The sequence below is a fragment of the Zingiber officinale genome, chromosome 7A (assembly GCF_018446385.1).
Source record: "Zingiber officinale cultivar Zhangliang chromosome 7A, Zo_v1.1, whole genome shotgun sequence".
NCBI classification, from domain to species: domain Eukaryota; kingdom Viridiplantae; phylum Streptophyta; class Magnoliopsida; order Zingiberales; family Zingiberaceae; genus Zingiber; species Zingiber officinale.
This window is the reverse complement of record NC_055998.1, coordinates 125310555-125382643: the sequence shown is the minus strand read 5'-3', so window position 1 is coordinate 125382643 and position 72089 is coordinate 125310555. Positions and strand designations below refer to the sequence as shown.

Genomic DNA, 72089 nt, shown 5'->3' with positions numbered 1-72089 from the left:
ACCCCTCACCTGCAGTATAAGTAGCTTCCGTGTGAATTCCATGTTTTAGTTAGTAGTATATAGCTTTTCGGCACAAAGGATGCGAATTAGCGCATACCAAGTGTTCGATTAAATTACTAGCACAGTTAAAATGCAACTTAGGCATTTTAATAGCTTAGTTAAATGCAATAGAAGCATTTCACAGCTCATATAGTCTTGTTACAGCTTTTACAGGACTAGATGTCCAATGGGTGGGCTCCCACAGTCGCCTCTAGGTTTAGATAACCTAGTTCTGGGTTTAGACAACCTAGTAAAAGCAAGACAAGAATTTATTAGCTTATGTTCAGTATTTTACTTTCTCAGTGGCACTGTACTGGATTAGATATCCATTGGGTTGGGCTCCCACAGTCGTCCCTAGGTTCAGATAACCTAGTAACCCTACTAAATTCGGGACTTGCAAACCCGGGTCTAGTTAGGGATGCGCGCATAGCACGTACAGTTGCCGGGCCCAAACAGCAGCATGATTAGTATTTTCATCTATTATATATGTAGTTTTAAACTCTCACAAAATAGTTAGGTGAAATCAGTATAGCTTTAGCATTTGCTAGAATTAGCTCAGTTTATGCTTCAGTTCAGCTCACTCTTATGATTATGTATGATAGCTCTATGTTCAGCTTTTGTTACACATGCTTTAGATGATAGTATGCCATGACTAGTTTTTGGTTTCCATGTATTGTATGATAGCATGCCATGTTTTAGTTTAATCAGTACATATTCAAATAGCATGTTTGAAAAGCATATTGCATCGATTGCATGTTTTGTGAGGTAGATGATTTCTTACTAAGCGAAAGCTTACAGATACTTTTTCCTTATACTGCAGATAAAGGTAAAGGAAAGATGGACTAGCGGAGGCTGGAGGGCAATGTGATGAAGATGTGGGTGGATGGAACTTGGAATAAAGATCTTAGGGAATTTCAACAAGCTTGTTTTAAGCACAAAAACCTTTTAACATTTTATTATTTTGCACCTTAGTATGTTAATTGCTATGAATTAGTTAATCATGCACCCTATCATGCTTAGAACACTATTTGTGTGATGTTAGAATGTTTTGCATGTAGTTTAGAATTGATATAAATAATTTTGGCACGAACAAGTGTTGAAATCAGAGCTTAGCTGCAAAATCAGAAACCCCAATCGATCGGTGGATCGATTGGGGGCCCTCAATTGATCAATGGATCGATTGCCAGCTTGTTCCGCGAACAGACTGCGTCTGGATCAATCTGTCGATCGATCCAGCCTAGTTTCATTGCGAACAGAGAGCTCGCCCAAGCACAGTAGCGTGCTGAATCGATCACTGGATCGATCCAACCCAAGTTCCGCATACAGTAGCATGCTGGATCGATCACCGGATCGATTCGACCATTCCAATCGATCGATGGATCGATTGGGAGGTCTGATAACGGTTGGAAAATGTTTAATTCAGTTCCTTGACCATAGGGGATGTAGTATATGCTAGGTATACTTTATATTACACCCCTTAGCACATATGGAATAAAGAAATGACAATAGTTTAGCAAAATTTTATTTAGTACAGCTTCCGCACCTAGATTTAATGATGGTCAGGGAATAGTTTAGCACATCATAATGTGATGGTCCGGCCTTACTGCTTAGTTAGTAGAAGGCGGGTCGTTACAGAGTGGTATCAGAGCAAAGTTCCATACTTCCTTCACACACATCAGCATTGAACCTGCAGCTTCCAAGTAAGAATACCTCTCACTTTGTTATGTTTATTGCTTTCCTGTTTGTAGATAACTAAAGTATGCTTATCTGTGGTAGTAACTAACATGATAGTATTAGCTATGTAAACACGATGCTTTAGTTATGTATGTCCTCTCTTCCTTTAGAAATGGCAAGAGGACGCCCAGCTAGAAGGGCACCAGCTACTGAGCCCCAGCACGAGGCAGGCAGTTCAGTGCCTCCCCCAGACCTTACAGCATTAGTGGCTCAGTTACAGCAGCAGCTAGCTGAACAGCAACAGGAGATAGCCACCTTAAAGGCTAATCAGCAGAATACTCCCACAGTCACCCCGGAACCAAACCTAGCAACGCCAGTAGTCTTAGAGGTTCCACCAGTCCAGCCTACAGCACCAGTAGCCCCAGCAACAGAGGCAAGAAGAGAAGCCTATCTGATCCAGTGGCAGAGAGTCAAGCCCGAGAACTTCTCTGGCACCAGTGAACCATGGGATGCTCAAGCCTGGTTCAAAACACTGGAGAGCACGATGGAGCTTCTAGACTGGCCAGAGCATGAAAAGGTGAAGTGCGCGTATGTGGTGGGAGAGAATTAGAGTGAGCGCCCAGTGAACCAGATGGCGTGGGCCGACTTCGAGAAAGAATTCTTCGAGGAGTTCTTTCACATGCGGGTCACAAACCGCCACTACGACGAGTTCACGGAGTTTCGTCAGGGCAACCTATCGCTTGAGGAAGCCGTGAAGAAATTCAATGGATTGGCTCGTCTATGCCCTGACCAGTCACAGAAAAAGAACGAGTCCGGTTGATGCTCAAGATGCCGAGGCCGGAAATAGCAATGAACGTGGCTGGGCCGCAAACCACCGAAGAACTAGTCGGTGCTCGACCACCGAGCACTACGTAACAATATCAAGCAGTGACAAGTCCTCTCGAGTCCAAAGGAAAGGAGGCTCGGTACTGTAAACAACAGGGCCACGGCTCTAACTAGAAGGGGAACTCCAGCAACAAGCGCAAAGGAGTTACCAAAAGGAGGACCAGCTAGTAAATAGCCTAGTTATCCCAAGTGTGCTACTTGTGGAAATTTTCACCCGGAGTTTGTCGTGAGGGCACACGAGGATGCTTTGAATGTGGACAGAAGGGCATATGGCTAAGCAATGCCCGAACAAGACAAGTCTTCCTCAACCACACCGACATAAAGATGGAGGCCACCAAGACTACATCGATGCAGCCGCTTTAGATGGTCTACACATTAGCCAGATTAGAAGATCCTCCGGCTATGACCAATGCGAGGATCTACGCACTCACCGTAGAGGACGTAGCAAATGCCTCGGCTTGTTACAGTCGATCAAGATTTTACAAAGAAAGTACAACCTTATTCGACATCGGGCAACCCATTCTTATATATCCGGGACATTTGCCGAGAAGTTAGCAATACCTCCAGGTGTACTCAGTGGTCACGACGTTACCTTCAGGAGAAATTATGACATCCACGCACTGGCTCAGAGCGGCATTATAGCAGACAGAGAACTCTTTTGTGATCTGATAGTGCTAGACATGACTGATTACGATGTCATTTTTGGGATGGACTTCCTGATTAGATACGGTGCCTCTATAGAGTGCCATAAATAGAAATTCGTATTCCAACCTGAAGCAGAAGTGCAGTTTGAATACGTCGGAGAACCAAAGAGAAAAGTCTAGAAGTTTCTCTCAGCTATGAAAGCACAGAGATTAATGGATTCAGGATGTACGGGATTCCTAGCACAAGTAGTCAATACCAGTCAGGACAAGGACCAATAGCTAGCAGAGGTCTGAGTCGTATGTGACTACCCAGCAGTCTTCCCTGAAGAGTTACCAGGCCTAGCACCAGACAGGGAGATTGAATTCGAGATAGAACTCATTCCCGGTACAAATCCTATTTCCAAAGCACCCTACCGCATGGCTCCAGCAGAACTGAAGGAACTTCATGAGCAACTACAAGAGCTGCTTGACAAAGGCTTCATACGCCCTAGTCACTCACCATGGGGGGCGCCTGTATTGTTCGTGAAGAAGAAGGATGGGAGCATGCGCCTGTGTATAGATTACCGGGCACTGAATCAAGTCACAATCAAGAACAGGTATCCTCTTCCCAGAATTGATGACCTGTTTGATCAGCTAAAGGGAGCAACAGTGTTTTCAAAAATAGATTAGGTTATCATCAGGTGAAAGTTAAAGAAGGGGATATACCCAAGACAACATTCAGGACTAGATACGGACACTACGAGTTCGTAGTCATGCCCTTTGGCATGACAAATGCTCCAGCTACTTTCATGGACCTCATGAACAGGGTATTCAGAGAATACTTAGATAAGTTTGTTATCGTATTCATCGATGACATCCTTATCTATTCAGGAACTCAGGAAGAACACGCCGAGCACCTGGGAATAGTATTGCAGACCCTTCAGCAGAACCAGCTGTACGCCAAGTTCTCGAAATGTGAATTTTGGTTAGATCAGGTGTCCTTCCTGGGTCACATCATCTCAAGGGATGGTATCATGGTAGACCCCAGTAAGATAGAAGCTGTGAGTAGTTGGAAAAGACCCAAGAACGCTAGTGAGATCAGAAGCTTTTTGGGATTAGCAGGTTACGTTTATAGAGGACTTCTCCATGATAGCCTCCCCAGCCATCTTACCGTAAAGAACAAAAATTCCAATGGATAGAGGACTCAGGAGAATCAAGAGGAGATTGACCAGGCACCTATTCGACAAAGAAAAATACGATAACTTTGATATATATAGTGATGCCTCTAAGTTGGGACTAGGAGCGATCCGATGCAAAATGGCAAGGTGATCGCTTATGCCTCCACAACTCAAGGATTATGAGAGGAATTACCCTACTCATGACCTTGAGCTTGCAATGGTGTTCGCTCTCAAGATTTGGAGACATTACTTGTATGGAGCTCGAAGCAGTGTATACAGATCATCGAGTCCAAGTACTTCTTCACTCGAAGGATTTGAATATGACACAGATGGCTAGTGGTCAAAGACTACGACATAAACATCCTCTACCACCGGAAAAGCAAATAGGGTAGCACTTAGCGAAAGTCCGGTCTTGCCTTATTATCTCTAGCGATATGTCACCACCCCTACGAAAGAGATCACCGATTTTGGTCTCGAACTCATAGTTGGACAGCTCTCTACTATGACATTAGAGTCTACCTTGCTTGGTGACATCCAGACAGCTCAGGAGCAGGATCCTGAAATTCAGAAAATCAAGCAAGGATTAGCAGAATCAGAAAGTGGAGAATTCAGAGTGTCCGCTAGCGGGGTGTTGTGTTTTGGTGACAGGCTATGTGTTCCAGATCAGGAGGAACTACGAAGAAAGATTTTAGATGAGGCTCACAAGACTCCCTATGCGATGCATCCTGGCTCCACCAAAATGTATCAGGACTTGAAGAAACGTTTTTGGTGGCACAGGATGAAGAGAGACATCACCTATCAGAGGGTTAAGGCAGAACATCAGAGACCAGGAGGAGTTTTACAGCCCATTCAGATTCCAGAATGGAAGTGGGAAGATATTTCTATGGATTTTATAGTGGGACTACCCAGAACCACGAATGGTTTTGATACTATTTGGGTAATAGTCGACAGGTTGACTAAATCAGCCCACTTCTTAGCTATCAGGATATCCTACTCCATGGAACAGCTAGCTCAGTTGTATCTCAAGGAGATCGTTAGACTACATGGAGTCCCACGAACCATTATATCAGATAGGGACGGTAGGTTCACATCACACTTCGGGAGTATGATCGGGGGCACTTAAAGTTCAAGACCTTCCATCCTCATGACGGATGCAGTAAATCAAGATATGCTCCAAGCATGTGCCCTAGACTTCAAGGAAGTTGGTGCAAATATCGGAGTTTAGCAGATACAACAACAGCTATCAGGCCACCATCGGCATGACACCTACGAGGCTCTCTATGGGCGAAGGTGTAGATCTCAATCTGCTGGTATGAGAGTGGAGCAGAAAGAACTAGAACTCAGACAGATCTTGTGGCAGAGCTATACTGGAGATCCGCCAGAGGATAGAGACTAAGAGCAAAATCATAAGAGTTTAGGTCCAAAATAAATAGTTTCGAGAATACGATATTCCTCGAGTGGCTCCCATGAAGGGAGTAATGCATTTTGGGAAGAAGGGCAAACTAAGTCCCAGATATGTGAGACCATACCTTATCAGCAGAAGAGTTGGCAAGGTAGCATATGAGCTAGAGCTACCACAGGAGATGTCAACCATCCATAATGTATTTCATGTCTCTATGCTGAAGAAGCATATCCCAGATGCCACCCAGGTGATTGAGCCCCAGTCGGTACTAGTCCGCGAAGACCTCAGCTATGATAGTCGGCCTATTCAGATAATAGACCGAGTAGTTAAGAAATTACGGAACAAGGAGGTACCATTAGTAAAAGTCATTTGGCAAAATCACTCAGCAGAAGAGGCAACTTGGGAGACAGAAGCTAATATGAGGCAGAAGTACCCAGAGTTATTCTAAGTTCGAGGACAAACTTTTTATAAGGTATGGGGGATTGTAACGCCCGAAAATTCTCAAAATAATTATTAGAAATATCTTAGTATTTTTCTGGAATTTTAGGATATTTTTATGTAATTTTTAGAATAGCGGAAGTAGCAAAAAATAAATAGGAAACGAAAATAGCTTACACGGGAATTGAACCCGAGACCTATGGGTCCTATGACTTATGGTGAACCTTAATAACCAAGTGAACCCAGCAGGGCCGTGCTGAAAGAAAAGGGAATCAATTAGATTTATATTTGAGTTGGGTGAATCTACCACTTAATATAAATAGGGAGGAATTAAGTGAAGAGTTATTTCTTTTAACGTAGCTTTTCTCCTCCTCACCCTAGTTTCCGCCGACCCCTCTCCCTTCTCCTCTCCTTCTCTCGGTGCACCAAGCCAAGGGTTCTAGGAGTACCTCCCGGCAACACAAAGGATACGAGGACGCTCCTCTTCACGAGAAGAACGCATAGACGTGAGAAGATCGTCAAGTAGATCGTCTCCTCCGGAAATCTAGCGATTAGAATCGTAAGAAAATCCGAACAGGAGGTAAGAAACCCCTCACCTGCTGTATAAGTAGATTCCGTGTGAATTCCATGTTTTAGTTAGTAGTATATAGCTTGTCGGCACAAAGGATGCGAATTAGCGCATACCAAGTGTTCGATTAAATTACTAGCACAGTTAAAATGCAACTTAGGCATTTTAATAGCTTAGTTAAATGCAATAGAAGCATTTCACAGCTCATATAGTCTTGCTACAGCTTTTATAGGACTAGATGTCCAATGGGTGGGCTCCCACAGTCGCCTCCAGGTTTAGATAACCTAGTTCTGGGTTTAGACAACCAGTAAAAGCAAGACAAGAATTTATTAGCTTATGTTCAGTATTTTACTTTCTCAGCTCTACTAAATTCGGGACTTGCAAACCCGGGTCTAGTTAGAGATGCGCGCATAGCACGTATAGTTGTCGAGCCTAAATAGCAGCATGATTAGTATTTTCATCTATTATATATGTAGTTTTAAACTCTCACAAAATAGTTAGGTGAAATCAGTATAGCTTTAGCATTTGCTAGAATTAGCTCAGTTTATGCTTCAGTTCAGCTCACTCTTATGATTATGTATGATAGCTCTATGTTCAGTTTTTGTTACACATGCTTTAGATGATAGTATGCCATGACTAGTTTTTGGTTTCCATGTATTGTATGATAGCATGCCATGTTTTAGTTTAATCAGTACATATTCAAATAGCATGTTTGAAAAGCATATTGCATCGATTGCATGTTTTGTGAGGTAGATGGTTTCTTACTAAGCGAAAGCTTACAGATACTTTTTCCTTATACTGCAGATAAAGGTAAAGGAAAGATGGACTAGCGGAGGCTGGAGGGCAATGTGATGAAGATGTGTGTGGATGGAACTTGGAATAAAGATCTTAGGGAATTTCAGCAAGCTTGTTTTAAGCACAAAAACCTTTTAGCATTTTATTATTTTGCACCTTACACTACAACAAAAACCCTCATAGATATCGATTTTCCACCGGTGTCTATTTCATTTTCGACCGATGTCTATGAAGCCGATGTTAAAAGTCTGCCATTTTAGACATCGGGTTAAAACCGGTGTAGTATCATTTAACGACACCGGTCTTTGAATCGATTATTAACCGGTGTAGTATCCCTTAACAACACCGTTTCATCAACGGTGTAAAACCGATGTAATATTGTATGTTAATAACACCAGTTTTGGCAGCGGTAAATGACCGATGTAATATTAGTTAAAAACACCGATTTTACAGCGGTGGAAAACCGATGTAATATGTATATTTTTTAACAGCACAAATTTGATTTCCGAAATAATGAAAAACCGACAATAATAAAAAAAAATTCACAAATATTCACAAATTATACAAATAATCTTCATTCAACAATATCCATAAAATATACAAATATTCACAAATTATATAAATAATCTTCTTACAACAGTATCCATAAAATACCCAAACATTCTTTTTACATCAAAAGCTAGCTAATAGATATCAAAATCAAGGTAGAACATTCTTTTAACACATCAAGGTAGAACCACACTTCAAATGTAATCTAGCATGCATTCAGCCCACTCGAACCGCACTTCATCAATTTCAACTCTGAAGTACTTGAGATTTGTAAACTGTAAAAACACATAAATCCACCATATGTCAAATAACTAAAACAAATGTGTACATATATCAAATAAAATAGAATACTGAGTTTTTAAAGGCTGTTGTGGAAGATAACGAATATAACATAGAATCAAAAACTTTCATATATGACACTTAGTATATGCTGCTTAGAATATAACATAGATAATTTGCTCCTTCTAATTCAAGTGTACAGATTGATGAGAACCGACAACATCATACAACAACTTACTAGGCATGATAATGGTTGAACAAAGAAATATGACTACACAACAAATCCAGTGAAGGAAGCATAGAAGAACAAAGCTACCTCTGATGAAGAGATATACTATTTATTGTACTACCTTTGATGCCATCTTGGAATCCTGAATATCCTGCACTAAGCCCCCTATTTTCTGTGATTTCTGCTACCAACCACAGCAACAAGGAATGCGGCAAGAAGGCAGCTGCCTTCTTAAATAATAAAATTGATATGAGTAATAAAGAATAAAATTTATACTTGGTATATAAGGCGGTTAAGTACCAAGTTATTTGATTCTAGGTCCTACTGTCAATCCGCAATGGAAAACCAGCACGCTATCCTTTTCACTTTCAACTCCTTAATCCAATTCCCTCTTTCAGATTTAGCTGTCCGTGGAATTCAGATGATCAGGAAATCAAACAAATAAAGTACAGAAAATCTAATTCCATTTTGGTGACCAGAATTTCAAATTTTCAACTGATGAAACTTCATGATCACATCTATAATACATATAAATAAGCCAGCAACCCCTTCATTGCCCAGTTTGACAGGGCTTCCTAATGTGAAAGAAAGTTTATTGTGGTCTTAATAGAAAGCTTTTCAAAATGAGGTCTAATTTAAGGGTTTTATGTAAAAGAGTATATTGGTTGGCTTTTAGAAACAATGAATAAAATTGTATGTAAATAAATAAAATATAACATACATATCAAAAGAATGTTCAACAAGGAAAAATGGAAAAGAAACTATCTGAAATATAGTAGCATACACAAACTACAAATCTAATAAAAAAATTTAAAAGAGGGCCCAGGTAAGTCAGCTACTTGCTTACTTGCAAAGTCAAGTGTTTGTAATTCACCTATCAGCAAGAGTGATTATGCTCCTGGCTGCAATCTGAGGCTAGGGCCCTTGAGCTTAACAATAAAACCAGTCCAACCATGCCTCAATTTGAGATTTCTTCTTTATTACTCATATCAATTTTCTTCTTTAGGTTTGATTACCCATTTATCTTAATAGGTTAGGTTAAATTCGAGTATCAATGTGTTAGATATTTAGAGGAAGTTGAGCAGGTTCAAAAAATGTAATCAATACTTTAATCCTAAGGTTACCATTTACGATAGCTTATCCAGCCACTCTACTCATGCAGCTCCTAATCTCTAATTCCTTTCTTCTTAGCCAATCATTTAGTCTCCAACTAGTATCTGGTTTGTAACAAAAGCATAGCATCTGGTTTGTATCAAAAAAATCATTGTAACAAAAGCATAACATCCGGTTTGTATCAAAAAAATCATAGCAAGCACCAGGGGAAAAGCATAGAAATTATCAAAATCACCAGGGGAAAAGCATCCGGTTGTTCACAAAAAAATCATTGTAACATAGAAACACATCAAGCACCAGGGGAAAAGCATAGCAGCAGCAAGATCTCAAAAGCTAAGAGACGTTCATAATCAATCAAAATCAATGAGTTTGTATCAATTATGATACTGAAACAGTGTTGGAAAATGCAACAAATTATCTTTAGGGCTTATATGCAAAATGAAAAATATTGTATTATTACCATTGCTGGAAGTGAATCCTTGTAGTCAACTCCAAAATTTTCAATTATATCTTTCATATATCGCATGATATAAAAATCGTATTGCTCCGCATCCGGTTGTTGAGGAGCCTATGTTAGAAAAGAAATATTGGAATAACTCCTTCAAGGATAGTGAAACAGTTGCTAATCAAAAGGACATACCTTGACAACTAACAATGTTGGTTATTTTTTTCCCTTTCCTTCCAGCCTCCGCATTATACATTTTCAAGACCCTTCATGCATATAACCCGTGGGAATTGTATCGCCACATCAAAATACTTACATGTTTCAACAAAGGTAAGAAAAGAAGCCAAAAAACTTACATGTTGACAACATATTTCCAATCTTGATCACGAATGCGGTGACTAAGAGGATCCAACAAAAAAATAATCTCCTTCTCAACATTGATGATAGTCAAAATCCAGTGAAAACTACACAAAGAAATATAATTAGTGTATATATGCATCTTGCAAGTTCTCAAAATATGCAAGTGAGAGTGATATATAATGTTATTCTTACTCACCCAACGTTGCATGGCACAACAACCAATTGACCAGATGAGGTACCAATTAGCCTACTGCTTAAGTAACAAGCCCTTTTATTCAACTGTTCTTGGATGAAATCTCTATTATGATTTCTTGATGGTACATATTCCACAGGCACTGGATCCACCAATCTGAAATCCTGCAACAACATCTTTTCCTGCATCTTTCTATATAGATGCCTACAATTGGAAAATATCCCAAAAAATGATGAAATCTAAATTAATGAAACACATAAATAAAGTTCAATTCAATTGAAAGCTTACCACATATACACAACTATGCAAGTGTCTGTGATTGACTTCAATTCACAAAAGGGAAATATGTCATCACAATTAACATGAACTATGCGCTCCATGCCAAATACATCAGGAACTAATTCCAAAATCACATTCTTTGTTTCATCAAGAGGCTGAAAATAACTATATAAGATGTGTAAGGGTCTTGGCACATTGGACGATTGTAACTTAGACTTCTCTTGTCTGTTGTCAACTTGTTTCTTCCTGGTCTTCTACATATGTAGATGCAACCATATATATATTAGATATGTGACATACTTTAAATGTACACAAAATTTAGACAACACTTTATCACATTTACCTCATCCCGCATTCTGATTAAGTGCACAACAACGCATATTATCCCAATCAAATTAAGCCTATCATCATTGCCAATTGCAAGGATAGCCTCCACAACCATGTTTGCAAAAAACTCCTTCTCACCACCAATTAACTTTGAAGAAAGTGTAGTAGCTGCACATTTAGCCAGCAAGGATTTCTTCTCTTCAAGACTTTTTCCCTCTATGCTTACGACAAGATCTTTAATTTTGTTGATGGCCTAGAAAATATGACATGTGATCTTTTTCCCTCTTTTTATGACATGTGATTTTCAGCGGTTTCTAAAATACATTTTTAGTATGATAGGAAAGATGATCTTTAATTTTGTTGATGGCCTAGAAATATCTCAAACATTTCTTGTATGAACAATTAGTTTTCTACACACTGCAGACTATTACAAAGAGCACTGTGATATATAATGCAAGTAAATATTCAGCATCTTCATGTTAATCCCTAAAATTTTTACCTACTTTTTCAAAATGCCTTGCAGAAATTTAAGATGATCAAAAGGCCCTTAGAGTTTGAAAACAAAAGTATCATTTGGTCTACTTAACTACAGAAGAAATATACATGCTGTAGAAGTCCTAGAATATCACCATCAGAAAGAAAAAATCACACTTGGTGGACATAAACCTCAAACATATCTAGCAAACTACCTCTTGTAGTTCCCTCTTGACATTTTCCAGCCCACCAATATCATCCTAGCTGACATTTGGTACTTCAACAACCTGATCAAAACCCAACAAACTATCATAATATCTCAAGGTAGAAATAGAAGTGGTTTTTAGGCCATTCATCAACATATGACAGTAAACACAAGTTACCAACCAGACACATGAGGCTATAGAATTTCTTGAGTTGAAAAAGGTAAGTTTAATTTAGAAAGAACACCAATGTCAAATTTCCCATTTTCAATTCTTGCAGCAACAATTTATTTTAAAAATTCATGAAGATAATCATATTTAGAAGGGAAAAAACTAACTGAAAATGATTATGGAGAATCTCCCAACTTAAACAAACTTGTGAAACATAAGCAGCTTCAAGATTCTCACAAGGGCTATCTTCCTGCTGACTTCTAAGAATTTCATTGCCATCACAATGTCCATTTTGTGCCTTGATAGGGAGGTTAAGCAGGTTCATATACAACTTCTTTGACAAAGAGCTTTGTGAATGTTTTGAAGCACCCAACAATCCTATAATGTTGTGTGTTCCATAAGCTAAAACAGCATATAATATAGGTTTCATCAAGAAAAAATCTTAGTGACCTATCTGCATCCCATTGCATATTTCACTAGAGAAAAATCAGCTTATAACAATGAAAGGACTACACAGAAATATGCTGATACAAAATTACTACTAATAAAATATATCTAAGCGTCAGGCTTTTTGCATTGACAACCGAGCAGATTTGAGGAAAGTAATTACAGAATAGATCAGGCAATGCGCGAGAAAAAAAAAATCATAAAATGAGTTGATCTTCTAAGAAATGGATCAAGAATTATAATTTTGGCTAACAGCAGAGCATACCAGCTTCTTTGAGACTCTTGACCATCAGCTTGTCAAAGAACGTCATCCGCTCCGTGTACTTAGCATAAATTGCATTAAACGTGCACCATGGAGCATCGCCACCCTCTTCCGACTCCCTCCACCCGCTCGAGCTGCTCCCTCCCCCCTCTTCCTCTTCTGGATATCCTTCTTCAGGTATGAGCACCATGAAGCTGTTCTTCCTCAGCTCCTTCAGACGCCGCTTCACCTCATTGGTGACGAAATCGTCGTCATCTTCATCCTCTACCGCCTTCACAACATGATCAGAAGCATCCGCTTTCGGCATTGTGCCCAATACCTCGTCATTTGTCTTTTCCAGGTCTAGATTCATCAGATCCCCATCCTGATTCGAGTCTTTCTTCACTTTAAACTTACCGATGCCTTGAAAGCTTCTTATCTTGAGGAACTCCATTGAAACGAACGCGAAAGAGAAACAGATGGTAGTGAACTCGCTTTTGAAGACAAAAGCCAAAAACCCAAGAATATCGATCCTACCTTTTTTTCCTCCCGTACGAAACCAATGCGTCAAATTTACACTGACCTGACATGTATGTTCGGGATTCAAAGCTATAAACGACAAGATCCGCTCGAGGAGGAAAGGGAAGAAGAAACAGAGTGGGAGGTCGGAGATCCGCTTCCAGGGAACCTCCTTGAGGAGCCTACGGTGCTAGGAACCGCTTCCAGGGGACCTCCTTGAGGAGCCTGCTCCCTCTCCTTCACAACACACGCAAACTCCAGAAGCACATTCTGCGCATCGAAAAACATTGGTCTGGAGAAAAAGCCCCAATTTTGGGAGAGAAAAAAAAAACAGTAATTAGGAGGAGCGCGAGACCTGTTTCTTGTTGTGCTCGTCGACGGCGAAGCGAGCGAGCTCCTGGATCTCGGTGCTGTTCTCTCTTCCTTCGGATTCCCTCACATTGCCGACCAACCGTGCTAGGGTGAATTAGGAGAAGTGAGGGACAAGCTCCGACTGGCGGCAGTGAATCAGGAGAAGTGGCCGCCGGTCGTCGGTGCCCTAGCTCTGTCGCGAGGAAGAAACGCGCACAATGATCAGGTTGTTGCCAAATGGAACGAGAGAAATCTTTGGAGATTTTATTTCTCCAGATTTGATCTGACGGTCCTGATCAATTCAGATTTGATGGAACGGTTGAGATCAAATCTGAATAAATGGTCGAGATCAACTAGAACCCATTAAATGGTCAGGATGGCTAGAACAAGATGAGCGGCTCAGATCATTCCAGATCTACACAGATTGGCCGGAATCAATCAGATCTTGATGAACGGCTAGAATTAATCAAATCTGAATCTTTCATTTAATTTGCTTCCGATTTGATCCAATAGCTCAGATTTCTTCAGATTGGACTTCTCATTAACTCAAGTCTTTATGTTCATTTTGGTTCAACTTGAGCTCAATCCATACAAAAATAAAAGTGCACAATTATAGGTAGAAATCCATAAAAATAGAAAGCATTATAACAAAACTCAAAATGTGAATCTAACTCAATAAACATGATAAGAATCAACAATTAATCATATGAAGGATTAAAATATGAAAATTATGGGCAGAAATAATGCATTAAAATGCTAATTATCATGGCGTTGCGACGGTATATGGTGGACGACACGATAAAAGTTTATGTTTAGGTTTGGAGGGAAGAGTGAAGTGTTGCAAATTTCGGCTAAGTATTGGTGGGAAAATTAAATTATTTTATTTTATCATAGACATCGGATTTTAAAAACTGCTGTTAAAATCGGTGTCTATTAACGAAAAAAAATGTGCTCATAGACATCGGCTAAAAAAACCGATGTCTATGAGCGAAAGTCTGCGCTCATAGACATTGGTTTTTGGAAAAACCGGTGTAAAATACTCAAAGACATCGGTTTTTGCTTAAAATCGTTGTTGTTCCACCGATGTCTATGAGGATTTTTCTTGTAGTGTTAGTATGTTAATTGCTATGAATTAGTTAATCATGCACCCTATCATGCTTAGAACATTATTTGTGTGATGTTAGAATGTTTTGCATGTAGTTTAGAATTGATATAAGTAATTTTGGCACGAACAAGTGCTGAAATCAGAGCTTAGCTGCAAAATCAGAAACCCCAATCGATCGGTGGATCGATTGGGGGTCCTCAATTGATCAATGGATCGATTGCCAGCTTGTTCCGCGAACAGACTGCGTCTGGATCGATCAGCCGATCGATCCAGCCTAGTTTCATCCCGAACAGAGAGCTCCGGAATCGATCACTGGATCGATTGATTAGCCTGGATCGATCAGCCGATCGAACCAGAATATTGCCCAAGCACAGTAGCGTGCTGAATCGATCACTGGATCGATCCAACCCAAGTTCCGCATACAGTAGCATGCTGGATCGATCACCGGATCGATTCGACCATTCCAATCGATCGGTGGATCCATTGGGAGGTCTGATAACGGTTGGAAAATGTTTAATTCAGTCCTTGACCATAGGGAATGTAGTATATGCTAGGTATACTTTAGATTACACCCCTTAGCACATATGGAATAAAGAAATGACAATAGTTTAGTAAAATTTTATTTAGTACAGCTTCCGCACCTAGATTTAATGATGGTCAGGGAATAGTTTAGCACAACATAATGTGATGGTCTGGCCTTACAGCTTAGTTAGTAGAAGGCGGGTCGTTACATCAGTAGATGAGACAAGGGCTTCTTGTACTTTAACAGGAGGTACAACATTTTCCTCTCCTTTGCCCTTGGCCATCTCTGTCTCATGCTCATCTTGGAAAGTGACTCTTTTACTCCTTTTGGCGAAGGTCACTCCCTTAATCTCTTTGGCAGTTGGGGGTGTGCTTCTCTTTGTAGCACACCTCTTTGTCCTAGTTAATGGTCGATTGGTAGGTAATGAGACTATAACCTTGGCAAACAACTGACTTTGAAGATCTTTAATTTTTCTATCTTATTATGTTATAATTTGCTCTTTTACTTCTATAATTCTGTCATTATCATCAATTGTTTTGTCCTTGAAAGATAATGAAGTTTCTGTATCACTGGCACATAATTTATTTTCAACAATTAACTCACTAATTCTCGCCTCCATCTGGGCAATGAGTTGGTCCTTGATCTCAACCACAGACTCCAAATGAAGAATTTCAGCCTCCCTTGCATGACAATTTGTACAAGCCTCTTCAGCTGCCTGTTCAGGAACTTGTTGGGGAATTTCCTGAGCATCGGCTGCTTGTTCAAGAAATTGCTCAGGAACTTGTTCAGAATTCCCCTCAGCAACTGATTGTAAAAATCCCTCAGTAATTTATTGATCTATATGCTCTACAACATCTTCTAGGGAATTGTTTGAGAGCAGATGTGTCTCTAGGTTCGATGGACTTAAAGCAACAATTATTTTGGCAGCAGGTAATTCTGTGATCCTAGACTTTATTGTCTCCACACGGGAGCCTGACCACTTCCATCTGCATATTCTTGGAAGGGCATGTTGTCTGTAAGGATCCATTATTCTGACATGTTCACACATCCAGGTCTACAATACAACAAAATTGTTTAAATATGATATTTTCTGCATAAATCTTATGAGACTATCATTATATTTAAGCACTTACAGTTAGGAGATGTGTGAACCCTTTGAGCATGAGAGCTTGATTTCCCGCAAGGCCCTCTAGTTTCGACCTCTGTGAAAGCATCAGACCAATGGGCCCCAGTTGTGGGCTCATATAGTCATATACAGCCTTAAACCAATTATACCTACCTAAATTAGCAAAATCATCTACACAATCTATTAATGATTGTACTAGTAATCTAGATATACTGCTAGTAGTAGTAAATAAAATAGAAAGAAAGAAATACAATATTAAAAATTGGCAAAAGAGAGTATCAGATTCAACAGAAGGAGATTGTTTGCTGAGGTTGATCATATTGTTGTCTAGTTCCTTCTGTGTACACTCCACATTATTGAAGTGTTGAAGAAATAGTGGAGTGGTGGCTGCATGCTGTTGTAAATTAACTTCATCGTCTTGTTCTGGGAGTCCAAGAATCAATGAAACATCTTTCCTAATGAAGCTAATCTCCTTATTATGAAAGATGAAGCATCTGGCTTGAACGCCCCAATTGTCAAACATATTTTATATAAGGCTTCGAATATTTACAATTTCAGGAATGGCTACTGCCCAAGCAATTGGGCTTCCATTGATCATCTCCATCTGCCGATCGTTTATGTGTAGTGATGATATAAAACCCTTGAAGTGAGGGTAATTACTTTTCTAGTGCACTTAATTTCTTACGATATGCACGGGAAGCGGAAGTTCTTTGTCTCGCAATTTAATTCTGTCAACCAAATACATAGCACTGTCATTTTTATACCATAATTAGATACATTACATTGTCTATAATTTCTCCTAGGTAGTACAACATGATTAGTAGATGATACAACATAGATATTGATCACGTTGTAGCAGTTAGGGTCAAGTAGCTGCTAAATAATGAGAAGTCAATCGAGACTGTAGGGTTTAATCACGATGTATCAATCATTAGGGTTTAACTATATTGTAGCAGCTAAGCGACAGTAGTTGCGACAGCAAAGATAAACATTTTTTAAAACCCTTGATTCACTTAAAGTAAACCCACCATCATTAAAGACCTAAAAACATTAAACCCCATTGTAACAGCTAGGAGATGAATCAAAACCCTAAAAATTCAAACTATAAATGAAGGCGAATCTTTGGATGAGAAACCCTAACACAATACTTACGATGGAGGCGAAGCTTTGAATGAGAAACAAGTTGTCGCGGTGAGGTTGATTGATGATGACACCGGGGGGCACCGATCAACTATCAATGATATTCCTTCAAAATATTTGTCACACTGTGAATTTAGGGGTTAAAAATTTGGTCGATGAGGGTAAAAATGTAATTGCACAGTATATATATTTGCAAAAAGGTAATTGGTAAGAAAAGGTTATTTGGACCATTAGTTGCTACAACGTGTAGGCTTCTGACGACTAGCTGCTTCAACGTGCTACAGTTGCTTCTACAACGTGTAGAACCTCATTTAATTGATCTAAATAAAAAACTGAGATTGTATAATCTATTATTGGTTGAAAATGCAGAGTAACCTCTTGTTGGAGCGTAAATGACGAAAGAGCTGTTACATCGTTGTAGCAGCTAATATTCCAAGTTAGCTGCTACAAGTTGTAACAACTATATGGATAGGTAACTACTACAAGGTGTAGCAGTTATTAGTCAGAGTAGCTACTACAACGTATAACAGCAAAGCAAAGGCGCAAAATCAGCATAAATAATTTTAAATAATTTTTTAGCAAGTTGATATACAACTACAAAAAGATTTTTAGAGTTAATATCTGCTAGAAAATATAGCTGCTAAAAAACGACTTACTAAGTTAGCTGCTACAAGTTGTAGCAGCTACATGGATAGGTAGCTGCTACAAGGTATAGCAGTTATTCGTCAAAGTAGCTGCTATAACGTGTAGCAGCAAAGCAAAGGCGCGACAGTAGCATAAATAATTTTAAATAATTTTTTAGCAAGTTGATATACAGCTACAAAAAGATTTGTAGGGTTAATATCTGCTAGAAAATATAGCTGCTAAAAAAATGACTTACCAAGTTAGCTGCTACAACTTCTAGAAGCTACATGGATAAGTAACTGTTACAAGGTGTAGTAGTTATTAGTCGAAGTGACTGCTACAACGTATAGCAGCAAAGCAAAGGTGCAACAGCAGCATAAATAATTTTTTAGCAAGTTGATATACAACTACAAAAAAGATTTTTAGGGTTAATATATGCTTGAAAATATAGCTGCTAAAAAAATGACTTACCAAGTTAGCTGCTACAAGTTGTAGCAGCTACATGGATAGGTAGTTGCTACAAGATATAGCAGTTATTAGTCGAAGTAGCTGCTACAACGTGTAGCAGCAAAGCAAAGGCACGACAACAGCATAAATAATTTTAAATAATTTTTTAACAAGTTGATATACAGCTATAAATAGATTTTTAGGGTTAATATCTGCTAGAAAATATAGCTGCTAAAAAAATGACTTACCAAGTCAGTTGCTACAAGTTGTAGCAGTTATTAGTCGAAGTAGCTGCTACAACATGTAGCAGCAAAGCAAAGGCGCAGCGGCAGCATAAATAATTTTAAATAATTTTTTAGCAAGTTGATATACAGCTACAAAAAGATTTATAGGGTTAATATCTACTAGAAAATATAGCTGCTAAAAAAATGACTTACCAAGTTAACTGCTACAAGTTGTAGCAACTACATGGATAATTAGCTGCTATAAGGTGTAGTAGTTAATAGTCAACATATCAACTGCTACACGTTGTAGCAGCTAACTCTCCATGTAGCTGCTCAACTTATTGCAACAAAGGAAAGCCCAAGTGGTTGCAGGCGGTTGTAGTAGGTGTCAGCCTTGCATGTCATAGCATAAATCCCTTCTTACTTCTATGACCACCATTCCAAGTTAGCTACTACAAGTTGTAGCAACTGTGTCAAGGACAGTTTGCTGCGAATTAGTTGCTGCAATGTTTAAAAGCGAAGCAAAGACACTGCATCTTTAAAAAATAATTTCAAATAATTTTTTACCAAGTTGATATACATGAACTTAAATATTTGTAGGGGTAATATCTGTTGGACCCCGTGGTTATTTTGATGTGATCAACTAAATTAGTTAGGTCCTGTTTGTTTTTGATCACTGTGTCTAAGTGTGCAGGAGCTTAGGAGCGCAGGAAGTCGAGCGGAAGTTGAGCGGAAGACGCATTTAGCGAGAAGGATGTCATGGGAAGGGAGTCGACGGGCTCGGTGCGTCCGAAGGATGAGAGAGCTACGGAAGAGTACACTGGTGGATGAGAATAACGTGTGCGACGTTCGAGGGACGTAAAGCCGGGATGGAAGACTGCTCGAGGAGAAGGTCGAGAATTGAGTTCGGGTGAGCCTTATTTTGGTTGGCCGAAATCACCCAAGCGATAGGAGGTTCGGAAGAAGAAAAGAAGACGAAGTGAGCTGACCTTACTGCTCAAGGCGCCTCCAACAAGTGTTGAAGGTGCCTTCAACACTACTTGAGGCGCCTCCAAGCTGGTCAACTCGACCGTTTGAGTGCGGATAGAGTTTTATCCGCTTGACTTGGTTGGAGGCGCCTTGAACCTTTGTTGGAGGCGCCTTGGACATTCGAGATAGAATTTCTAGGAGCTATTTAAAGGCCCCTGGAGCTAGGAAATCATAATTCATTTAAGCAATCAACTTTGTAATCATTCCTAGCAACCTCTGAGCATTCTAAGTGTGTAAAAAGACTTCTCCTCCTACAGTGAAGGAGATATTCTAGTAGAGCTGTTCAACCATCTTGGATTAACAACCGTCTTGGTTGTAACCAAGTTAAAATTTTGTCTCCTCTTTTATTTCTGCTTTTTATTTTATTAGTGTTGCATTTTTGAGTTGAAAGTCTTTAGGAGGGTATACTTTAATTTTTCAAGCAATTCACCCCCCCTCTTACCGACCCCGCTGCACCAACAAGTGGTATAAGAGCCCGACGACCTCAGAAGGACTAACCGCCAACTGAAGCACAAAGATTAAGACGATGGCTGGAGGTAACATTCATCCCTCGAAGTTCGACGGAGACTTCGCTACATGGAAACGCAAAATAGAGGTATTTTTAAGACCGAATTCGATATTCTTTTAATAATGAAATATGGATATACAGCGCCAAAAGACAAAGAAGAATGCAACTGGACGAAGAAGGAGCAGGCCGATTTCGTGACCAACGGAAAGGAAAAATTTCACCTGTTCAGTGTTCTGCCGCCCCAGGAGATAAGTCGGATCGGAAGCTACGACTCTGCCAAAGACCTTTGGGATAAATTCCTGGAGCTCCACGAAGGCACCTCAGAAGCAAAGCTAGCGAGGCGTGACATCCTCCGGACTCAGCTGACGAATCTCCGGATGAACACCGGCAAGAAGGTAGCGCAACTCCAAGCGAGAATCAAGGAGCTGATAATGCAACTGACAAATCTCGACGAATCGGTATCAAACCGAGATTCCATCTATTATGCACTCAACGTCTTCCCAAGGACTCCATGTTGGTTAGTCCTAGGAAGATCATACCGATTCCACTGTAAAAAATTTTTGTACAAGTGTCAAACCTATCCTAATAACCTATTATGTTCTTTAGAAATTAAATTCAGAATCATAAACAGAACTTAACATTATTGATTCTAAATTTAACTTATCTGTTCTTAATGGTTTAGACTTGGATCGCAAACGATGCTTAACATTATTGATTCAAATCCACCTATGTTATAAATTTAATTAAATATTAATTTCACAAATCGACTTTCAAGTTAAACAAGGAAAGGCACTAGGCCTTCTTGGATATGGGAGCAACCACCACTTCCTAGACAAAGCCTTTCAATGAAATCTAATATTTAATTTCCTTATATAATCCTAGGTTTAACGAAAAGGAACAATCGAATCACAAATTCGAAAAAAAAAAAACACAAACTCGAATCACAAATTCGAAACCTAGAATTATATGCCTCTTGTGTTTGGAATTCATACAAAGAAAAATTAGTATGATGCGGAAAATAATTACTAGTTATACCTTTCTTTATAAGCAACAACCTCTTGATCTTCTACCGTATTCCTCTTCTTATCTCGGACGTTGTGTGAGCAATGATCTACCGAGATGAGAACCACCCAAACCCTTTTTCTTCCTCCTTGTAAGTTTCAGCCAAGCACTCCTCCTTGAGATGAAGAGTTTCGGCCACCACCACCAAGCTCCAAGGGATGCTAGAAACAAAACCTCCTTTCTCTCCTTCTTCTCCAAGCTAGAACCGGCCACCAACAAGAGATCCAAGAGAGGGATGAAATCGACCACTAAAGAAGAAGAGAAGAGGAGAAGAGCAAGATCTAGGGCCGACCACCACCAAGGAAAAGAGGGAAGAAAATAGAATAGAGTTGTCTCTCATGAAGGCACCCCTACCCCCTCTTTTATAATCCTTGGTCTTGGAAATTAAGGAAAATTTAAATAAAACCTTCCTTATTTCCTTTTCCATGAAAAAGAAAATTTTAATTGATTAAAACCAATTTCCTTTTCCTAAATATCATGGTCGACCACCTCATTGCTCCAAGCAAGGAAAGTTTTAACACAAAATTAAAACTTCCTAATTTGTTTCCGGAAATTTTAAAATAAAAATTTCTCTAATAACTTTTCCCTTCATGGTTGGTTATTAAAGGAAATTTTATAAATTAAAATCTCTCTATTAAAACATGTGGATGATTTCCAAAAAGGAAAGTTTTCTCTAAAATTAAAATCATCTTTTCAATCTACAAATAAGGAAAGATATCAAATCTTTTCTTAATCTTTTGTAGAAACTTATAAAAGGAGATATTTAATTTTAAAACTCTCTTTTTAAATCATGAACATGATTACAAAAAGGAAAGTTTTATCAAAAATTAAAATATTCCTTTTAACCACAAATAAGGAAAGATATCAAATCTTTCACTTAATCTTTTGTAGAAAGCTATAAAAGGAAAGATTTAAATTTTAAACTCTCTCTTTTAAAACCATGATATCCACATAAGAAAAGATTTTAAATAAAATCCCTTTTATTTTCTAGTGGTCGACCACCTAAGCTTGGGATCCAAGCTTTGGCCGGCCACCTTAAATTGGCTCCACCCTTGGCTTTTGCCGGCCCTAGCTTGGGCTCCAAGCTAGCTTGGCCGACCACCTAAGGGTGGGTAAGAAGTGGGTATGCGGTGGGTATAATTCTCTATATACAAGAGGGTACGATAGGGACCGAGAGGAGGAATTGATTTTGGTCTCCCGATGAAATTAAACTTCCCGTGTTCGCCCCGAACACCCAACTTAATTTCATCAATAATAATTCATACCACTAAAGAATTATTATTGAACTACCGCACCAATCCCAAATTATATTTTGGGCTCCTTCTTATTATGAGTGTGTTAGTCTCCCTGTGTTTAAGATGTAGAATGTCCACTAATTAATTGAGTTACTGACAACTCACTTTAATTAATATCTTAGTCCAAGAGTAGTACCACTCAACCTTAGTGTCGTGTCGGACTAAGTCCACCTGCAGGGTTTAACATGACAATCCTTATGAGCTCCTCTTGGGGACATTATCAACCTAGATTACTAGGACACAATTTCCTTCTATAATCAACAACACATACTATAAGTAATATCATTTCCCAACTTATCGGGCCTATTAATTTATCGAGCTAAATCTCACCCTTTGATAAGTCAAAGAAATAAATACTAAATATATGTGCTTGTTATTATATTAGGATTAAGAGCATACACTTCCATAATAACTAAGGTCTTGTTCTTTTATTAAGTCAGTATAAAAAGAACTTACCTTAAATGGTCCTGCTCAATACACTCAGAGTGTACCAGTGTAATTTATCAGTCAAGATAAACTAATACCTAATTACACTACATCTATTCCAATGGTTTATTCCTTTCCATCTCAGTCGTGAGCTACTGTTTATAATTTATAAGGAATTGATAACATGATCTTCTGTGTGTGACACCACACGCCATGTTATCTTCAATATAAATTAATCAAACAACTACACTTAACTTATAAATGTAGATATTTGACCAATATGATTCTTATTTCTAAGTAAATGTTTATATAAAAATCTAGGCTTTTAGTATACATTCCAATAATCTCTCACTTATACTAAAAGACTATGCTGCCATATATCCTGCCATACATCTGATTCTCATCCCTTCAACATGCCCATCAAAAGCGCTTGCCTTAAGGGCCTTAGTGAAAGGATCTCCCAGGTTATCACCTGATGCAATCTAAGTAGCAACAACTTCTCCTCGTTATACGATTTTTCGTATTGGGTAGTACTTGCGCTCTAGTGTATTTACTTGCCTTATGGACTTATGATTTCTTCGAGTTTGCTACTGCGCCACTATTATTACAATAAATTGTAATAATTTTTGGGCAAACCAGAAATCATGTCTAAGTCCATCATGAAGTTTCTGAGCCATTCAGCTTCTATGGTGGAATCTGAAAAGCACCTATGCTTAACACTCTTCCATTGTTATAGCTTCACTTCCTAAAGTAAACACAAAATCCCGAGGTCGACTTACTATTGTCCCTATCTGATTGGAAGTCAAAATCCGTGTAACCTTCAGGGAGCAAATTATCTGCTTGATAAACCAACATATAATCTCTAGTCATTCTCAGGTACTTTAATATATGCTTAACAGCAGTCCAATGTCCCTGTCCAGGGTTACTTTTGATATCTGCTAACCATACCCACGGTAAAGCAGATATCTGGTCTCGTGCATAGCATACATTAGACTTTCGATAGCTGAAGCATAAGGAACTGTCTTCATGTCTTCTATCTCCTTTGATGTCTTCAGAGACATCTCTTTAGATAAAGTTACTCTATGTCTAAAAGGTAGAAAACCTTTCTTGGAGTCTTGCATGCTAAAACGAGCTAGGATCATATCGATATATGAAGCTTGGGATAAGCATAATATTCTTTTCTTGTGATCCCTTATTACTTTGATCCCAAGAATATGTGCATTCTCCCAAGTCCTTCATATCGAATTGTTTGGACAACCATACCCTTACTTCCGACAACACTTTGATATTGTTTCCAACTACCAAATATGTCATCTACGTATAGTACAAGAAATACCACCACATTTCCATCACACTTCTTGTATACACAAGACTCATCCGGACACTGAATAAATCCATAGGTCTAGATTACTTCATTAAATCGGATGTTCCAAGACCTTGAAACTTTTCTTCAGTCCATAAATAGTCCGATTGAGCTTACATACTAGATGCTCTTTGCCTTTTGCAATGAACCCCTCTGGTTGCTTTATATGGATGCTTTTTTCAAGATTTCCAGTAAGGAAAGCTGTCTTGACATCCATTTGCCAAATCTCATAATCCATATGAGCAACAATAGATAAGAGTATCCGGATAGACTTAAGCATGACTACCGGTGAAAAAGGTTTCCACATAATCGATACCCTTTTCCAACAAGCTTTGCTTTGAAAGTTTTCACCTTCCCATCTGTCCTTTTTTTTCTATTGTAGACCAAATGGCTTTTACACCATTTGGTGATTCTACAAGCTCCCAAACTTTATTAGAATACATATATTCTAATTGTGTATTTATTGCTCTTTGCCAATATGCCTCATCTTTATCTTAGAGCGTTTCGTCAAATGTCCGGGGATCAGGTTCATGTTTACCAGGGATTAAGTACAAAGACTCTCCCAAAACATGAATTTTTCAGGTTGCCTAACAACCCTCCCACTACGACGAGGCACTGTCTATAATTATGTATCATTTGTGATATGTGTTGCAGTTTCTTGTGATATTTCATCCTGTACAGTTGGTACTAGATTAGACGTGTCCTTTATTATTTCCTTAAGAACAAATTTACTTATGGGCTTGTGGTTCATTACATAGTCCTCTTCTAAAAATTTGGGCATTGGTGCTTACAATGACCTTCTGATTAAGGACTATAAACCTCCTTTCATTTCTCTAGGATAACTCACAAACAAGTGAACTCTTGTCCAACTTATCAGTGTCTCCCTTCAGCACATGTGCTGGACTACCCCAAATCCAAATATGCTTTAGACTAGGCTTACGCCCATTCTACAATTCTATGGGAGTAGAGGGTTCTGACTTTAGAAGGTACTATATTCAATTCCATTTCCAGAGTATATCCTCAAAACGAATTTGGTAATTCTGAATAACTCATCATTGATCTAACTATTTCCATAAGAGTCCTATTCCTTCGATCTACTACACCATTCTGTTAGGGTGTACCAGGTGTAGTCAATTAGGATTGAATCCCGACTTCTAATAAGTGACTCCTAAACTCTCCTAAGAGGTACTTGCCACTACGAACTTACCGTAGTGTATTGATACTTTTACCTTAATGTTTCTCCACATCAACTTTATACTCTTTGAACTTATCAAAGTACTTAGTCTTGCAGCGCATCAAGTAAATGTACCCGTATCTCGAATAGTCGTCTATAAAAGACACGAAATATTCAAAATCACCTCTTACCTGGATAGTCATAGGTCCTCATAAATCAGAATGAATCAATTCCAACATGTCTTTGGCTCTATACCCCTTGGACTTAAAAGGTCTCTCGGTCATTTTTCCTTCCAAGCAAGACTCACAGGTTGGAAAGTTTTCCACCACCAATGAACCCAAAAGTTCATCGGCTATTATCCTTTGAATCATACTCAAGTTAATATGACCTAGCCTTAGATGCCAAAGATATGATTGGTTCATTTCCGAAGGTTGCTTTCTCTTATTAGAGTTAGAAGATGTGTTATTAATTTCCATTTGTTGCATCGTGGAATTTATTGGATTTATATAAATTGCCAACCAACGTACCAGAACAGATAACTTTCCTCTTTTTCTTGATAACAACTTTGTTATCAAAAGAGACAGAATATCAAGTTCTTTGAATAGTTTAGAGATTGAAATCTAGTTTTTTCTAAACTTGGTACGTAAATATAATTTCTCAAAATCCATATTTTATTCCTATCAGAGAATAAACATCTCCCACAGCAACAACTGCTATGTTTGCAGTAGTACCCATGTAGACGGTGATTTCTCTTTCATATAGTTGTTGAGTTTCCTGGAACCCTGCAATGAATTGTAGACATGATTAGTGGCTCCTCGTATCTACACACCAGGTACCAGTAGATAACACCACTAAACATGTTTCAACAACTAATGAATAAAATACACCTATATTGTTCTTAGTTTTGAGAGAACAGTCCATCTTAATGTCCAAGTCTTATTTCCAATCATTATTGAGACTACTAAGTCTATTCTATAGTATAACAGCTAGGGGATTGACAAACATTTGAAATCCTAAGAATCCCAAAAATATTTGGTCAAGACCAACACCTCAAAATCCTAGTGATTTATCAATTAATTTTATTGTCTTGTCAACCTAACTTTATGACAAATAAAATTAATAGTTGGTCTTTCTTTGATCAAATATTTGGTCAAAACTTTGAATTTAAAATAATATTGATTCCTCAAAACAATATCATTTAAATTCACCAACACCTCAAACACCGTGAATTTTGCATGCTATGATAGTGTGGACGTATACAAATTCAAACATTTGTAAGAGGAGGGTTTTACCCAATAATTATCTTGTCAATCTCTCTTTATGACAAATAAAATTACCTCAAACACCGTGAATTTTGTATGCCAGGATAGTGTGGACGTATACAAATCCAAACATTTGTAAGAAGGGTTTTACCCATTAATTTTATTATCTTGTCAACCTGACAAATAAAATTACCTCAAATACTGTGAATTTTGTATGCCACGATAGTGTGGGCGTATACAAAAATCATACATTTGTAAGAGGGGGTTTTAATTTTATTATCTTGTCAACCTTTCTTTATGACAAATTAATAGTTGATTTTCCTTCGGTCACACAAATAATAGCAGTGACTCCGATGGGAAGGATACTATTAAATGTGCCTAAGTGTATACCATTACTTGATACTTAGTCCATTAAATAAAATTGTGCCCCTTCTGATGGGGAAGATCACACGCTCCTAATCAATTTCCTATAACCATCCATAAAGAAAGTTTGATCTAGTGATCTGCAAACAAACTCATCCGATGGGGAGGGAGGCACTCAGAGCCAATACACAAGTTTGTCGCATCACTTACAAACCAGTAATGGAGACCGTGGAATTTATTTACTAATCCCTCTCCCACTTAGTTATTTAAGGTGAGGAATTTTAACATAGCAAGCACACATTACATACATCACAGTAAATAAAAGCAATAAATATGGAAATTAATTTTCCAACTATTATGGCCTTTTCCATCACTATCCTTCGCGTGCTGCCAACCCTAGGGTTCATGCCGCCAGGTCCATCGAGATTCCTTTTCCGCTGCGCCTTTGGTCCTCCAATAGAACCACGCCTCTCAAGGATACGATCCGGGACAAAAATAGAATTTTACATATATCGATCCTATATTCCACAAGGGAATGTACATCAAGTCTAGATCGTACATAAATGTAAAATCCTAGGGCTAATATAGCTCCTGCTGTATTAGTTAAATACAATTATGCACACACAATAAAATGCCCTTGACATGTCCAAGGGTCCAATCACACACAATAACCATAAGTCATAATAGTTGGAGCCTGCAACCACAGAGTTAGCATATCCTACTATTATCCTGCCTAAATTATGTATGACATGTGCATAATTAAACTGAAAACCAAACACACAGAGGCAAACCCTAGCTCTGATACCAATTGTTGGTTAGTCCTAGGAAGATCGTACCAGTTCCACTGTACAAAAATTTTGTACAAGTGTCTGTAGGATTGAAAAGAATTTAGATATCTCCACAATAGCATGATATTGTCCACTTTGGGCCTAAGCCCTCATGATTTTGCTCTTGGGCTATACCCAAAAGGCCTCATGTCAATGGAGATATCTTTCTCTTATAAACCCATGATCTTTTCCATGTGTTTTCAATGTGGGACTATGTTTGCAACCTTGCAACTCCAACAATCCCCCCCCCCCCCTCAAACAAAGGACCACGGGCTTTCCACGTCCGATCCTCGACCCACCAGGTCTTCCTGCCCCTCGGTCTACCCGACCTACTAGGACTTCCTTGCCTAGCCGCAACTAGGACTTCCTGCCCCTCGGTCTACATGACCTACTAGGACTTCCTTGCCTAGCCGCAACTAGGACTTCTTGCCGCTCGGTCCACTCGACCTACTAGGACTTCCTTGCCTAGCCGCAACTAGGACTTCCTGCCTGGTGTCTGGTCCTCTTGATCCGAACATAGGAGCCCCCACTTTCTTTGTTCAAGGTCAATATTGTACTCACATGGTTCAATCTGACCATAGCTCTTGTGCACAGTCGGTGGTTAAACCTTCTGGCAGTCCAGGCTCTGATACCAATTGTAGGATCGAAAAGAATTTAGATATCTCCACAATTGCATGATATTGTCCACTTTGGGCCTAATCCCTTGTAAAGCCCGAAAAATTCCCGAATTTATTTTAGAATTATTCTATGATTTTTCTGGAATTTTTAGATATTTTTTCGAAATTTTCCGAGTAGCGGAAGTAGCAAAAATAATTGGAACCGTAAAATAGCTTAGGCGAGAATCGAACCCGAGACCTATGGTTTACGGATAAGTTTAGTAACCGGTGTACCCAGCAGGGCCGTGCTGAAAGAAAGGAGAACCAAATATATTTATATTAGAGTTGGGTTCATTAAACCACTTAATATAAATTAAAAACTTAAAGAGGGTTTGGTTTATTTGAGAAGTTTGGTTCGGCAAAATCCCTCTCCACCGAAGCCCTCACGCCTCTCTTCCTCTCGGTTCCTCCCTTCTCTCGGCGCCCCCAAGCACAAGCAAAAAGGAACCTAGGGTTCCTTCCCTAAGGGTCACGAGAGCACCTTCCGGCAAGCAAGATCTTCGATACAAGGACGTTCCCCTCCGCGAGAGGAACGCGTAGACGCAAGCAGCTCGTCGAGAAGGTCTTCGTCTCCGGAAACCTAACGCTTAGATTTGTAAGAATCTTTGCACACGAGGTAAGAAACCCCTCACCTGCAGTATAATTGCTCTCGCTTGTTAGTTTTGGCGTTAGTTTAGTAGTTTTACAGTTTTCAGTTATAGGGTGTGCTCTAAGTGCACACCAAGCATTCGGTAGAATGCCTAGTTCAGAAGGATGCACCAGTAGGCGTCCTAACAGCATGTAAAACGTATTAGAAACATTTTACTCAGTTTATTATCAGTTATTACAGCTATATGGATCAGATATCCATTGGGTGGGCTCCCACAGTAGCCTCTAGGTTCAGATAACCTAGCTCTAGGTTCAGATAACCTAGAACAGCAAGTAAAATAAAACAGTATTCAGTATTTTACTTTTATTTGGATCAGATATCCATGGGCTGGACTCCAATAGTCGTCCCTAGGTTCAGATAACCTAGTAACCTCGCTGGATTCGGAACTTGCAATCCCGGGTCTTGTAGGGATGCACAGATGCCAGGGCCCCAGCAGCATGTTTAGTATTTTCATCTATTATATGTATAGTTTTCAAATTTGAAACCAGTGATGAGAACACTAAATTTAGCTTTCAGTTCAGTTCAGGTTCGGTTTACATGAGTTGAGTTCACGTACAGATTTAGAGATATGCATGATTAGTTCAGTTTCATGTTCAGTTATATGCTATGCTATGTTTCAGTTCCAGTTTATGCTTTGTATGATACTATGCCATGCCATGCTTGCATATTCAGTATGTTTCAAATAGCATGATTTAAAAACATAATCGCATCGTTGCATGTTTTAGTGAGGTAGATGGTTTCTTACTAAGCTTAAAGCTTACAGATACTATTCTCCTTATACTGCAGATACAGGAAAAAGGAAAATTGACTAGTAGTGGAGGCTGGAGGTCAATGCAGATGAGGATGTGTGTGTGGAACTGGAATGAAAGATCTCAGGGATCTAACAAGCTTTATTTATGCATTAGAACTCGCTAGCATTTACGTTCAGCACTTTCAGCTTATTAGTTTTGATATTTTCATTTTCATGCAATTTAGATTTGGAACGCTTTGAACTATGAAAGAATGTTTTAAAATGTCAATAACCGTGTTGGAATGTTAACTGCAAGTGGTTAGAATGTTTATTAGGCATTAGATAGTCTATATGTGGAGTTGGCATGACCCAGTTTCTGAATTCAGAATGTCAGGTTCGAAATCAGAAACCCTGATCGGTCAGCCGACCGATCAGAAATGGGTTGGTGCCACTGGATCGGTCAGTCGACCGACCCAGGCACGAACAGAGAGTTGATAAGGGTTATGGATCGGTCAGCCGACCGATCCAGATGCGAACAGAAACATAGGAAGTGCACTGATCGGTCTACCGACCGATCAGGGTACTCCTGGATCGGTCAGTAGACCGATCCAGCTACGTCCAGCGGCGTACAAGAATTGCTGGGTCGCGAACGATGGCCACCGATAGGTCTCCTTGACCGATCAGGGACCATCTGGATCGGTCGGTAGACCGATCCAGTTGCGTACAGAACGCAGCAGAAGCACGGAGGCTCACTGATCGGTCTTCCGACTGGTCCAGAGGGTGCCTCCGTGACAGTATCAGCTGGAACGATCTATGAATCGTTCCGATGGCTCAATCGACTCACGGATCGGTTGAAATGTCTGATTACAGCTAGCAGGACATCCAAGAGGCATAGATTGTCTCTCCTAGCATGTGTACAACACTTAGGTACTCTTAGAACGTCAAGTTAAGACTTCACAGTAATTAGTTTAGCAAATTTTAAATTAGCTCAGTTTTCCGCACAGTCAGTACAGCAGTATTGTAGCGATTCGCCTTACAGCCTAGTCAGTAGAAGGCGGGTCGTTACATCCCTCATGGTTTTGCTCTTGGGCTCTACCCAAAAGGCCTCATGTCAATGGAGATATCTTTCTCTTATAAACCCATGATCTTTTCCATGTGTTTTCAATGTGGGACTATGTTTGCAACCTTGCAACCCCAACAATCAAATTGATGGATCGAAAGCGCTAGAGGGGGGGGGGGGGTGAATAGCACTCGTGGCTATTTTAACGATTTTAAAACACAGAGTAGAAACGCAGCGGAAAGTAAAAGCAAACACAACAGACGCAGATGTTTTTTACTTCGTTCGGAGCCTATGACGACTCCTACTCGAAGGCCCGCGGTCCTTGACCGCTTTCGGTGGGCAACAACTATAATATTGGAAAGATTACAATTTGAATTACAATTAATGCAATACGTAAACTAATACCGACAACAAAAGATCGAAGAGTCTGAGCTTCGGGTTGTCGACGTCAAGTCGTAGCACTTCAAGGTCGTCTCGTTGGCAGCACTTCACATAAGAAAGTTTAGAATGTCTTGTCCTTTCAGCTGCTCCCTCGACCCTCTTTTTATATGACCTTCCGGGCGCCTGGGGCCTTTCCGGGCGCCTGGAGTGTGACATGGCCAGCCAACTAGGTTGCTCCACGTGGTGAAATCGCGCAGGGGATAAAGTTTGGTCCCGGGCGCCCGAACCTGTTCCGGGCGCCCGGACCTCCTTTTCCCAGGAGCCGCTTCTCCTGCAAAACAAGGTTAGTCCGAGCAATTTCATACCCTGCAAGACAATGTTAGAATCTGATAATTCATAAGTGAAAAAGAGCTGACAGTCTTCGGACTGTCCGAGTCTGACTTCGGATTCCCAACCGGAAACCCTAGGTCGACTCGACGCCTACTGTTCCCTCTACGAGGAACGCGTCCTCACCTACTCCACTCAGGAGATTTACCTGATGCCAGTCCGGTCCTCCAGACCAACTGGACTTTTCGCCTAGGGTTACCACCCCCTAGGACCTAAGGTAACCACCCCTTAGGGTTTTTCTCCACCTAGGGTTACCGCCCCCTAGGACCTAAGGTTACCGCCCCTTAGGGTTTTCCTCCACCTAGGGTTACCGCCCCCTAGGACCTAAGGTTACCTCCCCTTAGGGTTTTCCCTCACCTAGGGTTACCGCCCCCTATGACCTAAGGTTACCACCCCTTAGGATTTTCCCTTTGCCTAACCGCAGCTAGGACTTTCCTGAAACACTTATTCAACACGTTAGATCACCACAAACCTTAACTTTGAATCCTTTGCCATTATCAAAACTCAGGTTCGATCGTCGGATGCTTCCCGCACCAACAGTGTCGAACCTATGCTAATAACCTATTGTGTTCTTTAGAAATTAAATTCGGAATCACAAACGGAACTTAACATTATTGATTCCAAATTTAACTTATCTGTTCTTAATGGTTTAGACTTGGATCGCAAACGATGCTTAACATTATTGATCCAAATCCACCTATGTTATAAATTCAATTAAATATTAATTTCACAAATCGGCTTCCAGGTTAAACATGGCGAGGCACTAGGCCTTCTTGGATATGGGAGCAATCACCACTTCCTAGACAAAGCCGTTCAATGAAATCTAATATTTAATTTCCTTATATAACCCTAGGTTTAACCAAAAGGAACAATCGAATCACAAATATGAAAAACAAAAAAAAAACACAAACTTGAATCATAAATTCGAAATCTAGAATTATATGCCTCTTATGTTTGGAATTCATACAAAGAAAAACTAGTATGATGCGGAAAACAATTACTAGTTATACCTTTCTTTATAAGCAACAACCTCTTGATCTTCTACCGTATTCCTCTTCTTATCTCGGACGTTGTGTGGGCAACGATCTATCGAGATGAGAACCACCCAAACCCTTCTTCTTCCTCCTTGCAAGTTTCAGCCAAGCACTCCTCCTTGAGATGAAGAGTTTCGGCCATCACCACCAAGCTCCAAGGGATGCTAGAAACAAAACCTCCTTTCTCTCCTTCTTCTCCAAGCTAGAACCGGCCACCAAGAAGAGATCCAAGAGAGGGATGAAATCGACCACTAAAGAAGAAGAGAAGAGGAGAAGAGCAAGGTCTAGGGCCGACCACCACCAAGGAAGAGAGGGAAGAAAATAGAATAGAGTTGTTTCTCATGAAGGCACCCTTAGCCCCTCTTTTATAATCCTTGGTCTTGGAAATTAAGGAAAATTTAAATAAAACCTTCCTTATTTCCTTTGACATGAAAAAGAAAATTTTAATTGATTAAAACCAATTTCCTTTTCCTAAATATCATGGTCGGCCACCTCATTGCTCCAAGCAAGGAAAGTTTTAACACAAAATTAAAACTTCCTAATTTGTTTCCGAAAATTTTAAAATAAAAATTTCTCTAATAACTTTTCCCTTCATGGTTGGTTATAAATGGAAATTTTATAAATTAAAATCTCTCTATTAAAACATGTGGATGATTTCCAAAAAGGAAAGTTTTCTCTAAAATTAAAATCATCTTTTCAATCTACAAATAAGGAAAGATATCAAATCTTTTCTTAATCTTTTGTAGAAACTTATAAAAGGAGATATTTAATTTTAAAACTCTCTTTTTAAATCATGAACATGGTTACAAAAAAGGAAAGTTTTATCAAAAATTAAAATATTCCTTTTAACCACAAATAAGGAAATATATCAAATCTTTCACTTAATCTTTTGTAGAAAGCTATAAAAGGAAAGATTTAAATTTTAAACTCTCTCTTTTAAAACCATGATATCCACATAAGAAAAGATTTTAAATAAATTCCCTTTTATTTTCTAGTGGCCGACCACCTAAGCTTGGGATAAAAGCTTTGGCCGGCCACCTTAAATTGGCTCCACCCTTGGCTTTGGCCGGTCCTAGCTTGGGCTCCAAGCTAGCTTGGCCGACTACCTAAGGGTGGGTAAGAAGTGGGTATGCGGTGGGTATAATTCTGTATATACAAGAGGCTACGATAGGGACCGAGAGGAGGAATTAGTTTTGGTCTCCCGATGAAATTAAGCTTCTCGTGTTCGCCCCGAACACCCAACTTAATTTCATCAATAATAATTCATACCACTAAAGAATTATTATTGAACTACCGCACCAATCCCAAATTATATTTTGGGCTCCTTCTTATTATGAGTGTGTTAGTCTTCCTGTCTTTAAGATGTCGAATGCCCACTAATTAATTGAGTTACTGACAACTCACTTTAATTAATATCTTAGTCCAAGAGTAGTACCACTCAACCTTATTGTCGTGTCGGACTAAGTCCACCTGCAGGGTTTAACATGATAATCCTTATGAGCTCCTCTTGGGGACATTATCAACCTAAATTACTAGGACATAATTTCCTTCTATAATAAACAACACACACTATAAGTAATATCATTTCCCAGCTTATCGGGCCTATTGATTTATCGAGCTAAATCTCACCCTTTGATAAGTCAAAGAAATAAATACTAAATATATGTGCTTGCTATTATATTAGGATTAAGAGTATACACTTCCATAATAACTAAGGTCTTGTTCTTTTATTAAGTTAGTATAAAAAAACTTACCTTAAATGGTCCTGCTTAATACACTCAGAGTGTACTAGTGTAATTTATCAGTCATGATAAACTAATACCTAATTACACTACGACTATTCCAATGGTTTGTACCTTTCCATCTCAGTCGTGAGCTACTGCTTATAATTTATAAGGAATTGATAACATGATCTTCTGTGTGTGACACCACACACCATCTTATCTACAATATAAATTAATCGAACAATTATACTTAACTTATACTATAAGAAAAACCCTCATTGACATCGGTGGAACAACAACAGTTTTAAGCAAAATCTGATGTCTTTGAGTATTTTACACCGGTTTTTCCAAAAATCGGTGTCTATGAGCGCAGATTTTCGCTCATAGATATCGGTTTTTTTAGCTGATGTCTATGAGCGCCTTTTTTCATTAATAGACACCGATTTTAACCGCGGTTTTTAAAATCCGATGTCTATGAACCAAAATTCTGGTAGACTTTCTTAGCGCGCTTTCTTTTGGGCTTCTCCTCGCCCACCATAAATCGAAACCCTAATCCTCCGCATCCTCCTTTTAGGAGTTACTATTTGAAAGACGAGCAATGGATTTCTCGATGGCGATGTGGACGACGGCGGTCGTCGGCGATGTGGACGGCGGCGGTCGTCGGCGCTGTCACGGTCTACTGGTTCGTGTGGGTGATGGGCTCGGCGGAAGTGAAAGGCAAGCGGACAGTGAACCTTAAGATGGGATCGATCATGCGGGATAAGGTGCAGGACAAGTACAAGCAATTCTGGTCCTTCTTTCTCCGCTCCAAGGAGGGCATTGCCGCCGCGTCCGACGACGATAATGTCCCTGCCTTTGTCGACACCTTCTACAACCTCGTCACAGACATCTACGAGTGGGGATGGGGGCAGTCCTTCCACTTCTCGCCCTCACTTCCCGGCCGCTCCCACCGGGAAGCCACACGCATCCACGAGGAGCCCCTCGCTGATATGAGAGATGGGGATCTCATCTCTCAGATCCCCATCCGAGGTCGCTCGCTCCTCCTTCCCTTCACTATGACCGGCAAAAGGACGGTCGCCCCATTTCTCTTGCTGCTAATCGTGTCTTGCTAATCTCTCTTGCTGCTAATTGCGCTCCGGGGCGAAGTTCGACCGCGACCTCTACCATCGCTACGCAGACCCCGTCCGGGACCACGTCCCCGTCATGCTCGGCGAGGTGCTCGACGCATTCCGTTCCCTCCGCCTCCTCTCCTTCGTTGACTGTACCCTCGGCGCCGCCGGGCACTCTGCCGCTGTCCGTTCGTCCTTCTCCCTCCCAAGCTCTTCGCTCAAGTTCTGACCTTTTTCCTTAGCACTCCCATCATCCCTGATTCGCTTCGCGCCGTTCTTTGCCGCAGATCGTAGATGCCCATCCGGAGTTGGAGTTGTTCGTGGGAATGGATATGGATGCTTCAATCCATGACCAGGCCCGGGCTCCGATAGAGAAGCTCTTGGCCATGGATTCGCGCGGCAGCAAGTTGAAAGCTTACACTCATGTCAGAAACTTCAAGTACATCAAGTCGGTGCTTGGCAGCGTCGATGAGAACCTGCTTGACGTTGGGGTGAACGACATCTTGATGGACCTTGGAATCTCATCCATGCAGGTTATTGTTCAGTTGCACTTCTCATGTTTGATGAATTGCCGAAAAGAACTTACTTTGAATCTAATAAGTTGGTAAAGTATTTAACAGGTGGATGACTCTACAAGGGGATTTAGTGTGCAAGGTGATGGACCTTTGGATATGCGCATGAATCCTCAGGTTAGAGTTCTTAGATGAACTATTTTACTTTGATTATTGAATTAGGATATAAGGCAGTGTGAGTTTTTCACCCCTGCAGTAAAGTAGAATGAATGTGATTTATTCAGTAGGTTGCTTGCCTAATTACTACTTGCCTGTAGGAAAACTATATCAACGATTAAAGGTGATTAATCATCTCTAGTTTAAGCCATTTTGTTCTCCAAAGAAAGTATCTTTCTTCTAGTGCTCTGTCAAGCAAATGAAACATTTAATAAGAGTGTTGATGCAGGCAAGTTTGACAGCTGAAGAGATATTGAATTCTTGGTCTGCTGCGGAAGTGGGAAAGGTACTACGTGAATATGGAGAAGAAAGCAATTGGCAATTTATTCAGAATCAAATTGTTGAAGCTCATGAACAAGGGGGATTGCATACTACAGATGAACTTGTGCATCTTGTGAGAAGAGCATCATCCAAGTCAGGAGGTATGGTTTTCCACTGACCGAACACACTTGTTTTCTCGCTCACTCAACACTGCAACCTCTTTGGTATCAACTAATGAGAAGAACCATCTTTATTAAAGATAGTAGAGTGTTGTTTCTTGGAAAGGTTTGTGTAGGACCGTTAGATTCGATAGAGGGGGGGGGTGAATATCGATTCGAAAAACAAGAGTATAAGCGCAGCGAAAAAGTAAAATAGACACAGTTGTTTTACTTCGTTCGGAGCCTGTGACGACTCCTACTCGAAGGCCCGTGGTCCTTGACCACTTTCGTTGGGCAATCACTAGCAATTCGAAATAATGATTACAAAAGAACCGTACAGTGAATGCTAATGAAAACTAAAAACAAAATACCGACAAGAAGGGAAAAGAATGGAGCGTAGTGTCGGAGCTTTGTTGGCGTCGCACTGAACGTTGAGCAGCAAGACCAGCAGTAGAAGAATTCTCAGCTTGATTGATTGATCCTGTCTGGGGCTTCTTTTATATGCTGTTCCAGGCGCCTGGATCCCTTCCGGGCGCCTGGAATGTGACGTAACTGCACAAACCATGATGCTCCACGTGGCGACGACTCGGCTGGATAGAATTCGCCTTCCGGGCGCCCGGATCCCTTCCGGGCGCCCGGACCTCCGGGCGCCCGGATCACCTTGTTCCAGAAACCTCCTTTTTTCTACAAAACAAAGTTAGTCCGAGGCAAATGTATATCCTGTAACACAGATTGTCAGCACAGTTAAAGTTCAACAGATAAATAAAAAGAGTATGACTTAGATTCCGTCTTTCCGAGACCGGAATCTAGTCACGATCTCGACTTAGACATCCGAAATGGATCTAAGCCGGATCGACGCCTAATGTCCCCTTCCCGGGAACGCGTCCTCACAGTCACTCCCCTCCAGTGACTTACCTCACTTACCTGCCAGACGTCCGGTCAGCCCGTCGACCCGTCTGGACTTCTCGCCAAGCGTCCGGTCAGCCCGTCGACCCGCTTGGACTTCTCGCCAGCTATCCGGTCAGCCCGTCGACCTAGCTGGACTTCTCGCCAAGCGTCCGGTCAGCCCGTCGACCCGCTTGGACTTCTCGCCAGCTATCCGGTCAGCCCGTCGACCTAGCTGGACTTCTCCTGCACACTCGATCAAAGTGTCAGACAACAACAAGACTAACTTAACCTATTTGTCATTCATCAAAACCTAGGTTAAATCGTTAGTGCTAGCCGCACCAACAATCTCCCCATTTTTGATGGAATGACAACCTGGTTAAGTTAGTGAAAGCATATGCAAGAAACAATATGCATTTGTGTGGTTTTAAAGTTAGTTTGTGTTTTCAAATTGGTTTAGCTAACTTAACCACCTAACCCTCCTCCCCCTTTGACATTCATCAAAAAAATGAACAAAGGTAAATAATCATAGTGAAGAGTTACTGTAACAGGTAATCAAATTTTGAAAGATATCTAAGTTTGGTTCAAAATTTGAAAGATAAAAGTGCAATTTTTTAACACCAAGTAAAAAAATAGTCAAGTTGACTTGGGGGAGACAGGTTGAGTTTTGAAAAGTATAAATTTAAGGTTAATCAAGTTTAACTCTCAAGCGTGTGGAAATTTTCAAAATAGGTTTTTCAAATTTACTTTTTATGTTTAAGTAACATCTACTTTTCAAAAAATTTTCAACTTCGATTTTCAAAACAAAGCAAAAGTTAAATAATTTTTCAAGAAATAAAATTTTTGCCAAAATTAATTTTTAAGGCTGATTTGATAAAGGCTAAATTTGGAAATAGTTAATTTTTCAAATCAGGTTTGAAAATTGGGTGGGATTAAACTTTCACATTTTTTAAATACTTTGTTAAATTTAAATTTTGTAAATCAATGTTCAAACATAGGTTAGGTTTTAAAAGGCATTTTTCAAACACACAAAATTTGAGTTAATTCTCCCCCTGAACTTGATATTTAACTTTAACCAGCTGTCTAACCAATTAGGTACTAACTAGCTATCAGAAGATAGTAGCTTTCACATGGTTAGTCAGATTAAGTTGATTACAAGCAGTCAGTTTTTTTTGACTTGACTGATTAACTTTAATCTGATTAATATCTGAGTTGTATTTAACGTCCAGACTTATGTTGATGAAATAAGCATCTTAAGTCCAGACAGTTGGCCTATGCATCTCACCCCTTTCTATGTTTGTCAAACACACGCAAGGTAAACCTAGGGTGTTGGTGAGATGCTCAAAAACTAGTCCTATGGGTACATGCTTTCTAAGGATTCAAAACTAGTCTAAGGCAAAAACTGTTTTTGAAAATCTAAAAATGGAAAGTTTGAAAACAAATAAATTTGACTTATAATTTGGTAAAATCATTTTTGAAAGTATTTTTGAAAGATCCTAGTCTATTAAGCACATCCCTAATTTTCGTCGTAAGTTGCTAAATTCACTTTCAGGGAGAGGTTTTGTAAAAATGTCAGCTAAATTTGATTTGGACTCAATGTACTTGAGTTCAATATCGCCTTTAGTAACATGATCCCTGATGAAGTGGTGTCTAATTTCAATATGTTTGGTTCTTGAATGATGCACAGGATTCTTGGTTAAGTTAATTGAACTTATATTGTCAATTAATACTTTTACATTTGTGATATTTAAGTTGAAATCTTTTAGAGTATGCATCATCCATAATATTTGTGCAACACATTCGCCTATAGCTATGTATTCTGACTCAGTTGTAGACAGAGCAACACAATGTTGCTTTCTACTAAACCAGCTAACAAGTGATGCACCTAATAATTGGCATCCACCACTTGTGCTTTTGCGGTCTAATTTGCATCCAGCATAATCTGAGTCAGAATACCCTATTAGTTCAAAATTATTTGTCCTAGGATACCAGATTCCTACATTTGTTGTTCCTTTAAGATATCTAAAAATTCTTTTAACCTGTGTCAAATGGGATTCCTTAGCACAAGTTTGGTATCTAGCACACATACTAACTGCAAATAAAATATCAGGTCGGCTTGCAGTTAAGTACAGTAGGCTACCTATTGCACTTCTATAATATTTTAAATCAATTGGTTTTCCATTTGGGTCACTATCTAAGATTGTGTTTACAGCCATCGGTGTTTTTATTTCTTTTGTATTTTCCATTCCGAATTTTTTAAGTAATTCTTTGGTGTATTTATGTTGAGAAATATAGTTTCCTTCATTTGTTTGCTTGATTTGTAATCCTAAGAAATAGGTTAGTTTTCCCACTAAGCTCATTTCAAATTCTTTTTCCATTAGATTAATAAATTCTTCTAGAAATTCTGAATTTGTTGAGCCAAATATTATGTCATCCACGTATATTTGTGCAATAAATATGTTTGTATTTAATGATTTAACAAACAAGGTTGGGTCAATTTGACCTTGTTTGAATCCTTTAGATGTTAGGTAAGATGTTAGCCTCTCATACCACGCCCTGGGTGCTTGTTTAAGTCCATATAGGGCTTTCTTTAATTTAAAAACATAATCAGGGTGTTCTAAGCTTTCAAAACCGGGAGGTGACCTACATAAACTTCTTCTTTGATTAGTCCATTAAGAAAGGCAGACTTAACATCCATTTGGTATAGTTTAAATCCCTTATGGGCTGCATAACTTAGTAACATTCTAATGGATTCTAATCTGGCTACTGGGGCATATGTTTCGTCATAGTCAAGTCCTTCAACTTGACTAAATCCTTTGGCAACCAGCCTAGCCTTATTTCTAGTAATTTCCCCAGTTTCACTTAGTTTGTTTCTGAATACCCATTTTGTTTCTATTATTTTCTTATTCTTAGGTGGTGGGACTAGGTCCCAGACCTCATTACGCTCAAATTGGGCTAGTTCTTCTTGCATAGCTATAATCCAATCTGGGTCTAGTAGGGATTCATCCACAGTTTTAGGTTCTATTTTTGAAATTAATGAAATTTGACTTAGGTTTCTAAAAGATGATCTGGTTTGAACTCTTAAGTCTGGGTCACCAATTATTTGATCAGTTGGATGATTTGGGTTTACCCTTATTGTTTTAGGAGGTTGATTCTCTTGATGTTGTTCCTCTTCTTCATGACTTAGAGTTTGGTTGATTTCTGGAACAAACTCCGGTGGTTGTGTAGGTTCTATGTCTTGTTTAGTTTCTTTAAATTTTACATTAGTAGTTTCTTCAATTTTTAAGGTAACCTTATTATAAATTCTGTAGCCTCTACTATTTAGGGAATATCCTACAAAAATTCCATTTTCAATTTTAGAGGTGAATTTTCCTAAGTGTTCTCTTGTATTTAAGATAAAAACTGGGCACCCAAATACCTTAAAGTATTTTATGTTTGGTTGTTTATTATAAAATATTTTGAAGAAAGTTTTGTTATGAGTTTTATTTATTGTTGTTCTGTTCTGTACATAGCAGGCTGTACTAACAGCTTCTGCCCAAAAGTATTTAGGTAGGTTATACTCATTTAACATTGTTCTAGAAGCTTCAAGTAAGGTTCTATTTTTTCTTTCTACAATTCCATTTTGTTGGGGGGTTTTAGGGCATGAGAACTCATGATGGTAACCGTTTTCTAGACAAAAACTGTTAAAGTTGTGATTTTTAAATTCTCCCCCATTGTCACTCCTAATTCTTTTAATTTTAATATCTTTTTCGTTTTCAATCTGTTTGCAAAAATTTGTAAGAATTTCAAAAGTTTCATCTTTATGTTTTAAGAATTTTACCCAAGTAAACCTAGAGTAATCGTCTATAATTACTAAACAATATAAGTTTCCATTAATGGATTTGACTCCATGGGAGTCAAAAGATCTAAATGTAGAAGTTCTAAGATTGAGTTAGTTTGTGGTTGATTTGTTTGTTTGTGGGTTGATTTAGTTTGTTTTCCTTGTTGACAAGCATTACATATAGTTGAATCTAAGTTAGGTAACTTCGGTAAGCCTTTTACAAGTCCATTTAGTTTACTTATATTTCTAAAGTTGGTGTGAGACATTCTCCTATGCCATAACCAAGTTTTTTCTTTTTGTGTTAAATAGCACTTAATGGAAGAAATGGTTAAGTTGATGACATAGATGTTGTCTTTTCTAAAACCTTTTAGGCTTATGGTAGGATTATCTAGATGTTTGATTGAGCATTCTGTAGATAGAAACTTGACCTTATACCTAGCATCACACAATTGACTTATACTTAGAAGATTATATTTAAAGTTTTCAACAAGTAAGACATTTGTAATTATAAAGTCTAATTTTAATTCAATATTACCTATACCAATTACCTTGAGTTTGCCGTTGTTTCCAAAGGCAACTGTTCCTAGGCTTTTGTAAGTGAGTTGAGTGAACTTGGTGTGATCTCCAGTCATATGTTTGGAGCAACCACTGTCCAAAATCCACTTGGTTTCCTACAGTAAGTAGGATTTAAAGTTAGTCTTTTGAGCATGCATTAATTTAAGTTTAAAATTAAGATTTTGAAAATAATTTTTAAGTTTAAAATTAAAATTTTGAAAATAATTTTTAAGTTTAAAATTAAAATTTTGAAAATAATTTTTAAGTTTAAAATTAAAATTTTGAAATTAATTTTTTTAGAATTAAAATTTTGAAAATAATTTTTAAGTTTAAAATTAAAATTTTGAAAATAATTTTTAAGTTTAAAATTAAAATTTTGAAAATAATTTTTAAGTTTAAAATTAAAATTTTGAAAATAATTTTTAAGTTTAAAATTAAAATTTTGAAAATAATTTTTAAGTTTAAAATTAAAATTTTGAAAATAATTTTTAAGTTTAAAATTAAAATTTTGAAAATAATTTTTAAGTTTAAAATTAGAATTTTGAAATTAATTTTTAAGTTTAAAATTAATATTTTGAAAATAATTTTTAAGTTTAAAATTAAAATTTTGAAATTAATTTTTTAAGTTTAAAATTAAAATTTTGAAAATAATTTTTAAGTTTAAAATTAAAATTTTGAAATTAATTTTTAAGTTTAAAATTAAAATTTTGAAATTAATTTAAGTTTAAAAATTTAAAATTAATTTTTAAGCCTTATTCATCTCACCTGATCTATATTATCAATCAGGGAATCCTATGATTTTGTGAGATGAAATTGGTTTGATTACAGAGTTTTGGTTTAACTTGTGTTAGATTCAGACTTAGCTTTGGTTTCCACAAATAGACATTCTTCAGATAAACTTCTAAGCTTGGTGAGTCACAAGGACATCATTAGAAGTAACCAACCTTTCGAGGTTTTCCGAATAGTCCTATCCACGGAACTTAGTACTAAATCTTGGTCTAACTGGTTAGGATTCGTTTAAGGGTAGCTTCGGTCAGTTCCACTTGGCCAAATGCACCAGATCGAAACCATATCTTTCTAGACATGCGATGCCCAAGTTTCCCTAACGTACTATCATCCAAAAATTTCACCAATACCATGATTCAAGTTAAACTTGGTCTCTAATTCTAATTGCCCTGCCGGGTTTGTTAGTTTTGGGTTACCCTGTCGGGTAAGTTAGTTTTGGAGGTGCCAGCTATTCTGGAGCCTCCCCCTGAATTATTGGCCATTAATTTAAGTTTTGATTTTAGGCTTGTGTCGATTCATTTTATAGTTATAGTTAACTTGGTGATAATTTTGTTGTTTTTTAAACTGTTTAGATTTTGAATTTGATTTAGGTTTGTATTTTGGATTTTGGTTTGGTTTATTTAATTTTATATAATGTATTTTTTCTTTAGGTATATAATATTGATTAAGTCCTACTTGCGTGGTTAGACACGCTTTCGGAACCCAAGCTAGATTGGTTGACTTTTATTGGGTTATTAATGATTTGAAAGTTTTATTTGAATTCGACTTACATCCTAGTCCGGTTTTATTATAACATGCTTTTTGATTATTTAGGATTAAGTCTAAATTTTTTGATCTTGTTGTGAATTTTTCTAACATCTCCTTTAAATTGTCTATTTCATTTTTTAATGATAAATTCTCCTCCTCAAGTGTTAGATCTTGAGTTGGATTTGAATTTTTTAATTGTTCCTTGAGGTTTTGATTTTCCTCAAGAAGTAATTTGTTTTCATTTTCTACTTTGGTTAATTTACTATTTAAACAAGAAATGATTCTAAAAAACTTTTTGTTTAAATTAAAATATACCTCATTCGAGCCTTCGGAAACGAGTACGGACTCGTGGCTTTTCATCTTCCGACTCATCTTCGGTTTCAGCTTCGTGGGCCATCAGTGCGAGGTGGCTCTGATGTTTCTGCTCTTCTTCCTCCGATTCGTCCGAGGAGTCGTCCCACGTTGCTTTGAGTGCCTTCTTTTTGGTTGGCTTTGGTTTGTCGAACTTCAGTTTTGGGCATTCGTTCTTGTAGTGTCCCTTTTTGTTGCAGCCGTAGCAAGTCACGTTCTTTTGTTCTGAGGGAGAGCTGATCTTTTGAAGATCCTTTTTGCTGAAGCTCCTCTTTCTCCTGGTGAACATTTTTCTTACCAAGTTCACCAGGTGTTCTTCGTCTTCGGAGTCTTGGTCAGATTCTTCTTCAAATTCAGGCTTGCTTTTCTTTTCTTTGGAGGAACCTGCAAATAGAGCTATACCTTTCTCGGCTCCAGCATTAGTTTGTTCGTGTAATTCTAATTCACAGAAAAGCTCATCTAATTTTAAGTTAGAAAGATCCTTAGAAATTTTGTAGGCATCCACTATTGATGCCCACAAACTATTACGTGGAAAGGCGTTTAATGCGTACCTTATTAAGTCTCTGTTCTCCATCTGGTGGCCTATCGCATGGAGCCCGTTGAGGATGTCCTTGATCCTCGCGTGTAGTTGATTCGCCGTTTCACCTTCCTGCATTTTTATATTAAAAATTTTATTTAAGAGAAGGTCTCGTTTTGTTACCTTGGCGTCGCTCGTTCCCTCGTGCAACTCGATCAACTTGTCCCATAGCTCTTTAGCGTTTTTGTGTGGACCGACTCTGTTCAGTTCTTCTCTTGTCAATCCACATTGTAGAGTGTTGATCGCCTTATTTTCTGTTGATGCTTTTTTCTTGAGATCTGCTGTCCAGTCTTCAGGATCCACTAGATTCCCGGCGTTGTCCACTGGAATTTTGTAGGGTCTCGTGATGCTCATCCACTGGTCGAAGTCTGTTTTGAGGTAGACCTCCATGCGCTTCTTCCAGTAAGGGAAGTCGTCCCCGTTGAAGAGTGGAGGTCGCACTGTGCTGAATCCTTCTTGTTGGGACATTCTGTGCACAGGTAAATAACCAAAAAAAACCCAAGACTTGGTCTTGGATTAGTAGTGCGGGAAGAGAAAAATAGAAAGGAATCTAGATTCGTGTTGCACTAATTTAAATTGATTAGAGAAATATTAAGTTAACGAAACAACAGTTTTAAAGTTAATTTAAAAAAAAATTCACCCCCTGTCTGATTGGTGGTTGCACCAAATCAGAGCGGTACCTGCTCTGATACCACTTGTAGGACCGTTAGATTCGATAGAGGGGGGGGTGAATATCGATTCGAAAAACAAGAGTATAAGCGCAGCGGAAAAGTAAAATAGACACAGTTGTTTTACTTCGTTCGGAGCCTGTGACGACTCCTACTCGAAGGCCCGTGGCCCTTGACTACTTTCGTTGGGCAATCACTAGCAATTCGAAATAATGATTACAAAAGAACCGTACAGTGAATGCTAATGAAAACTAAAAACAAAATACCGACAAGAAGGGAAAAGAATGGAGCGTAGTGTCGGAGCTTTGTTGGCGTCGCACTGAACGTTGAGCAGCAAGACCAGCAGTAGAAGAATTCTCAGCTTGATTGATTGATCCTGAAGCTCCTGTCTGGGGCTTCTTTTATATGCTGTTCCAGGCGCCTGGATCCCTTCCGGGCGCCTGGAATGTGACGTAGCTGCACAAACCATGATGCTCCACGTGGCGACGACTCGGCTGGATAGAATTCGCCTTCCGGGCGCCCGGATCCCTTCTGGGCGCCCGGACCTCCGGGCGCCAGGATCCCCTCCGGGCGCCCGGACCACCTTGTTCCAGAAACCTCCTTTTTCCTGCAAAACAAAGTTAGTCCGAGGCAAATGTATATCCTGTAACACAGATTGTCAGCACAGTTAAAGTTCAATAGATAAATAAAAAGAGTATGACTTAGATTCCGTCTTTCCGAGACCGGAATCTAGTCACGATCTCGACTTAGACATCCGAAATGGATCTAAGCCGGATCGACACCTAATGTCCCCTTCCCGGGAACGCGTCCTCACAGTCACTCCCCTCCAGTGACTTACCTCACTTACCTGCTAGACGTCCGGTCAGCCCGTCGACCCGTCTGGACTTCTCGCCAAGCGTCCGGTCAGCCCGTCGACCCGCTTGGACTTCTCGCCAGCTATCCGGTCAGCCCGTCGACCTAGCTGGACTTCTCGCCAAGCGTCCGGTCAGCCCGTCGACCCGCTTGGACTTCTCGCCAGCTATCCGGTCAGCCCGTCGACCTAGCTGGACTTCTCCTGCACACTCGATCAAAGTGTCAAACAACAACAAGACTAACTTAATCTATTTGTCATTCATCAAAACCTAGGTTAAATCGTTAGTGCTAGCCGCACCAACAGTTTGTTTATCATGTTTGTTTAGAGTTTGGCTAGGCCATGACTCAATACTAATCTTAATTTGATTGTTTAAATGTTGGGCTCCTGTTTCATAGCAAAAGGTTCATTTTGTGACTCGAAACTAAGTTTTTTTTTTATTGTTTAAGTGTATTTCCTGAATTTTGAGAACCAATTTTTTTTTTATACATCTACCATCAAGTATGCCCCAACTTTATTAGATGTTATCATGTTTTCATTAACATTATATCTGTAAAGGTAAAGGTGATAGTTTGGGGAAAAATGTTTTGGAGGCGCTTAAGGAAATGATTCCAAGTAGAGATGAAGAGATCAAATTGAAACAATATAAAGAGAAACCACCTCTGAAGCTTGGTCCAGCTAAAAGCTTCTTGAAGTCAGTGATTAGTATCCCGTATGCATTTAAGAGAGTTGTTGCCCTGCTTTACATTTCTAATTTTGATTCAGAGGTCAATTACCTAAATGATATTTTCAGGACTCTCAAGGTAAGTCTATTTTTACTAAGTCATATCAAATTTCACCTAATAATATACTGCACAATTTGATTCTATTCTGCAATTTTATAAATGTGCATTAACAATTTGATTTCAATTTTGGACCTTTTGATGTGATTAATAATTCAATTTTAATTATTGTTCCTATTTTCCTGTGTTTGTAAGAATTCTATTATAATGCTTATTCCTATTTTTCTGCATTTGGATCCTCTGTATGAGTATGTTTTCCTTCGTAAATCAGTAGTCTTAACTCTTATCAGTTCGCTTCTATTAATCTCTTGTTAATTCTTTGGTACTCTTTCATATTATCCCATTTTCTAAGAAGACAATAACAGTTTTGTTTTGTAGAAGAATAGGACACATTGCTGGCAGATTGTTCTAATACAAGTTGCCTTATAACAGATTATTTTAAATGTGCAGATCAAAGAAGCTGAGCAAACAAGTAAAAATTACCAGCAACAGGTTACTTATCTCATTTTCAATCTCTATTTGAGTAGAATTTACAGCATCTTTAATTTCCCTTATGTAAGCAACAAACTGCTTTATATCCATATTGACTATTTTATTCTATTTAGGTAAGAGAACTGGAGAATCAATTAAATGGTGAGAGGACAACCATGAAGGATGTTGCAAAGTTCCCAAAGTCTCCAGTGGCTCCTTTAAGATGGAGACCTCATTTACAAAGAATCACCAATCAGTTGTCACCCTCAGGACATCAAACAAGAAGAGGTGCCCATCCAGTAATAGATAAAGAGAATTGTCTATTAACAAATAAAACTACTGGGAAGATTTAGTTAAATCTCTGCACAGAGCAAGAAGGATAATGTTGGCACCAGTAAGAAGAATATTTGTGTACTATCTATTACCTTTTAATGTTGTAAGAAGAATAATTATGTGTAATTTGTGGATACTGACTTGATGTGCACAATATCTATTATCGTTTTATGTTGTAAGAAGAAAATTTATGTGTTGGTTATATGGATATTGACTTGGTGTGTTTAGATATATCGGTGCATTTTTATTTGTGATTTTCTTAGTGAATTAATAATATGAACTTAATTTTATGATTTGCTTGGTGATAATATTGGGTTTTCACTATTTCGGAAATCGAATTTGTGTCGTTAAACAATACTGATATTACATCGGTTTTCCACCGCTGCAAAACTGGTGTCCTTAACTAATATTACATCGGTCGTATACCGCTGCCAAAACTGGTGTTATTAACATATAATATTTCATCGGTTTTACACCCGATGTCGTTAAGTGATACTACACCGGTTTTAACCTGATGTCTAAAATGGTAGACCTTTTACATCGCCTTCATAGACATCAGTCGAAAATGTAATAGACATAGGTGGAAAACCGATGTCTATGAGGGTTTTTGTTGTAGTGTTATAAATATAGATATTTGACCAATATGATTCTTATTTCTAAGTAAATATTTATATAAAAAGCTAGGCTTTTAGTATACATTCCAACACTACAGAGTGGGCGTCCTTAGTAGATGCTTACTACATCTCTAAAGATTTTGAGGTAAGTAGTTTAGAAAGTCTATTTTCTACCTTCGAACTTTCACGAGTCTCGACTTGCAGAGCCTAAACAAGTAGAAAAGTCGAACCTCAACATTGCCCTACAAGCCGAAAAGGACGATCCTGACTCCGAAGCGTCGATCAATGAAACTGAAGCGGCTCTTTTGGTAAGAAAATTAAATAAGTTCGTTAAAAATAATAAGTTTAAATCGCAGTCAAGGAAACATCAACGCAACAGAAGGACGGTCCGATGCTACAACTGCAACGAGGAAGGACACATCAAGGATGATTGCCCCAAGTTGAAGAAAAGGAACAAGGAAAAGCCTCAAAGACCGACGTCCTTTACACACAAGAGTCTGAAGGCCACTTGGGATGATTCTTCATCCTCCGAATCAGAAGTCGAAGCCTTCTTAGGATCAACACTGATGGCCAACCATCTCTTCGAAGATGATTCAAGCTCAGAGATGAGCATAGATGAAGGGGGAGGAACATCAGAAGAAGAAAGCTGCGACGAAGGGGGAGCATCACCGCTTAAGGTAAGTAAGGTACGTGATCTCACTCCTACTCAGTCCTTTCAATTTATCAAATTACTTACGAAAGATCTAGCAAAATTAGAAAAAGAAAATACCGAATTGAAAATGAAATTAGCAAAGGTATGTCCACTTGAGATGTATGATAATCTAAAATCAGAAAATTAAAAATTAAAAATTGAAGTTGAAAAATTAAAAAATAATGCACGCTTAAATAAATTTCCAAAATAAAAAATTAGAATTTATGGAAAATTAAATTAGTATATAAGAAAACATCAGAGTCAACTTAGAAGAATACTTAAAGGCTATATACCCCCTAAGTTTTTAACTAACCCTGTAGCAAGGAATCTATACTGGGTTCCAAAATCTTTACTGGATTAAAATCTCTTTAAGTTAAGGCTTTCAGAAGAACATTAAACATTAAAATTTCTTTATGAGGCTTTGACTAAGGAAGTGATTGTTGCTCCAATAACCAAGAAGGCCTAGTGACTCGCCACGACATAGAAGCCAAAATATTGAAAATAAAATGTCTAATTAACTTTCTGATAAAAATATTAAAATTAAAAATAGATAATACTTTGAAAAGTTTTTAAACATTTTTTTGGAAATTCTTGAAAAACATCTTTTTCTAGAAAAATGTTTCTTAGAAAAATTCTCAATTAGAATTTTTTAAAAAAATTATCTTAACTAAATTTTTTTTGAAAAAGATTTATTTTTACTTAGCAAATGCTTTTAAATTGTTTTTAAGAACATTGTTAACTTAAAATATTTTAGTCTGATTTTGTACTTGAAAACTTGAATTTTTCTCTTAGAAAATTTTTAACTTAGATTTTTTTTTTTACTTTATTTCCCACGCTTTTTGCTGCGATCAAAGGGGAAGATAGTTAAGTACAAGTTTAAGTTTAGGAGGAGTTAGGAAAATTATAAATTTTTTATGTTGCAAATTCTATTATTGTAATTTTTGTACTTAAAATGTTAGTTTAGTAATTTTCTTAAAATATTTTTTTCCCTAACTTGAACTTGGGTTGATGCACATCAAAAAGGAGGAAATTGTTGGACCCCGTGGTTGTTTTAATGTGATCAACCAAATTAGTTAAGTCCTGTTTGTTCTTGATCTCTGTGTCTAAGTGTGCAGGAGCTTAGGAGCGCAGGAAGTCGAGCGGAAGACGTAGCTAGCGAGAAGGACGACACGGGAAGGGAGCCGACGGGCTCGGTGCGTCCGAAGGACGAGAGAGTTGCGGAAGAGTACACCGGTGGTCGAGAAGAACGTGCGCGACGTTCGAGGGACGTAAAGCTGGGACGGAAGACTGCTCGAGGAGAAGGTCGGGAATTGAGTTCGGGTGAGCCCTATTTCGGTTGGCCGAAATCACCCAAGCGATCAGAGGTTCGGAAGAAGAAAAGAAGACGAAGTGAGCTGACCTCACTGCTCAAGGCGCCTCCAACAAGTGTTGAAGGCGCCTTCAACATTACTTGAGGCGCCTCCAAGCTGGTCAACTCGACCGTTTGAGCGCGGATAGAGTTTTATCCGCTTGACTTGGTTGGAGGCGCCTTGGACCTTCGAGATATGATTTCCAGGAGCTATTTAAAGGCCCCTGGAGCTAGGAAATCATAATTCATTCAAGCAATCAACTCTGTAATCATTCCTAGCAACCTCTGAGCGTTCTAAGTGTGTAAAAAGACTTCTCCGCCTACAGTGAAGGAGATATTCTAATAGAGCTGTTCGACCGCCTTGGATTAACAACCGTCTTGGTTGTAACCAAGTTAAAATTCTGTCTCCTCTTTTATTTTATTAGTGTTGCATTTTTGAGTTGAAAGTCTTGAGAAGGGTATACTTTAATTTTTCAGACAATTCACCCACCTTTTGTCGACCCCACTGCACCAACAATATCTGCTAGAAAATGTAGCTACCAAGAAAATGACTTACCAAGTGGCTGCTTCACGTTTGTAGCTGCTACAACGTGTAGCAGCTAACGCGTAGACGTGGCTGCAGCCTGCAGACGTTTGTAGCCGACGTCATCCTTGCATGCTATAACATAGCATTAATCCTTCTAATATATGTGCGCTATAACGGTGTGGAATAACAAATTAAAATGAAACGAATTACTATTGAGAATGGAGAGAGGTGGTAATCTCTCACAGCAACTATGAGATTGAAGACACCGGTGAAACTTTCCCGACGGGAGCGCGAGGTCCAACGGACGACGGAGATGGAGGGAGCGAGAGAGAGAGTGACGAGGGGGATTTTAATTTAGAAAATTTCCCACGTAGAAGTTTTGGATAAATGGAATATTTAATTTGTAACGAAGTCGAGCTAGCGACGCCATATCTGTGCATCACTCAAGATCGTGCATAAGGCGTTACCTACGATCACGTAAAAACATCGCTCAACATATCAAATCTGTATATATATAAAATAAGAAAAGAAATGATTAAATAAAAAAAAAATTCCACCCAAACAGTCAACAGTCCCCATACGTAAAATTAAAGAGGACAAAAAGTTTGATTGATATATATATATTTGATTGGAATATCAATTAATTTTGCGTGTGGGGACTGTTGACTGTTTGTGTGGAAACAAATTTTTTAATTTAACCATTTCTTTTCTTATTAATAAAAGTTCAAAGTCTTCCCCCATGCTGGCACCAAACAGCAAACGGACAGCCGATCCTTTCCTTGGCCATGACTCCGGTCAACCACCGTCGCCGCCTCATCCTCTTCCTCGTCTTCACCGTTTCCCCTCTCCTCCTTGCCCAGGAACAGCTGGATTACCCATCCGCCAACCTCTCCGCGCGTTGGGTCAACAACCCCTCCCAGATCCAGCACAACGTCAGCTTCGAGGACGGCTCCCAAGTGCGGTCCATCCTCCTCCGGCGCAGCCCCCTCTTCTACGGCCCCACCTACGCCTGCGGCTTCTACTGCAACGCCGCATGCGACGCCTTCCTCTTCGCCATCTTCGCCGTCTACGCCAATAGCGGCGGCCTCATCACCAACCCCACGACGGCCCCTCCTCAGGTCGTCTGGTCAGCCAACCGAGCCGCCCCCGTGGGGGCCGATGCCACCCTCCACCTCACCGACCTCGGCGACCTCGTCCTCGCCCACGCCAACGGCACCGTCGTCTGGTCCACCGGCACCGCCTCCAAATCCGTCGCGGGTATGAACATCTCTCAATCTGGAAACCTAGTTCTGTTCGATCAGAGCGGCGCGCCTGTGTGGCAATCTTTCGAACACCCAACGGACACGTTGGTACTAGGGCAGACGCTCCAGGAAGGGCAGAATCTTGATGCCAACGTCTCCATCACCAATTGGTCCAAGGGTCCGGTATACCTAACTGTCCTTTCCGATGGATTATATGCATTCACCGCTTCTACTCCTCCTCAAAACTACTATCAGTACACGCTTAATGGCAATAAATCTGCAAAAACCCCATCTTATGTGAAGTACACCAATGGCAGCCTCGATCTGTTCACACTGTTTGCTACTCCGGGCACGCCGGACATAAGAATCTCACTGCCTCCGGCCTCATCCTCCGTCCAATTTATGAGATTTGAGTCTGATGGTCATCTCAGAATTTTTGAGTGGAACCAAGGATGGCAGGTGACTGCTGATGTTTTGGGGTTGGATGTTTGTGCCTATCCGATGGTTTGTGGACAATATGGTATTTGTTTCAACGGGCAGTGCAGCTGCCCTGCTGGAGGAAGTGCTAGTTCAAGCTACTTCAAGCCGGTTGATGGCCGGAGAATTAGTCTCGGTTGCTCCCTTGTGACTCCTCTTTCCTGCCAATCCTTGCAAGATCACCATCTGTTAGCTGTTGATGATGTTTCTTACTTCACTTTCAGATACTCAGGAGCTGCAGCATTTGAGAATATAGATGAGGCGAGCTGCAAGCAGGCTTGTTTGAAGAATTGTTCATGCAAAGCAGCACTTTTTCAGTATGGGGGGGATGTTTCAAATGGAGATTGTTTCCTGCCAACACAACTCTTTTCGTTGCAGAATAACCAGCCTTCTTTGACTCATTTTAATTCATCAGCATACATCAAGGTTGAGGCTGCATCGAACGCATCTAATAATTCAATTGTTCCAAATTCACTATCACAAAACAAGGGGAGTTCTCGTGTTGGACTTATAATAGGGATCATTGTGGGTATAGTTGCTTTTGTGTTAGGTGGCCTTCGTTTGATGTATGTTCGAAGAAGGAGGAGGACTACAGAGGTGGAAGAGGATGATTTCCCAATAGTACCAGGAATGCCCACAAGGTTCTCATTTCACCATCTCAAAGAAGCTACAAATAACTTCTCCAAAAAGCTTGGTCAAGGAGGGTTTGGTTCTGTGTTTGAGGGAAACATAGGTGACCAAAAAGTGGCAGTGAAGCGCTTGGATGGAGTAGGCCAAGGGAAGAGAGAATTCTTAGCAGAAGTTGTGACGATCGGTAGCATTCATCACATCAATCTGGTAAAGTTAATTGGATTCTGCGCTGATAAGTCGAACAGGCTCCTAGTTTACGAGTACATGTCCAACGGATCACTTGATAAGTGGATATTCAGCAAGGACCAAAATCACACTCTTGATTGGCAAACTATATGCAAGATTATCACTGACATAGCCAAGGGTTTGTCTTATATTCATGAAGAATGTAGACAACGCATAGCTCATTTGGATATCAAGCCTCAAAACATCCTCTTGGACGACAAGTTTAATGCTAAGGTTTCTGATTTTGGATTAGCCAAGCTGATCGACAGAGATCAAGAGCAAGTAATGACTAGAATGAGAGGCACCCGTGGATATTTAGCACCTGAGTGGTTGACGTCAGTAATAACTGAGAAAGTCGATGTGTATAGCTTCGGTGTTGTGGTTGTCGAAATTGTCTGTGGAAGAAAAAATTTAGACTACTCTCAGCCTGAAGAGAGCATTCACCTAATTAGTTTACTACAAGAAACAATCAAAATGAACAAGCTGGAAGAGATAGTTAGTCATGACAACGATATGAAGCTTCACCTTGAAGAGGCCATTAAGATGATCAAATTAGCGGTATGGTGTTTACAGGTTGACAGCAGTAAAAGACCTTCCATGTCTACTGTTGTGAAGGTTTTGCAAGGTGCAGCAACTATAGAAACTGATTTGGATTATGACATTGTTACGACAGCTCATCTAATGAGAAAACAGCGAGATAATTACCTTTTGGATACTTCATCAACTCCATCAGCATCTCTTTTATCAGGTCCTCGATAATTAACTCAATTTGTGTGAGAAGGATATTGTGTATCAGTGTTGAAAGCAGCAATTTAAGCTTTGTAAGTATTGCATTCATAATAAAAGATTGTCAAAACTTTCTTATTCTGTTCTTTGATAAGGTCACTTTTGTTTATACCCGTGGATTTCGAAGTATGCAGATATGGCATCAAACTTTTTTTGTTTGTTTGTTTTTGTTGATCCTATCCTTGATCTTGTACACAGTCTTATCATATTTTGCACGGACATTTTTGTTACTACCTTTAGGTTATAAAGAAGTAATTTTATCGGTACATCAAAACTCCCCTTATATTATTATAAAAATATATAAAAAATTATATATAATAAAAAAATATATATTATATTACATTATACTCTTCAACAAAACAACTATATAGATGAAACGACTATATAGATGAAACGAAAAGAGAATAGAAGTCTTATCCTTTTTTTTAGATGATCTCAACTAGCTTCGATGATAAGAAAAGTAAAACAATAGTTGCCCTTATTAGAGAGAAAGAGGACTAAGATTGCTATTAGTCGTTTCTTATTAGAGAGAAAGAGGACTAAGATTGCTATTAGTCGGCTAGAAAATTTCAAAAGGAAGGGAAGAAGAAAGATTGTTGTTCTTGAGAAGAAAAAGAATAAAAGATATCAGTTTTTAGAGAAGAAGAGAAGAATAACTAAGTTACAGTTGGGGAAAAAATTAGAGAAGGAAAAGATGGAGACTTGGCGAGATGGTGTACATGAGAAAAAGTTTTTTAAAAATAATTTTCTAATGTATTTTAAATCGATTGAATCAGTTTAATAATTAAACTTTATTTAGTCAAATTAATCCCAATTTAGATGAATATATTTCTTATCTTCATGTCTACCTCTTGGATTTTATTTGACCATTTTAAATTAGTACCTTCATTTCATGTTTGATTATTCAATTTGTTTATTTATTTATTTATTTTGTTAAAAAATTTTAATACTTAATAATTGGGGCGGGCTAGAATTCATGACATGCCTAACATCAAGGAGATCCTTTGGTCCACAATTTCTAATACTTTCTTGGTCTCTTTTGCAATTAGCACCTCGGGTCGTAATCGAAATCTGATTAAAATTGACTATGATCTCTCCTGCTTGACACCATACAGTCCGTCTACAATCGACGACCTCCGACCGCCTAGCTGGATCTAAAATTATAACATATGTGAAAAGATAAATTAAAAAAAAAAGATCACAATTAATTTTGATCAGATTTTTATAATCATCCCATCCCATGTGTCAATTATAAAAATACGAATTAGACTCAACATCGAGCATCTCTAAGCGTGTCTACATATACGAATATCAATCAGATTTTTTGCCTTTTTTTTTATTTTGCGTGTGGAGAGTCACGGTTGAATGTGATATATATCTTTGTTTGGAATATCAATCAATCTTTTTGTACTATTTAATTTTACGTGCGGGGACCGTTGACTGTTTGTTTGTAACCAATTTTGTTAATGTAATCATTTATTTTCTTATTAATAAAAGTTTAAAGTCTTCCCACAGGCTGGCACCAAACATCAAACGGACAGCCGATGGCCATGACTCCGGTCAACCACCGTCGCCGCCTCGTCCTCTTCCTCCTCTTCACCGTTTCCCCTCTCCTCCTAGCCCAGATGCAGGTAGATTTCCCATCCGCCAACCTCTCCACTCTTTGGGTCAACGACCCCTCCCTGCACAACGACAGCTTCGAGGACGGATCCCTAGTGCGGTCCATCCTCCTCCGGAGCTTCCCCAACGACGGAGGCCCCACCTACGCCTGCGGATTCTACTGCAACAACCCATGCAACGTCTTCCTCTTCGCCATCTTCGCCGTCTTCACCGACAGCGTCGGCTACATCATGGGCTTCACGACCTCCCCTCCTCGGGTGGTCTGGTCAGCCAACCGAGCCACCCCCGTGGAGGACAATTCCACCCTCCACCTCACCGACCTCGGCGACCTCGTCCTCGCCCACGCCAACGGCACCGTCGTCTGGTCCACCGGCACCGCCTCCAGATCCGTCGCGGGTATGAACATCTCCCTATCTGGAAATCTAGTTCTGTTCGATCAGAGCGGCGCACCTGTGTGGCAATCTTTCGAACACCCAACGGACACCTTGGTTCGAGGGCAGACGCTCAAGGAAGGGCAGAAACTCGATGCCAACGTCTCCGTCACCAATTGGACCAATGGTCCGGTATACCTAACTGTCCTTTCCGATGGATTATATGCATTCACCGCTTCTACTCCTCCTCAATGCTACTACCAGAAAACGCCTGATGACAATAAGCACATCAATGGTAGCCTCGATCTGTTCGCACTGTTCGCACTGCCAGCCTCATCCTCCGTCCAATTTATGAGATTTGAGTCTGATGGTCATCTCAGAGTTTATGAGTTGAACCTAGAATGGAACGTGACTGCTGATGTTTTGGGGTTGGATGTTTGTGCCTACCCGATGGTTTGTGGAGAATATGGTATTTGCTCCAATGGGCAGTGCAGCTGCCCTGTTCGAGAAAGTGGTAGTTCAAGCTACTTCAAGCCGATTGATGACCGGAGAATTAATCTCGGTTGCTCCCTTGTGACTCCTCTTTCCTGTGAATCCTTGCAAGATCACCATCTGTTAACTGTTGATAATGTTTCTTACTTCAGTTTCACAGACTCAGGAGCTGCAGCATTTAAGAATATAGATGAGGCGAGCTGCAAGCAGGCTTGTTTGAAGAATTGTTCATGCAAAGCAGCACTTTTTCAGTATGCGGAGAATGTTTCAGATGGAAATTGTTTCCTGCCAACACAACTCTTTTCGTTGCAGAATAACCAGCCTTCTTTGACTCATTTTAATTCATCAGCATACATCAAGGTTGAGACTGCATCGACTGCATCTAATAATTCAATTGTTCCAAGTCCACCATCAGAAAACAAGGGGAGTACTCGTGTCCCATTTATAATAGGCATCATTGTGGCTGCAATAGTCGTTTTTGTTTTAGCTATAGGTGGCCTTCTTTCGGTGTATGTTCGAAGGAGAAAGACTACGGAAGTCGAAGAGGATGATTTCCCAATAGTACCAGGAATGCCAACAAGGTTCTCATTTCAACATCTCAAAGAAGCTACAAATGACTTCTCCAAAAAACTTGGCCAAGGAGGGTTTGGTTCTGTGTTTGAGGGAAGCATAGGTGACCAAAAAGTGGCAGTGAAGCGCTTGGATGGAGTAGGCCAAGGGAAGAGAGAATTCTTAGCAGAAGTTGAGACGATCGGTAGCATTCATCACATCAATCTGGTAAAGTTAATTGGATTCTGCGCTGATAAGTCGAACAGGCTCCTAGTTTACGAGTACATGTCCAACGGATCACTTGATAACTGGATATTCAGCAAGGACCAAAATCACACTCTTGATTGGCAAACTATATGCAAGATTATCACTGACATAGCCAAGGGTTTGTCTTATATTCATGAAGAATGTAGACAACGCATAGCTCATTTGGATATCAAGCCTCAAAACATCCTCTTGGACGTCAAGTTTAATGCTAAGGTTTCTGATTTTGGATTAGCTAAGCTGATCGACAGAGATCAAGAGCAAGTAATGACTAGAATGAGAGGCACCCGCGGATATTTAGCCCCTGAGTGGTTGACATCAGTAATAACTGAGAAAGTCGATGTGTATAGCTTTGGTGTTGTGGTTGTCGAAATTGTCTGTGGAAGAAAAAATTTAGACTACTCTCAGCCTGAAGAGAGCATTCACCTAATTAGTTTACTACAAGAAACAATCAAAATGAACAAGCTGGAAGAGATAGTTAGTCATGACAACGATATGAAGCTTCACCTTGAAGAAGCCATTAAGATGATCAAATTAGCGGTATGGTGTTTACAGATTGACTGTAGTAAAAGGCCTTCCATGTCTACTGTTGTGAAGGTTTTGCAAGGTGCAGCAACCATAGAAACTGATTTGGATTATGACATTGTTACGACAGCTCATCTAATGAGAAAACAGCGAGATAATTACCTTTTGGATGCTTCATCAACTCCATCAGCATCTCTTTTATCAGGTCCTCGATAATTAACTCAATTTGTGTGAGAAGGATATTGTGTATTAGTGTTGAAAGCAGCAATTTAAGCTTTGTAAGTATTGTAATAATAGCCGATCCCGTCTAAGTAGAATAAGGTTTGATTGTTGTGGTAAGAATTGCATTAATAATAAAGCTTGTCAAAAGTTTCCTATTCTGTTCTTGTGATGGGCTCTATTTTCGGAAGATATGTGACCCCGTGGATCATCCGGTTTGGTATGTGGCGGAACTTGCCACAATGAAGCGGCAGGGTTGATCCTCGGGGCAGCTGAGCTGGGGAATAATTCCCCTATCCTCGTATTACACCTGTCCGCTACATGCCCGCTCGGATGCTACGATTTACCTTCCTCGTGATGGCCTTGGGTCGGGTACGACGGGGGCGCTGGGGGCGAGCGTTTCGCCTTTTGCCACAATCCTCTATCGTCACTGCGATTCCTCGTCGCCTATCAATCTTCATTGCTATGGTTGGCGTTGTTCTTCTCTTATTGCTTTCGCCTTTTTCAGACTTTCTTCTCCATTTTCCCTGCTGATGTTTGATTTTGTCTTTTTCTTCACCTCCCGCGCAGGATTCCGAGAAGAAGCTATCGAACCCTCTGAGGGAGATCAAAGTCCAGTATCTCGTTCTCACCGTTTCCATCGGCAAAAGTGGCGATCGACTCACTAGGGCCGCTAAGGTAATGCTGTCGTTTCGTTGACTTTTCGATCTAAGTGATTTGTCCTTTTTTGCTGGCACTGTTGTGAAAACCTAAAATTGGCCTTGGAATATATTGTTGGGTGTGAACCCGTTACAATCTGTGTGATCGTCTCAGAAGCTCTGTTTCACGCTTCTGAGTGCGTAACAGAGGCACAAGGACTTACAATCAAGTAGGCTTGAGCAGATAATCTCAAACTGTCGATTATAGCAAGTCGATCCACGCGCTGAGTAGGTGAGTCGCAGACATCGTGAGTTGTCAAACGACGCCAAGTTGCTGTTGCTGACAGGATGTCGAGAGCTGCAACACGAACTCAGAGTGGATGCCGAGTCTAGCAGAGCGCTGTCTCCTTAAAACAGATTCGACCCCTCCGCGGTACTCAGAGGATTAGTTGGACGTCTGTTTCTCCGGAGAAAAACGGAAAGATCACGACTACAACCGAGCACTGGTTGTCGTGACGATCTAAACTATATCTGAAAGCTATCACTATTTCTGTTGAGCAAAAAAAGTGCACAACAAAAGGGAAGGAAACATGCGGATTCAAGGAGGAATGGAAGCATGCTCTTCTCATACAACATAAAGCTCACTTGAGCTCTTTCTCTATCCTCTTCATTCCTCTCAACGGTCTTATATAGACCTTGTCTGTTCAACGTGGCTGGTGGCTTGCGTGCTTGCCAACAAGTTGGCTTGCGTGCTTGCCAACAAGTTGGCTTGCATGCTTGCCAACAAGCAAGCCACGTTGTGGCTTGTATGCATGCCATGCAAGCCACAACGTGGCGTGCAGGCAAGCTGGCAACCTTGGCCTTGGCTTGCATGCTGGCCAACAAGTTGCCTTTTGCGGACATATCATGTCCTGACCGATTTTTACGAGCAATGGGGTTCACAAAAAGACCCCTTGGGTTGATGTCATCCGGGCATTGGATTCTCACCCCCTTTGTTCTCAATCAGCCAGAAAGCTTCACTTTCTTTGTGGGACTGAAACCCATACGTTGTGTTTCCATTCAACTTTTTGCCAACAATCCCCCACATGAATGGAAACAAGGATGTGTGATAGTCTTCGACAGTTGAATCGAGTATATGATAGATAGTTGTTACTCTTTAAACCTTCCCTTGTAAACTCTGTTTCCTTAGACGTGATGTCTTTGAACTATTCGGCCGTTGGTGTAAGCATGGACAGAGTTTTACCCACGACTCTCCCTGATATAGCTTAGGTCTTATGAGTGTGTTCGTTCTTGGCCATGAACACGCCTGGTTCTGTGAGAAATTCTAAGAATTGAGCCTCCAATTCTCTTCGAAGCGGCCCCACTTCTTTCTCACATAGGTGATCCCTCAAGAGTTGTCATCTACTCTTCGTGATCATTAAAAGCCCATCGACTTACCCTGATCTGGTCACTGAGTCATTGGGCTTCCCCCCATAGTGTGTCTAGTCAGTGCAGATTAGTTGTCCCTTTGAACCTAGTTCTTGGGATCTCCAGTCAGCATATGTTGGGTGTCCTCTGCACTGATCGCTGACAATGACTTCAAGCCCATTCTTCTTGATGAGCTTGCAACTAACTCTTGATTTAACCCCTTGGTTAGCGGATCCGCTAGGTTATCCTTTGACTTCACATAGTCAACAGTGATAACTCCAGTTGAGAGTAGTTGTCTAATGGTCTTATGTCTACGATGTATATGTCTAGACTTACCATTATACAGATGGCTCTGTGCCCGACCGATAGCTGATTGACTATCGCAATGTATGCAAATCGTCGACACAGGTTTCGGTCATCGTGGAATATCTTCTAAGAATTGTTGTAGCCATTCAGCCTCTTCACCACATTTGTCAAGAGCTACAAACTCAGATTCCATCGTGGATCTGGTTATTACGGTTTGCTTAGAGGATTTCCAGGAAATGGCTGCACCAGCTAGAGTGAAGACATATTCACTCGTAGACTTAGAGTCTTTTATATTAAATATCCAACTTGCATCGCTGTATCCTTCGATCACAGCAGGATATCTTTTATAGTGCAGTCCATTTTCACGAGTATACCTCAAGTACCTCAGTACTCTTGTTATCCCTTGCCAATGCTCCACACCGGGATTACTCGTGTATCTACTCAGTTTGCTTACTGCGTAGGCCAAGTCTGGTCGTGTACAACTCATCAAGTACATCAGACTTCCAATTACTCGAGAGTACTCTATCTGAGAGATACTTTCACCTCGATTTTTCGATAGATGTTGACTCGTATCTATCGGCGTTCGTGCCAACGCAGTATCACCCTTGGTGAATTTCTCAAGAATCTTGTCCACGTAATGGGACTGACTAAGAACAAGTCCTTCTGTCGTTCTAAGAATTTTGATTCCTAGAATCACATCAGCTAGGCCCATGTCTTTCATGTCAAATGTTGAGTTCAACATGTTTTTAGTGGATTTGATAATCTTATCATTACTCCCAATGATAAGTATGTCATCTACATAGAGGCACAAGATGATATAGTCACTCTCTGTGGCTCTCATGTAGACACATTTATAACATTCATTGATCTGGAATCCACATTCCTTCATGGCATTATCATATTTTTTATGCCACTGCTTTGATGCTTGTTTCAAACCATATAATGACTTCACCAATCTACAGACCTTATTTTTCTGTCCTGACACAGAAAACCCCTCAGGTTGGTCCATATAGATTTCCTCTTCTAAATCCCCGTTTAGAAAGACTGTTTTGACATCCATTTGATGTATTTCGAGATTCCATAGAGCAGCGATAGCCAACAATACTCTAATGGAAGTTATTCTAGACACCGAAGAATATGTATCGAAGTAATCAAGGCCTTCTCGTTGTCGGTATCCTTTGATTACCAATCTAGCCTTGTATTTATCGATTATGTTATCTACTTTCATTTTCTTCTTGAAGATCCACTTACATCCTAGTGGTTTACTTCCCGGAGGAAGATCCACGAGTTCCCAAGTGTGATTTTGCAAGATAGATTCTATCTAAGATGTAATTGCCTCTCTCCAGTGAGGTCCATCAGACGAGCTTACCGCTTCTGCGTAAGTCCGGGGCTCACTTTCCAGCATGAAAGTGATAAAATCCGATCCGTAGGATTTTTCTACCCGAGCTCGTTTACTCCGTCTAAGCTTAATCTCAACTGGTTCATCGTCTTTTTCTTCGTCTTGTGTTTCATATGCCCGTTTTGAGGAGCTAGCATCCTCTCGGGTCTTATACGGAAACACATGCTCGAAGTTCGAGGTATTTCTTGATTCGATTATCGAGTTCTTGTGTATCTCCGGTATGTGTGACTCATACACACAAAATCGATAAGCACTACTGTTATGTGCATATCCAATAAATATGCAGTCAACAGTCTTTGGTCCTATCTTAATCCTTTTCGGATCAGGCACCAACACTTTGGCAAGACACCCCCACATTCGTAAATATTTGTAAGACGGTTGTCTTCCATTCCACAACTCATAAGGGCTCTTATCTATTTTCTTCCGGGGCACCTTATTTAAAAGGTAATTAGCTATTAACATAGCTTCCCCCCACATGGACTCTGGTAATCCAGAGCTTAATAGAAGAGCATTCATCATCTTCTTAAGAGTTCGATTCTTGCGCTCAGCAACTCCATTTTGCTGAGGAGTATAAGGAGCTGTTGTTTCATGTCTGATCCCATGTACAACACACAACTCAGCGAACGGTGACACATATTCACCGCCTCGGTCACTTCGAACCACCTTAATCTTTCTATTAAGCTGGTTTTCAACCTCATTCTTATAGAGAGCGAATTTCTCTATAGCTTCATCCTTACTTTTGAGAAGATACACATAACAGTATCTTGTATTATCATCTACAAAAGTGATGAAGTATTTATTCCCACCACGTGTTGGTGTACCTTTAAGGTCGCACATGTCGGTGTAAATTAGGTCAAGTGGTTCATTACTTCTTTCAATATGTTGAAAGGATGACCTTGTCATTTTCGCTTCAACACAAATCTCACACTTGTGTTTTGGGTCAAGGTGGAATGTAGGTATGCTTTGCATGTTTATTAATCTACGCAATACATCGTAGTTAACATGTCCTAGTCTACCATGCCACAAACACGAAGACTCAAGCATATAAGTGGAATAGCTTTCAGTTTTATTTATCTTAGGCCTAATTGCCATTACATTGAGCTTAAACAACCCATCAGATACATAGCCCCTTCCTACAAACACTCCATTCTTGGATAATACAACTCTGTTCGACTCAAAAACAATGCGAAAGCCATGCTTGCTAAAAAGTGATCCGGATACTAGATTCTTCCGAATCTCCGGAACATACAACATATTGTTCAGAGTAAGGTCCTTGCCCAAGGTCATCTTCAACACCACCTTTCCTTGGCCCATGATGTCCTAGGTTGCTGAGTTCTCCTTGAACAGTTTGTCTCTAGTGATTTCTTCGAAGTTGTGGAGTAGCTCCTTGCTGCAACACACATGTCTGGTGGCTCCAGTATCGATCCACCATTGCCGAGGATTGGAACCTATTAGGTTTACCTCAGAGATCACGGCGCAGAGATCCAGATCCTGTTCTCCTGCCAGGTTGACCTCAGGCTTTTTCTTCTTTGGCCTTTTACAGTCCGAAGCCTTGTGACCCATACGATCACAATTGTAGCATTTCCCTAAGAACTTCTTTTTCATGTTTTGTCCTTTGGGTTGCGTCGTGGAAGATTTTGGCTGCTTCCGTTTTGAGCTTTGTCCGTGCTTAACAACATTGGCTTTTACAGTAGCCTGAGAGAACAGTTTTCTCTCCGAACTCTTGTTGTCTTCTTCTATACGAAAGCGAACAACAAGTTCCTCCAGGTTCATTTCCTTCCGCTTGTGCTTCAGGTAATTCTTAAAGTCCTTCCAGCCAGTTGGTAGCTTTTCGATGATAGATGCCACTTGGAAGGTTTCACTCAGAGTCATACCTTCTGAGTGAATTTCTTGTAAGAGTATTTGAAGCTCCTGGACTTGACTGATTACAGACTTCGAGTCACTCATCCGATAGTCCAGGAAACGACCAACAATAAACTTTTTGGCCCCAGCATCCTCCGATTTATATTTCTTGTCCAGAGATTCCCACAGTTCCCTTGCCGTTTTCTTCTCACAATACACAAGATAGAGTGAGTCGGCAAGATTGTTGAGGATGTAGTTTCGACAGAGGAACTCAGAATCATTCCATTTGTCGATCAGAAGGAGGGTGTTCACCTCATCTACACCCTTAACAACCTTGGGAGTTTCCTCGGTCAAGATATGTGCCAGACCTAGTGTGGTTAAGTAGAAGAACATCTTCTGCTGTCACCGTTTGAAATTCACTCCTGAGAACTTTTCTGGCTTTTCCCCATGATTGATTGACACATTCCCAATCGGGGCGGAGGAGGCCGGCACATGTTGAGCCTGTTGCATCTCAACATTTCCTGCCGCCATGACAACAAAACGAATCTGTTTTAAGTTTTGTTGGGTGTGAACCCGTTACAATCTGTGTGATCGTCTCAAAAGCTCTGTTTCACGTTTCTGAGTGCGTACCAGAGGCACAAGGACTTACAATCAAGTAGGCTTGAACAGATAATCTCAAACTGTCGACTCTAGCGAGCCGATCCACACACTGAGTAGGTGAGTCGCAGACATTGTGAGTTGTCAAACGACGCCAAGTTGCTGCTAAGAGTTGCTGATAGGATGTCGAGAGCTGCAACACGAACTCAGAGTGTATGCCGAGTCCAGCAGAACGTTGTCTCCTTAAAACAGATTCGGCCCCTCCGCGGTGCTCAGAGGATTAGTTGGACGTCTGTTTCCCAGGAGAAAAACGGCAAGATCAAGAGTACAACCGAGCACTGGTTGTCGTGACAATCTAAACTATATCTGAAAGCTATCACTATTTCTGTTGAGCAAACGAAGTGCACAACAGAAGGGAAGGAAACATGGGGATTCAAGGAGGAATGGAAGCGTGCTCTTCTCATACAACACAAAGCTCACTTGAGCTCTTTCTTTATCCTCTTCATTCCTCTCAACGGTCTTATATAGACCTTGTCTGTTGAACGTGGCTGGTGGCTTGCGTGCTTGCCAACAAGCAAGCCACGTTGTGGCTTGTATGCATGCCATGCAAGCCACAACGTGGCGTGTAGTCAAGCTAGCAACCTTGGCCTTGGCTTGCATGCTGGCCAAGTTGCCTTTTGCGGACATATCGTGTCCTGACCGATTTTTACGAGCAATGGGGTTCACAAAAAGACCCCTCGGGTTGATGTCATCCAGGCCCTGGATTCTCACCCCTTTTATTTCGAATCAGCCAGAAAGCTTCGCTTTCTTTGTAGGACTGAAACCCACATGTCGTGTTTCCATTCAACTTTTTGCCAACATATATATTCCAGATTTTAGGAACAATGTAGAGGTAGATACGCATATTCTGATTCCTTATTTTCTTGCGAAAATCCACCTCCTAGTATACTCTCATTTGTCAAGTGATACCCACAATTCATATTCACGTTTCCCTGCTTATGTAGGTTTTGGAGCAACTCAGTGAACAGACACCAGTTTTCTCGAAAGGTATTTATGCTCTTCTACAAAATGCTACTTTATTAAATAATTTCAATTCAGTATTTCAGTGTTTCTCGTGAGCCTCTGTTGGTCATATGGTTTTTTTTTTTAACAGCGACGTACACTGTCCGTTCCTTTAGAATCCGGCGAAATGAGAAGATTGCATGCTATGTCACAGTCAGAGGTGACAAGGCCATGCAACTTTTGGAAAGTGGTCTGAAAGTAAAGGAATATGAAGTGTTGCGAAGAAACTTCAGTGATACTGGATGCTTTGGTTTTGGCATACAGGAGCATATTGATCTCGGGATTAAGTAAGCTCTTTGTTATGTTCTTCATTCATGTTTACTTTGAAATCACAGAATATACATAGCATGAAGACTCCATATTTTGCTTCGTGCATTGATATCTATTATTCTAGCAGTCATATATTTCTTTAATTGAATATAATGAAAAATAAAGGACCAAACCTCTAAGTAGATGATCATTATCAGTTTACTAGAACTATAGCACAGGGTTGGATAATGTAAATCAATGTTTCATTTAATAAATATTAACCAAATACTTATTTTGTATTTGAAATACCAATTTTGATAATGTAAATCGATGTTTCATTTAATAAATATTATTCAACTCTGAAGCATCATCACCTTTAGATGTTTAATTACTCTAGAATTTTGATTGAGATGAAGTCAGTTGGGTTTGATTCTGATCTTAGCTTTAAGAACTTTTCCTAGCATTCCGACTGTAGCCTTTTCTTAATTTTTAACAAAGTTGTTGCCTGCTTCATCTTGTATAAAAGTTTTATTTTATAAATTAGACAATAATGAATAATCTGTTGATGATTCGGTCAGAGAAATGGTTAGTTTCTTTACAATTTAATCAACATGTAGCGAATTTTGGAATTATTATTGTGATAAACAGATAAAGAATTTGGTTATCTTTATCATATTTGCTGAAATATTTCTATGGCCATATTTGGAGCTGTCAAGGAGGATTCTGTTATGCGAGAAACCATTGTTCATCTTATGTCTTATTTATTAAACCTTTTATGCATCAATAAAAACTTGAGATGAGTTAGCTTAAACATTTGGCCAAGCTTTAGGGATTTTTGTGGGAAAGCAAATCTTTTGAGAGACCATAGATAGAGTCAGATGATGGTCTTTGACAGGCTCAGGAATTTGCTTTAGCTTCAGACAATAGTGTACCAAATCCCTGTAGTGTTCCATTTTTATTAAAGTTCAATGCTTGTCCACTCTTCGCCGTCAATGCTTCTAAATGGCTATTTTTTTCTGCTAATCTTAAAATTACCTTAACAGGTATGATCCGTCCACTGGTAACTATGGCATGGATTTTTATGTTGTCTTGGAGCGCCCTGGCTACCGTGTGAGCCGTCGCCGCAGGTGCAAGTCAAGAATTGGCATTCAACAGAGAGTCACCAAGGAGGATGCTATGAAGTGGTTCCAAGTTAAATACGAGGGAGCCATCCTCAACAAAGCTCAGACAACAAGTTAGAACTTGAAACAACTTAACCTTGGAACTCGACCTGGGGCTAAAATTATTTTACACCAGGAGTTATTTTAAAACACTATTTTGGTGGTTGTGCCCAACAAAACTCGTTACTTACTGGAGTTAAGATCTGTTTTGGTGCTATTATGAATTTTTGGTCAATCTTTCTGATGCTGTCAGAATCTCCATTCCTGCAACTCCGGACCTTCTATTCTGCCGTAGCACGTAGGTTGGGGATTCGTACCGGTAGAGCCTCCGGTCTTGGAGAGCCAGGCAAGCCTCCAATGAACTTCCAATCCTCTGGCTCACGTGTACATTCACAATGCCTCCAGTCTTCTGGACACTACTGCCTCCTTGCAACTCTATCTACGATTTGCAACGCCTCAATGTCGTTGACTTGTCCGTAGGTGCGTTATATTTGAAAGATGTCCCAAAATAATTATCTTTTGATTTATATTTATTTATTTATTAGATAAATAAAATTTTATTAATTGAGTGTACATTCTCTATGTATATGATTTGATCTTAAATTAATTTACTAAATGTCCGTAATATGATTCATAGCATGAGAGAATTTATGATTGGATCATAACTTGTGAGTATCTCTATATATATAATTATGAATGTATTAAAATAATCCCTAATCGATGAATTGATGAATTCTGACATCATCGATTATGCGAAACTAGCACGAGTTATACTCCTTTGTCTAACCAAACAGTTGTTCCTTACTGTCTGGAGATATTGGAATACTGAGAGTTAAACGTGAATACTAGTTATCGTAACTAATTCATTACAGTGATCATCTATGAGACTTCATATGGTTCTCTACGTATATAGATATATCAATGAACATTTCATTGCAGCTCGAATGCAAGTTTCCTTCGATTTAAGGTATTCAAGTCATTTTGGTCATGAAAACTTATACTTTGACATCTTAAGCAAACATCTCCGTAGAGGTGTGGACTTGGGATGATTGGGTATAAGTCAAAGTGCTCGAAAGTGTTTAGATAACTCACAGAGGATTCACCGTTCCTTGCGAGGAGATGTATACCCTATGACCACTTGTTAGCATTATTGCTCAAAATATTTGGCCAAAGCATCACATGTTAAGAATATTGTACTCTTGAACACATGTACGAGTAATTTGAATCCATAGGACAAGGAAGTATTATTTGGGCTAGTTGTGACATAGTCAACCTAGTGGGAGCTAACACATAGACCATGTTTTGAATCAAGTGGGTATAAGACGAGTGAAAGGAACGAAACATGATTCATTGTAGCTACTGAAGAGTTCAAAAGTGATTTTCGAATCAACTGTGATTTTCCGATCAATTGGGGATTATGATGTACTTTTTGGTGTCACTCATGATCGTTCCATAATTAATGGTTAATTATGAACAACCAACGTACTATGAGTTTATCTTAGAGACTTAAAATGAGTTTGAGAATTGGATTATCAAATTAAGAGAGAGATATAGTTTGGTTGGACCAAATAGAAATGATAAATATGGGAAAATATTTGTCAGAATAGAGGCGTGGATGTGTCATGATTATTATAGAAGAGATAGATTTATTATGATTTGATAATAAACTAAAAGAAGTTTGGTTTAGTTATGAAATAACTTGGTTTAATAATAAATAAAAAATGTTTGGTTTAATTATCAATCAAGATAATATGGTTTTAAACAAAACTTAGGTTGACTTTGTTAATTAGATTTAGGAGATGACTTGCTTCCAAGTCATGTAGAAGTACATAAATACCCTATATGGGGAGAAGAGAGTAGTGATTTTATTTTCGAGAGAAAATTCTAATTTGATTAGAGCTTCTTCTCATCCTCTTCTCCCTCTCCCTCTCCCTCTCTCTAGTCGCCGCCCAAGCTCTTGCGGCCCAAGAGTTATCGTCGGCTATCTCCAGCCACTGAAGTCAGTGTCGACGAATTCAATGCTGACGAATTCGGTGTTGACAAATTCAATATAGACGATTTTGGTGTCAACAAATTCAGTGTCGATGATTTTGGTGTTGCGTCGCTCTCCAAATCGTGCTGTGAGAGTTATCTCGGATTGCTTTATCTTTATGCTTGGCTAGTACTGATTGGAGAGACTAACGACTTGTGGCTTCGTAAAGTCGTCTCAATGACAACTCGACATGGATACAAGTAAAGGCAAACTTCATTGGGTTTACTAGTTGATGTCCTTTCTATTGCGCGTTATCCATCAGGTATATCTAGCATAAATTTACTTTCCGTAAAATTTTATATCGCGATCATATCTACATGAGATGTATCCTTGTATGCGTGTGATGCATGTGTTGTAATAATTAGAAATTATTATTTTGTCTTCCACTGTACATGTTTATGAAATATATTTTAACACACACCCACATTGGGCATTACCTTACACAACATCGATGAGTTGAGGTCGACATTGTCGGCTTTGCCTCTCTAATACTTAAGTCAGAAAAGTATTGAATAAGAAGATGACTCTCTAGGGTAGAGGGCTTGAGTTGGAAAAGAAGGGCTTTCTGCTTTGGCTAGTTGCGGGCTGAGGTGCCTCCCTTTAGAGAAAGGGCTTTGTGAGCTTTGAAGAAGGTCGTGAATAGAAGTAGCAAAAAATAAAGGAAGGAAAAATTGAAAGTGGATAAATGGTTGATGGAGTCATTCCACTGTCTCCACTTCTTCTTTACTCATAGTGCTCTCTTATCTTGCTGTTGGAATGCTTTTTTCCTTCTTTCTTGAGTTTTTTTTGCCCTTTTATAGAAGTAGTGCTTGGTTTTACGTGTGATTCTGTCCGAAAGTTGAGTTGGATAGAGGCTGGGATGATGATGTGGCTGGAATATTGTCTGAATTACTATGGCCCAGAGAGGAGGCATGATGAGCTATCTTCTGTGTTGATCAAGTCGTCAGAAGGCCTTTGGTCAACGCTATTTGTAGATAGTAATTGAATTGCCCTCATCCTTGTACCCTGATACTCGAGGCAGATCCCAAAAATATATAAGAAGCCGAATAAGTAGTAGAATAATAAATTGTGTGGAGAATAAGTATGGAAAACGTACCCTGGCCCAGGGGCGCCTTCTAGTAGATTGGTGAGCTGGTCGTGATGTCAATCGAGCCGTCATGACTCAAAAGAGCAGATGAATATGAGTCGAATGAGGATCTGGATCTAACGGTGCAGAGTTGGACGAGGCATGGATCCGGAAGGTGGTACGTAGGTCGAAATATGATAGTAGCACGCAGGCCAAAACACTATACACAAGATGGATTGGCGCAGAGGTCAAAACACAGTACACTGGCTAGATCGGCGAAGGCCGGAAATAGTAAACTGCAAGGAATCAGATCGACGACTAGATACTATAGGATGACAACAATGGCTGTGGCATGAAGGCAACGACCTCGAAGTGCCGGAGTGAGAAGGTGGTGTTGGGGATCTCGTATGGCCGGCTAGAAAGGGAGGTTGAATAAACGTTGCCCTAAATTCGATTGCTTCTCTACAAGGTTAGTTTGCACAGCGGAAATACAAATTAATATTAACAAGAAAGCTAAAGACAATAAGGAAGAATGCAAACCATTAACACGTTTCCTTTAACATGGTTCGGAGATTAGGGCTCCTACTTCACGGCTGTCCATAAGATGCACGATCCCTCAATATTTCGGTGAATTAGCCCCCGACAAACTCCGACTACTCAAACAACTTCTTGTGGGTGGAAAAACCACACCACAACACCAACCAAGATCTCTTGGACGTAAAGAAAACCTTGAGCACTTTGTGACTACTAATTAGGTTTAATCACCACTAATTTTGTCACCTTGGCCAGCCATCCCAAGCTCCATCTTATAGAGCATGGGGAGAAACAACCTTGTTATTTACCGTTACCAGTCGACTGGTTCTTGCACCAGTTGACTGGTGCCTGGCCAACGGCTCTCTATCAGTCGACTGGTCCTTGTACCAGTCGATTGATCCCTATCGTTCGAACACAGAAACTCTCTGTGCTCACCCCCAGTCGACTAGTCCCAGTACCAGTTGACTGACATAACTCTAAACCTAGGGTTTCCCTTCCCGAGTATATTTCTCTCGCACTCGGACCCTCACGACTCACTTGACTCTTCTAGGCAGCTTTGACCTCTTGCTTTCAAGCCTACTTCCTTTGGCTCTCGGACCTCGGATGCATTCAAGCTCGCTGCTCGTCTCTAATGCCATCGTTCGCGTATGCCTCGAAGTCGCTTCCCTCAGCTCTTGTCCTTGCTGCCTTGTCCACGGTCCCTCGGATGCTCCATCCTTCACCGGGCCCGAAGCCATCAAGCTGAGTCATATGTGTATCCTACAAACTTGCACACTCACATACACATATCAAATAGCAAGGGTAAACCTAACTTAAACCCTTTGCCCAAACACTAAAACACATGGTCACACGGACTATTGTGATTGCTCCAACAATCTCTTCTTTTTTGATGTTTGGCAATACGTTTAAGTTAGGGAAAACATAATAGCAAATAAACATGTTAAAACAAAGGGACTTATATTGCAAGGCTACACACTTGGACTTACACCACTGAATGGACTTATGTTGCAAAGGCTACACAACTTGGATTTGCACCGCCGAATGGACTTACGTTGCCAAGGCTGCACAACTTGGGCTTACACCGTTGAATGGAAAATGCAAACAAGCATTAGAACCTATCCCAAGGCTCCCCTTATACCTAACCTCCCCATTGAGCTAGGAATTTTACCACAGAGATATTAAGAACCTATCATAAGGCTCCCCTACACAAAGACACTTAAGATTTTTCCAACTAAAC

The 72089-nt window shown here is 39.7% G+C and overlaps 4 protein-coding genes across 5 annotated transcripts; all 4 read left to right on the top strand.

The window, feature by feature from the left end:
- The first annotated feature begins 35542 nt into the window (after nucleotides 1-35542).
- On the top strand, nucleotides 35543-37177 carry LOC121999702 (ribosomal RNA small subunit methyltransferase H-like). Its single transcript, XM_042554346.1, has 5 exons — nucleotides 35543-35930; nucleotides 36028-36194; nucleotides 36298-36543; nucleotides 36631-36699; nucleotides 36968-37177. Exons 1-5 carry the CDS (start codon nucleotides 35543-35545, stop codon nucleotides 37175-37177), a joined length of 1080 nt encoding a protein of 359 aa, XP_042410280.1.
- A 14719-nt stretch (nucleotides 37178-51896) lies between these two features.
- Nucleotides 51897-54601, top strand: LOC122002394 (G-type lectin S-receptor-like serine/threonine-protein kinase SD2-5). Its single transcript, XM_042557547.1, has one exon. It carries the CDS (start codon nucleotides 51947-51949, stop codon nucleotides 54491-54493), a length of 2547 nt encoding a protein of 848 aa, XP_042413481.1. The 5' UTR covers nucleotides 51897-51946; the 3' UTR covers nucleotides 54494-54601.
- On the top strand, nucleotides 54418-58718 carry LOC122002395 (G-type lectin S-receptor-like serine/threonine-protein kinase SD2-5). 2 transcript variants are annotated; one of them, XM_042557548.1, is made up of 2 exons: nucleotides 54418-54555; nucleotides 56036-58718. In XM_042557548.1, the coding sequence occupies exon 2, from the start codon at nucleotides 56065-56067 to the stop codon at nucleotides 58555-58557; it is 2493 nt and encodes an 830-aa protein (XP_042413482.1). In that variant the 5' UTR covers nucleotides 54418-54555; nucleotides 56036-56064; the 3' UTR covers nucleotides 58558-58718. The 2 variants fall into 2 exon arrangements, with proteins under 2 accessions (XP_042413482.1, XP_042413483.1); XM_042557549.1 differs by having other exon boundaries at nucleotides 54425-54555; nucleotides 56025-58718.
- Nucleotides 58719-58917: 199 nt separating this feature from the next.
- On the top strand, nucleotides 58918-67665 carry LOC121999700 (60S ribosomal protein L11-like). Its single transcript, XM_042554345.1, has 5 exons — nucleotides 58918-58932; nucleotides 59131-59238; nucleotides 65754-65796; nucleotides 65903-66098; nucleotides 67104-67665. Exons 1-5 carry the CDS (start codon nucleotides 58918-58920, stop codon nucleotides 67297-67299), a joined length of 558 nt encoding a protein of 185 aa, XP_042410279.1. The 3' UTR covers nucleotides 67300-67665.
- Nucleotides 67666-72089: the final 4424 nt, after the last annotated feature.

What these genes read in the sequence shown, in the direction of transcription:
- LOC121999702 (XM_042554346.1), top strand. Translation starts at nt 35,543, where the DNA reads ATGTGGACGGCGGCGGTCGTCGGCGCTGTCACGGTCTACTGGTTCGTG. An exon ending in CCGCCGGGCACTCTGCCGCT is followed by an intron (nt 36,195 to 36,297) that starts GTCCGTTCGTCC and finishes TCTTTGCCGCAG; the next exon opens with ATCGTAGATGCCCATCCGGA. An exon ending in TTGGAATCTCATCCATGCAG is followed by an intron (nt 36,544 to 36,630) that starts GTTATTGTTCAG and finishes AGTATTTAACAG; the next exon opens with GTGGATGACTCTACAAGGGG.
- LOC122002394 (XM_042557547.1), top strand. Translation starts at nt 51,947, where the DNA reads ATGACTCCGGTCAACCACCGTCGCCGCCTCATCCTCTTCCTCGTCTTC.
- LOC122002395 (XM_042557548.1), top strand. Translation starts at nt 56,065, where the DNA reads ATGGCCATGACTCCGGTCAACCACCGTCGCCGCCTCGTCCTCTTCCTC.
- LOC121999700 (XM_042554345.1), top strand. An exon ending in GACACCAGTTTTCTCGAAAG is followed by an intron (nt 65,797 to 65,902) that starts GTATTTATGCTC and finishes TTTTTTTAACAG; the next exon opens with CGACGTACACTGTCCGTTCC. An exon ending in CATATTGATCTCGGGATTAA is followed by an intron (nt 66,099 to 67,103) that starts GTAAGCTCTTTG and finishes TTACCTTAACAG; the next exon opens with GTATGATCCGTCCACTGGTA.